We start from the raw sequence: 64,371 nt of genomic DNA on the forward strand, positions 1-64,371 counted from the left end.
TAGAAGACATTTATCCCCATGATCCTTCTATTTATTCTAGGTTCCATCTGACCGCAGTGGAGCCTAGGAGACAAAAACACACCAGGCACCCACTAGACCATGCACTTTGCTTGCTGTGTTTACACAGATTTGTACAAGTTCCATGCACAATGGCACCTCCCCACCAGTGAGCGGAGCCTGGACTCTCAGCTCAACTTTTGCTGGGCCCCTAGGTCCTATTCGTTGCCAATCAATACTTCTGATCCTAATCCTCAAAGGCCATCTCCTTTGACGGCCTTAACTTGGTCTCAGGCGACAGACCTGAAAATGACATAAGTTGGGAGTTCCAGGCGATGCTTAACTCCCCACTCAGCAAAGAATGCCTGACTTCTCTCACTGAGTGTACATTTACAGAAGAAACCCTGGTCAGCCTTGTGTCCCAGGCCCACTAGCTTTCCTGCCTCAGTTTACCCTCCACTGCAGTTCTAGGGGTAACTCTTCTGGTCACATCTTGGGGATGGGTTTAGAAGAATCAAGGAGCGCTCTTCTGAATCACACGCAAGAGTACCTGGACAAAGTTGCTTTCAAACACCACAGAGTTAGGAAACAGATTGAATTCTGGAGAATGAACCATCTGGCAGAGTAGTCCTTCTTCCACACCCAGGCCCACTCCAGGGTTCGTTTCCCCATCCACAGGCAAGAGGCCCCTGAATTTTTCCCAGGCATTCAAGGAAGGGAAGGTTGAATAAGATCTTCTCACTTTTACTGTCTTCTTCGATTTCCACCAAGTCTTTCTAGGTGGAACTGATGTCATCATGTCTGCACATGCTCAGGGGCCCTCTGCACAGTTGTCCTGGGATCTGTCTCTTCCCTTCTGATCATGGGCACCTGGCCAAGGCCTGAGGGGCAGCCAGTCAGCTCACAATGATGAATGGATGACATCATGAAAAACCACAGCAGGCCTGCAAGAAAGGGAAATGAGGAGGAGCCTCCCATTTCCTCCTGGACCAATGATGCTCATGGATGCACTGACTGATATCCCATATTGTTATCGGGGACCCACTCGGAGCATCATGGAACTTGCTGGGAAATCCCTAGGCAAGCAGGAAGCAAGGACTGTTGGGACGCTCTGCTACTGCCCAGAAGAAAGACCCTTCCTGTCTCTCCTATCTCTCAATCCTCTCGTGTGTGTGTGTGTGTGTGTGTGTGTGTGTGATCCAGGGACCCATACATGCTGTAGGAGCCCTACCATCAAGCTGTATCTCCAGCCCACACAAGTCTTGAACTTGCTGTATTACTGCCTCGACCTCCTGAGTTCATGTGTGTAGCATGTAGTTCAAGCCCCCCTCTTTACATTTGGTTGACTGATTGGTGTGTGTGTGTGTGTGCGCGAGCGTGTCTGAATGGGTGAGAGTGTGCCACAGCACATGTGAAAGTCAGAGGACAACTTATGGAAATTCATTCCCTCCTTCCACCATACAGGGTCTGAGGATCAAAATCAGACCATCAGGCTTGGTGGTAAGTACATGTCTTTATCTGTTGATACATCTCACCACTGAGCCATCTTGCTGGTCCCCTTCCTTACTCTCTTAGTGTAAACTATTCTAAACAGTATGAAGAGCTGACGTCTATTCAAAACTAATTTCCAGAGCCTCGCGTGATATGATCCCCCCCAACACACACACACATACCCTGGCTTAGCATGTGAGCCTCCTCTAGCCCCCATCCCCACCCCCACCCCCCACCCCTGGCTTACGTGCAAGAACCATTTCTGCTTCCAGGAGGGCTACTGGCGCCTGCTCTTTGGCTGCTATGGTTGACTGGTTGCAGCTGCAGTTTTCTCCCTTCGGAGGTCAAAACTGAAAGAGCAGGAGCAGTAATTAGTTTCTTATGACAAGGCTGACTGTGGCAGGATCCCAGCTAGGAGGGACAGCATTACATTCATCTCAGTGATAATGGATCTCCCCAAGAGACAGAGGAATTTAAAAAAAAAATCCAAATTCCTGGGCGTGGAGTGGGTCAAAGAACCAAGCAGACTGATCACCATTCAGAGTTAATTTAAGGAGAAATAGTATTCTAACTTGAACACAATTCTAGGATTTGTTAGTATGTTACCGTCAAGGTCAGATATAATAAATTTAGAAATGTGGTTTAGAAAAAAGATATACAGAGCTGGGTATTATTCCTGTATTTCATCATAAAGTCAGAGAGAAGCAGAGGGTCACAGGTTTTCTCAGTCTGGTTCCACTAGCCCTCTTCCATAGCCACATGCCACACCCATCCCGACCCCAGTTACAACTCCCACAGTAGCAGTGAAGTGTCTAACTCATGTTCCTCATTTTCTTTTGCTTATTATGTGGGGAAAAATGTCTCCCACGGTAAGATTCTCTAAGGATAGCGTCATAATCCACACCCTGTGGTTTGCATGCCTGTGGAAACTGAAACTCGGCACAAAAGAAATAGCCATTAAAAAGCTGTGCTCCTTTTTGCAGTTAGCACCGAACCCCAACATAACCTACTGGTTTAGATACAGAGCTGGGAAAATTTAACCCCTGAGACATCCCAGAGTTAACTGGAAAGTTAACCTTGCTCTTTTCCATGTAGTCCACTTCCAGGTGTCCCCTTCCTTCCGTGGAAGGAGGTTTCAGCACCTGATCTAGGCTAATTGTACAATGCTTTTGGCTCTAAAGATGTGGCATAATTGTATGAATGGTTGTTCAAGGTGTCCATCTTTTCCTCTGTGTTCTCACTAGCCTTCTGGCACAAGTGCTTTGAAGAATTTTTAATAACCATATAACAGATGCTTACAAACACTAATACTTCTCCACCTTTTCTGTTAAGCACAGTATTGTTTACAATTATGGAAAGAAGGAAGAAAACAAAGACCAAAAAAAAATAACCTCAATATTAAAAACTTTTTTCTTAGCCGAGCAGTGCTGGCACATGCCTTTAATCCCAGCATTTGGGAGGCAGAGGCAGGAACATCTCTGTAAGTTCAAGGCCAGCCTAGTCTAAAGAGCAAGTTCCGGGATAGCCAAGGGTACACAGAGAAACCAAACCATGTCTTGAAACAAAACAAAACAAAAATTCTTCTAGACATACATAATATATCCATGTGATGCTCATTTCTTTAGTGTAGAATTAGGGACATTTACTTGGGCATAGACCATCTGGAATAGAGTATGTTGCGTGGCTTCCCTTGCAGCTAGGTAAGGCCATGTGCTTAGTCTATTAAAGATATAAGCTCAAGTGAAATTTCTGGGCGGAAGTATTGTAGGGAGAAAGCACACTCTCTTCCATGACCACCTCCCTCCCTAGCCTCCCCCTCCCCCTCCCAGAATAAAACTTTCATTCCAATCCCGAGTTGTGAATTTTTATTGAAAAAATAGGGATATTTTTTACATGTACTTATTAGATTGTATGTAGGTGTAAACATGGGGTGCTGCTGTTGCCCGTGAGTGGAAGGCGAGGAAAACCTCTCTTCTGCTACCATGTGAGGCCCGGGGATTGAGCGTCTGCAGCAAGCACCTTTCTCTGCCTGCTGAACCATCCCCACACCCCAAATCTGGATATTTAACATTAGACGGAGTCCAACCTAAGTCAGGCTGGAGCTCCTAACAAAATTCCTGCTCACTCTTCAGGGATAATTTTACAGCACACGACAGCACTACCTCCCAATAGTTCTAGACGATAAGGAAATAAAGTTAATTTATAGGATAGCTGCACCTCAGCATGACAAACATACGGCTTCTGGGGAATGGAAGTGTGCACTCAAACACTGGAAAACGCTGCCTTGTGTTCCTCGTGCATTACATGGCACTAGGATTACTGTACTCACCACTCTTTGCACATTTGATGACGCTGTGGTGACTTCTAGGGGGACATGTTCTGACACTTGCTCAAAGTAACCAGAATATCTGGGCGTCCAGTTGGTTCTGGGTCCAGGCTTTGTGCCACTTAAGAAATGTTATTTTAAGACTTCCCTTCCTCTCATCTAACCTTCCTTCCACCTTTCCTTCCTCCTTTTCTTCCTTCCTTTTCTATCTTCTGTTTTCCTTTTTTTTCAAGACAGGGTCTCGCTATGTAGCCTTGACTGTCCTGAAACTCACTCTGTAGACCAGGGTGTCCACAAACTCACAAAGATCTGCCTGCCTCTGCCTTCCAAGTGCTAGGATTAAAGGTAAATATCACCAAGCCCTGATAGAATATGTTTTAAATGTCAGAAGAGAACATGAAGTTCTTGTTTTATAGGTACAGAATTTCTGTTTAGGAACGTGAGGCCATCCAGAGACTGCCCCACCTAGGGATCCATCCCATCTACAGACACCAACCCCCCACACTATTGCTGATGCCAAGAAGCACTTGCTGACAGGAGCCTGGTATGGCTGTTCCCTGAGAGGCTCTGCCAGCATCTGACCAATACAGATGCAGATATTCACAGCCAACCATTGGACTGAGCCCAGGGACTGCAATGGAAGAGCTAGGGGAAGAACTGAAGGAGCTGAAGGGGACTGCAACTCCATAGGAGGAACTATATCAACTAACTGGGACACCCAGAGCTCCCAGAGACTGAATCATTAACCAAAGAGTACACATGGAGAGATCCAAGGCTACAGCTGCATATATAGCAGATGATGGCTTTGTGTGACATCAGTGGGAGGGGAGGTCCTTGGTCCTGTAGAGGCTTGATGCCCCAGCATAGGGGAAGGCTAGAGTGGTGAGGCAGGAGTGGGTGGGTGTGTGGAGGAGCACCCTCATAGAGGCAAAGGGGAAGGGGGAAAGAGGAGATGGGATGAGGGGTTTGTGGAGGGATAACTGGAAAGGGGGATAGTATTTGAAATTTAAATAAATAAAATGATTAATAAAAATAAATAAAATGCAAAAAAAAAAAAAAAAGGAATGTGAGTCAGTGCTGGAGGGGGATGGTGGTGGTGGCCATACCACAGTGAGTATGAGTAATGTCACTGCACTGTGTCGGGTAGCCAAAATAGTATCTTTTGTGGTGTTATTTTAACTACAGGAAAGATACCTGTCCTAAGGGACAGAGTAAAAGTCCCACAATGGTATGACACAGAATCATGCCAGGGTGGCGGGTATGACTCACAGCAAAGCACTGTCCTAGAAAGTGTGAGGCCTTGGGTTTCATTTTCAGTACACAGAAAAATTATTATTAAAAAATTATTTAGAGGGTTGGGGATTTAGCTCAGTGGTAGAGCGCTTGCCTAGCAAGTGCAAGGCCCTGGGTTCGGTCCCCAGCTCCAAGAAGAAGAAGAAGAAGAAGAAGAAGAAGAAGAAGAAGAAGAAGAAGAAGAAGAAGAAGAAGAAGAAGAAGAAGAGGAGGAGGAGGAGGAGGAGGAGGAGGAGGAGGAGGAGGAGGAGGAGGAGGAGGAGGAGGAGGAGGAGGAGGAAGAAGAAAAGAAAAAAAGAAAAATTATTTAGAGACAGGATCACACTCTAGCCCAGGCTGCTCTGGAGCTCACCATGTAGCCAACAGCGCTTGCACACTTGACAGTCCCCCTGCCTCTATCTCCCAAGTTCTGAGCTTACTGGAGTAAGCTACCAAGCTCAGCTCTAAAATAGATGCATTTCTAAATTTCTAGAGGCCCCAGGGTGAATAAAGAACCTTAAGCTTAAGTATTACTATCTTTGGGGTCAGTCTGTTCCCTTTACCCTATTACACAGTAAAACATCCTTTGCTTCACAAACAGTACATAGTCTCTGAGAATATTAGAAAGTGCAAAGCTCTGAGTGTGTATGTGTGTATGTACATGTGTGTATACTTGTGTGTGTACACATGTGTGTATGCTTATGTGTGCATGTGTGTATGTCTGTGCATGTGTGTGCACACGTGTGTATACTTGTGTGTGTTCGTGTGTGTACATGCGTGTATACATGTGTACATAGTTATGTGTATGTGCACATGTGTATGTCTGTGCATGCTTGTGTGTGTACACATGTGTGTATGCTTATGTGTGTGTTCATGTGTGTGTGTGCACACGTGTGTATACACGTGTGTATGCTTGTGCATTTGTGCGTGGTACTGGGGATTGAACTCAGAGCCTTGCAAATACAAGGAAGTGCTTTAGCACTAGCACCTCCAGCCCTTAGACACTTAAAAAAAAAACCCAGCATACTCCTACTTTTTGGAGAACATTGTATGTGTGAGTACAGGTGTGTATAAGACCAAAATACTGTATTGTGGTTTTAGTTTTGGTTTGGTTTTGAAGTCTCAGGTATCCAGGTTGGCTTGAACCCACTGTGTGGTTGAGGATGACGGATGACTTTGAACTTTTCATTTCTGCCTCTAGCTGCTGCATATTGGGATTAACAGGGGCATCCGCAGTAACTGGTCTAGGGCTCTATTGCTTCCCCAGGCTTTTTTAATCGATGTTTTGTTTAGTCAGTGCTATGTTTGTGTTCATGCATTCTCATCTTATCTCACCTAAGGATATATTACAATTTCCCTAAGTAACTAAAGTTATTTTGTCTGGCTTATCAAAATCAACATCCACCCCAACAGCTCATCTTCCCCTTAGTTTATTCATGTCCAGTAAAGTCTCCTCCTTAATATACTGTGGTAAAAGCATTACTGAGCTGTCCTGAAAGTCATTTGGTTTGCTTTGTTAGTTCCTTGTTATTTAGGTCAGTTCTCCAGCCACTAATGTTACGAAATACAAGTTACAGCTAATTTTTTTTTTTTCGGAGCTGGGGACCGAACCCAGAACCTAGGCAAGCGCTCTACCACTGAGCTAAATCCCCAACCCCTAGTTATCAGTTTTTTTAAGTAAAGCTCTACCACGAGATCTGTTCAAGGAACTGCTCTCTCCCTCAAGTAGTGCCAAGGAAAATACACAAATTGGGATTCTCTATCACAAGAGAAGCGAGTCCAGAAAACAGGAGAAAGTACTTGGCAGGTGTCTGCCCTGTACTTTGGTAGGAGTTAAATACAATATGGAAAAGGGAATAATGGAGCCCGAATAAGACAGGAGGAAAAATGGAGAAACAGAAGTTTCCTAAATTCTTGAAGTCACATGAGGGGCTATAGTTGGTGTGATGGAAAAATGTGTCAGCGATGTGGAAGACAGACTTGGGGACATCCCGTGGAAGGCCACAGAGGGGCAAAGAGACACACCGACTGGAGGGACTTCAACCAGTGTGTCATGTCCCCAGCATGGCTAGAGCTCCCTTTGAAGAGAAAAATGAATGGAACTGAGCAAGAAGTACACAAAAATAAGAATAAAGAAAGCTATTTCCAAAAGAAAACAAAACTCACTCGAAATGGCAGCACGACAGGACTCACCATGCTGTGAGAGGCAGGGGTGGTTTTGAAGAAACTCCTAAGTTACTGGGATAAAACGAGAAGCATCCCACTGCAAAGATCCAGAGAGAGGAAGATGACAGACTACTGAGCAAAGAAGGCAGGGCAGCCTCGGGCTTCTCAGCACTTTTAGATGTCACAAGACAATGGAACCGTGTAGAAAGAATGTTGAGGAGGAAAGAATGAGGCTCCAGAATTCTATAGACAGCCTGAGGTTCACTCAATTGTCATGGTAGCAAAAATAATCTTAAGACATTAAGCACACAAAAGTAAATGAACATATGAGCAAATAGAAAGAAATTCATCGATCAACTTGCTGACATTATGGTTTTAGCTTGTGGACATAAGCCAGGCAGTGGTGCACACGCCTTTAATCCCAGCACTCAGTGAGCCAGGAAGATCTCCAAGTTCAAGGCCAGCCTGGTATACAGAGCGAGTTCCAGGACTACACAGAGAAACCCTGTCTCAAAAAAAAAATCTGGATATAAAATATAAAATTATAAATAAAGATATAAATAAGTACCATTAAAGAGGAATAGGGTAGTGACAATATTATTTAGGTTATAGCCAAAGCGTCTCCCACATCTAGTGATTAAACAAAGTACAATTTTAAGTTTTCTCTCACAAGGGTAGGCAGTTCAAAGATGTCCCATGGTCTCTGTCATGAGGCTTTCACCTCTGAGCCTCAAGGTGGCTGCACTGGCTACTGGTATCACACTTGCATTCTGATCAGCAAGAAAAGGATAGGTTGTTCGCACACAGTCCTTTTACAAGGGTGATCTAGAAATGACACAATCATTTTTGCTCACATTCTATTGGTCAGAATTCAGACCCACACCCACACCCACGTACAAGGAAGCCAGGAAATGGAGTTGTTAGCCAGGTGACTAGGAGCCCCCCTAGGACCAGGGGTATAATTAAGGATAAAAAGATAGGGTGGGCGATTAGCTTTTGTGAAGCAGGCATGTCACTGAATGACACCTAACACATACATTGAGAACATGATAATTTTTAGTTTTGTTTACTTGAGACAGGATCTCACTATGTAGCCTCAGCTGGCCTTGAACCTGAGACCTGCTTGCTACAGTCTCACAGATGTTAGGATTATAGATGCACACCATCTTCAAAGGTGCATCGTAATTTGTACGTGTGTGCCTGTGTGAACCTGTGTGAATTTATGTACGCCATGTGCATGCAGACAGACGCCCATGGAGGACAGAAAGCATTGGATCCTGGGAGCTTGAGTTACCGGCAGTTTTGAGCTGCCCGCTACGGGTGCTAGGAACAGACTCAGGTCTTCTGCAAGAGCTCTTAAACTTTGACCCATCTCCGCAGCCCGTGTTTTATTTGATCTAGTGGGTTTTTTTCATTTTATTAAAAATACACAAGGCCCCAAAGAACTTAAAAATCTGCACCATTGGGTACATAAGCCAAAAAATTTAAATGCAAAATCTGAAACTGAAGCTATGGATACTCTACTTTGCAAATGTGAAGTGCCAAGACAGTTTTCTTAGTACAACTGCTCTTCCTACTAAAATTCAGTTAGGGACAATAGTACATCAACTAGTGAATTGTAGTTTTCTTATCTGTCTGTCTATGTATGTATGTATGTATGTATGTATCTATCTATCCATCCATGTATGTATGTATGTATGTATGTATGTATGTATGTATCCATCCATCTATGTATCTATCTATGTATCTATTTATGTATCTATCTATCTATCCATCCATCTATGTATCTATCTATCTATCTATCTATCTATCTATCTATCTATCTATCTATCTTTTATCTTTTATGTGCATTGGTGTTTTGCTTGCATGCATGTCTGTGTGAGGGTGTCTGTTCCCCTGGAACTGGAGTTACAGACAGTTGTGAGCCATCCTAAGGTGTTGAGAATTGAACCCTGGTCCTATGGACGGGCACTCAGTGCCCTTAACATCTGAGCTGTCTCTTCATTCCAGAATTATGGTTTTCTTAATGCTCGTGTCATTAAACAAATTAGCAGAAAACAAAGCTCTTCCTTGGCAGAACTGTTCATGTCTGTGACCAACACTAAACTCCACGGACAGCCACTATATTCTAAATTACAAAGTAAAATATATGTTTCATAAACTTGACTTCAAAACAAAAGGATCTGCTTTCCAGAAGAAGAAATAAGCAGATCCATAGTTCACAAATTTATTATTTGGCGAGTTTTTTTGAGACAGGTTTGTATATAGCCAAGGCTGGCTTCAAACCTGAAATGTAGCTGTGATAGTTTAACTAAGTATGTCCCCCATAGGCTCAAGTGTTTGAACTCTTGATTCTCAGTCAATGGCTTGGGGAAAAGAAGCCTGGTGGGAGGAAGTATGTTCTTGGGGAGAATTTTGAGGACTTCCGTCATTTTTACTGCATCCTCTCCACTTCCTGTGTGTGGCCATAAGTTAAAATAAAGTGCTTCTTCCATAAATTGCCACAACCATGATGTCTTCTCACAGCAACAGAAAAGCAAGCGACACAGAAGCTGAGGATGGCCCTGAACTCCACCTGGTTCATGAGGTGCTAGGAGTCAACCCCATGGCCTTGCGCAGGCTACTCAAACACCCTACCAACTAGACAAGCACTCTACCAACGTTCCCAACTCAGGCTGCTTTCTGCACGGTCACACATTTCCTTATGGGGAACCAGCTTTCATCGAAGAAATGGAAGATTCCAAATAAGGTCAGAAAAAGTACAAGGGAAGACTAGAACATTCTGAATGCCACAAAGGGAAAGAGGGAGCCAGGCGTGGGGGGTTTATGTCTTTAATCCCAGCACTAGCCTGATCTACAGAGTGAGTTTCAGGCTAGCCAGCCTGGAGCTGCTGCCACTGTCCAGGTCTGGGACAGTTTGAGCATCAAAGCAGGTAATGGTAGGAATGAGGTGCAAACCCTTGACTAAAACTGGAACCTGTGAGTCATGCTGCTGCTGCTGGGTGGACGGGCAGGTGATAGATAAAACTACACAACTTCTCGAGATAAGCCCCGGCTATTAGTAAAAGGGGTAACAAAATAGAAATGTATTACCCATGCCACCTGAGTAGTGATTGGTCCAGGGAGCAAGTTTCACTATGCCTGAGACTAGTGAGTAGAGGAAATTTGCTGATGAACTGGGTGTCCGTGCAACTGAGAATATCTTCCAGAAATTCCTCTTGACTTTCAAAAGGATAAGGAATACTATGACGGAAAAATCTGGCAGACAATAGAATCAGATCCCCAGACGGTGAGGCCCTGAGAACAGTACTAGTTCCAGGGTATTCCTACCCAGAAAACATGACCCCAGGATCCAAGGCTCATCCTGAAGAAACATTGTAGTGCCAGGAAAATGTTAGTGATGCCCACCCCCAAGACCATGTCACTCATAGCAAGGTCTTTATTCTATTTGAGCTAGCTTGCACCTCCCCATACACACCGCTGTAGTACATACTCAGGACGGTTTTGGTGGTGGTGGTGGGAATCTTGAATGTCTATCAGGGCAAGGCTTTATAGTAAGCAGCAAGCAGGGAGTATGTGTGCAAGCGTCTAATTGGAAAGCTACTGTGGTCTTTAACGTAGATGGCTAGTGCTGTGAGTCATATCATAAACAATTTCTGTTCTCCTCTGCATTGGTGGTCATTAGGCAGGAGGTGGGCTTGTAACCTGAGGGTGCAGGTTTGTTGGGGGAATAACCCGGAGACGCTGGTTTTGTTGGGAATTAGCCTAGAGACTGGAACTTGGCTCGAGTTTTGTTGGGGAGTGAAGCACCAACTTGGAAACTAATGCTAGGTACCGGCCTGTTAGTTTACTTGAGTTCAAACTTAGGTCAGGTTCTCTAAACTGGAGTCTGAATTTAGAAGATTCGGCCTCACAACACCAGACAGAGCCATGACTACATTCGTAGAGCCTAAGCAGCCTAACCCTGTTGAGTATGTGGAAGCCAAGGAAAAATCAAAACATGGCTCCAAGTTGGTGGCACTTAGGGCAGGGTGAAAGTGGGATTGTGAAGACCAACTTCTGAAGCGGAAACTTAAGGGTTCGTTGGAAATTCAGTTGGACGGTGTTTTGCTGGGGCAAACAGGTGAAGGTACGTTTGGCTGAAGTGGACACAGGCGAAAGGCTAAGGCAGACTCATAAAGGAACATTTGGCTGAAGCAGACACAGGAGGGAGGATGTTCCGCTAAAGCAAGCACGTGAAGGAACACGTGATGAAGGATTCTTTGCTAAAGACACACATGTGTTGGTCCGCCTTACACTGCATAGCTGAGCTGCATTAGTCAGGACTCCGTAGAGAGAAACACCAAAAAATACCTCTGGTGGTGTGCTACAATTTCTTAGACCTCATGCTGATTGGCAGAGTGATGTCAACTGAGACAGACCCATGTGCTGAGACCCTTGCTGAGATAAGACCTGTGGAAGGCACGTGATGTTTGAAGGGAGCATAAAAAAACTTGATCGACAGTGATGGACGCTGAGCTAGGCTGGCTTATAGAACTAACTGTACACAGCGTGTTAGTCTCCCAGCCTCTCTGATCTTCACTTTGCTGAGAGAGGCACAGAGGACAAGTTCTCCTGGCATTCCTGTTGGCCTTGGTGTGTAGCAGTAAATAATATAAAAAGATGGCGAGACTCCGTGCCACAATAGCACCAGCACCAGCTGGCCCCATGGCACCAGTGGGGTGTTTCCATCTTGGCCGACTCTCTGGTCCAGAGTTCTCAAAACGTCTCCACCCGACTTGCTAAGTTCCCAATTTCCATCCCACGCTGCCACTGGCTACTCTCTGTCCCCTGTGGTGATCTCGCCACCATGGTTAGCCCCAGAAGTGCTGGCCCTTCTAGTTCCGACGGCACGGGGCGCCACCACGCCAGCCCCATTCAGCCATCCACCCTCTGTGGTTATTAGTCACAATTTTCAGTAACCCATTAAAATCAAAACTCTAGAGGCTTATAATTTATCAATCAGATTTATATCAGTAAATTCTCACCCACAAAATGTCTACACAATAAACTCAGAACCAATTGACATTGAAATAAACTGCCCACCTAGATAAGACAAATTGTCCTGTAAAATATTCATTGCTACCTGTGGCCGTTTAAAGCCACACAGATCTGGGTCGTCCTTCTCTGCCTCCATCTTGGTTCTTCTCCTTTCCTCCTCTCTCTTTCCTCTCTCCAAAACTCTGCACCCGCCTTACTTTTTCACTGCCCAATCACGGGCCTTGCCTTATCTTGTGCCTGCCCTCACCTGCATATAGACTTCAATCCACATTGGTCCCTCCTGCTGACTTATGCTAAGGCTGAAGCCTGACTGTCTCTGCTAGGTAGTGCCTCCCGATTCCTCTACTAAACTAGACTGCTGTTGTATCCGTGAATAGTTTACGAGTGAATGGAACTGCCACTACTAACCTGTAAACTAAACTGCCCGTTTTCTGACAACACAGAAGGGAGTTGCTCCAAAAAACCTTTCTAAACAGGTCCACTTTCCCCATATCTTTTCTTTTCCACTACCTCTGATGGGTGTTGGACTATAAGGGTGATTAAAGTGTTTAAGTACCATCATAAAAAGTAAGGTTTTAAAAGTTACAAACTTCCGCAAATATTTATGAATGGAAATGTTTGTAGCAACTTTAGCACCTGAATTGGAAACAGCCCAGATGTCTTTGAACAGATGAAGCAGTAAACAGACCGTTTCATCCACAATGAATCCCATTCTGAAACAAATAGGAACATAGTTGCTGATTTGGGCGACAGGTGAAAGGAAAGAAAGACAGAAAGCTCCGTGTACAGAGCTGCCCCTTCTTTGTCCAATAGGGAAAGTTGTTCGCAATCTGTGAACATTTTATCCTTGTTGAAATCTAATATAAAGGAGTCCCAGAATTGCTTGCCCAAACCCTATGAGAAACCAATTATCAACTTAAAAAAAGTTTCCAGATACTTCTTTTGGTAGCTACCAGTCAGTACACTGTTTCCCAAAGTCACTCAGGTTGGCTTTCTTCTTCTCCATCTTCCTTGGCGTCATATATTTATCAAAGTCCCACCTCACCCTGGCTCACCTCACAATCCATTGACAAACTCTTTCCCCCTTTATATACAGTGAAACTCACTCTTTGTGGGATAGAATACATTCTTTTTGAACATTTATTTATGTTTATGTATGCATATATGTGTGCATATGCCACAGTGAATGTATGTAGGTCAGTGGGTAGCCTTTGGGAATTGGTTCTCTCCGCTCACCATTAGGTCCTGGGGATCGAACTCGGGTTGGCAGAGTAGGTGGCAGTGTCTTTATTCACTCTAATTGATTGCTTTCCTGTAACTGTGATAAAATACCAAGACCAAAACAACTTAAGGAACCAGGAGGTTTATTTTAACCTATGGTTCTTGAGGGATAAAGCCCACTGTGGCAGGGAAGGCATAACATGATGGAGCAGGAAGCTGGCTAATCACAAATTTATCCTCACACACAAAGCAGAGACAGGGAACATGTCTTAGGTAGGGTTTTATGGCTTTGAACAGACACCATGACCAACGCAAGTTTTATAAAGGACAACATTTAATTGAGGCTGGCTTACAGGTTCAGAGGTTCAGTCCATTATCATCAAGGCAGGAGCATGGCAGCATCCAGGCAGGAGGAACAGAGAGTTCTAAATCTTCATCCAAAGGAAGCCAGGGACAGACTGAGCATTCTCAAGCAGCTAGGAGGAGGGTTTCCAAGCCCACCCCCAAGTGACACACTTCCTCCAACAAGGCCACACTTTCTAATAGTGCCACTCCCTGAGCCAAGCATATGCAAACCATCACAGATCAGAAAGTGAAAACAGTGGAAACAGCTTCAAATCCCACCCCCAGGAGCATACTTTATTTTAGGAGGATGCACCTCCTAAAATATTCCACAGACTTCCCCCAAAGAGCTCCACCAACCAGGGACCAAGTGCTCAAATACATAGCCTCTGGGGAATGTTTCTCATCCAAACCCATGAGCTACTGAGCCGTCTCACAGGATATCTTTGTTACTGGTGTCTAGTTCATTTTGTTGTTGTCTAATTATATATTTGGTGTAACCCCCCCCCCTGTTTTTTCTCCTTAAGAAGCTGAGGTTAGGTTGGCAGACTGCTCTGTGGGTAAAGGCTCTTGCCACCAAATCCAATGACCCATGCTCAATCTGCAGAGCTCACATGCTAGAGGGAGAGAACTGACCCCAAAGAAGCTTCCTCTGACCTCAACATATTCACTGTATGCACCTACAGCCCCCTTAAAAAGACAATAATATGTATTTAAAAGCTGAGGTTTCTTTAGTAGACCAAAGACTAAATAAATGAGCATTCCTTTGCCCTTATATACTGTCTTTGATAGAGTGTCCTATAAATGTCAGTTGGTCTGGTTGGTTGATGTCATAATTAAGAATTTCCATATTCTTACTTTTTTTTTAATCGATTCATGATGGGTTGTATCATCTCCCTGATGTAACCACCCCTTCTTCTCTTAAGATCCTACTTATTAGCAACTGTCTTACCAACGAGTGGTTGGACCAAGAGGGCTTTGACCTAATAAAAAGTTTATTCCATTGATGGATTCATAATTTGATGGCAGTATTGGAAAGTAGTAAAAACTAGGAGGTGGGGCCTATTAGAGCAAGTAGGTCATAGTATGGGGAGGGGAGGGAGAGTACCCTGAAAGAGTATCCCTCCTCAGTAATCCTGCTTTGGTATACTTTGTTCCAGTCAACCTCTTGTACTCTTGGCCTGCTTTTTGTTTGAATACTTTGTAACAGTGATGAAAGGCTAACTAACAGGACGTTTACAATTTTTACAGAAAGCAGAGGTCTAGAAAGGTTTCTTAGTGGTTAGAGCACCAGCTGATCTTGTAGAGCACTCCAGTTCAATTCCCAGTACCCACAGGGCAGCTCACAGCTATCCACAATTCCAGCTCCAGAGAATCAACTGCCCTCTTCTGGCCTCCCTGGGCACTGCATACACATGGCGAGCATAACACAGGCAAAACATCCATTAGCATAAAATAAAATGTAAAAGTGCATTAAAATTTAAAAAAGAAACCACAAAAACATCAGGATGATCTTTTGGGTTTAACTCAGTTGGCATGGTGGGTAGCAGTGTGGAGTGAAGGATGCCCAGGCGAACTGGACCTGGTTGCTCTGGAGTGTTGCAGTAGGAAGTACAGAAACAAAGACTTTGGTAGCAGCATCCTTTAGAGGACGTCTACCATTGTAGAAAACAGCCTTCGTTGTGCCTTGCTGTAGGAGAATAAGCTACAGAAGGTGTGAAGAAGACACAGGTCATATAGATGACAGGCTGGCCCCAAGCAGTTCCAGGAGCTCTGAAGGGAGCCACACAACTACTTAACAAAGAAGCACTGGACACTGACCCCACTGATGGCAGAGGAGCCCCCTCATCTGCAGTGAGGCCCAGAAGAGACTTTAGATGGAGTCCAAGCTGGACTGAGTAGATAAGGACAGAACCTGAGAGGCTCTGAGGAAGCTATACAGAATGGCTGGGTTTGTTCTCAGGAGAAAATGAAGCCAATAGAGTCTTGTAGGCCCAAGAGCCCAGAAGGAGGTCTGAGAAGAGTTGAGCTAAGGGGCCAGAGGAACAGCTCCAGTGGGAAGGAGGGAGGAGTAGCAGGAGGTGGAGCTGGTGACCAAGTGAACAGAGGATCAGTAAAGAGCAGGTCAGTCACCAGTATGCTGGCTTTCGATCTTGTTCCACCAAATCTTGTGTTTATAACCATCACTTTGTCATACCCTCTCACAGTGATCAGAACCTACTTGTATGCATACATTAAAGCACACTGCTCCAACTGTAATATAAAAAGAAACCCACAAGACACCATCAGTCAATACGTAAATGTCCCAAGTTACTCGATTGGAAGTCATGAAATAGAATTGGAAACGAGCCTAGAAGGAAGAAATTACGAAGGCAGACCTGCAAGGTTGGATTGAGGCTAGGGACGTGGTTCAGTTGATGGAGTGCTTGCTTGGCTTGCTGACACCCCATGCTGTGCAGACCAGGCACAGTGGTGCACCCTGGACTGGAATCCCAGAATTCCAGAGGTAGAGTACATGGAGAAAAGTTCAAGGTCATTCTCAGTACATAATGAATTTGACATTAGCCTGAGCTATATGAGACCCCGTTGTGTTTTGCTTAATAGATTGAATGTGCGAGGTGAGGGAAGTTTCTGCTGCTAAACTTTGGGGGCAGATTTCTGGGGCCTGCTGGGGACAGGCCTTCTTTTAAAAAAAAAATAAATAAAAGCAAGTATGTCTGGAAGGCTGAGGTGCATGGTGCATGGCCATTTTTGCTGGCTACAAATGAGGTTTCCTGAACCCTAGAAAGCACACGGCTCTTCTTAAAATTGAAGGTGCTTCTGTCCAAAATGAAACTGAGTTCTACTTAGGCAAGACAAGAACGTATGTGTATAAAGGGAAAAAAAAATACCAACTCTTAGAGGTAAACCAAACAAAAGCAGAGTGATCTGGGGAACGGTAACTCGGGCCCATGGCATGGTTCGTGCCAAATTCCAAAGTGACCTTCCTGCAAAGGCCACTGGACACAGAATCCGTGTGACACTGTACCTGTCCTGGATTTAAACTAATGGAAGTAAATAAGAAGAAATAGATCAAATGTGCTCTCCAAAACCAATGAAATTCCATTACAGATTGATAACTCAAAATAGTCAGAATGGAGTGTCAATGTCTTACTTGGTTGGTACTATTGCTGGGGTGAAACACCATGACCAAAGCACCTTCGGGAGGAAAGGGTTTATTTCACTCCCAGTTCCGTTTAACAGTTCATTATCAAAGGAAGTCAGGACAGGAACTCAAGCAGGGCAAGAACCTGGAGGCAGGAGCTGATGCAGAGGCCATGGAAGTGTGCTGTTTACTGGCTTGATCCTCATAGTTTGCTCAGCTTGCTTTCTTATAGAACCCAGGACCACCAGCCCAGGGATGGCAACACCCACAGTGGGCGGGCCCTCCCACATAATCACTAATTAAGAAAATGCCCTAAAGGCTTGCCTAGAGTCCTATTTTATGGAAGCACTTTCTTAATTGGAGCTCTCTCTTCCTTGCTGACTCTAGCTTGTGTCAAGTTGACACAAAACTAGACAGTACAGTCATTATTGTTAAGTTAATAAGGTAGTTGGGGTTGGCAGGCTCCACTGAGGGACCTCCATGCCACGGTGTTACGCCACCTAGTGGCGTCTTTTGGTCTGCTTCAGGTGAGCTTGTGAAAATGAATAGGATGGGTTTGCGATGGACAGGAAGAGTTAGCCGTCCCAGCAATCTCCTTCTGCTAGGTACCTATTCCCTGGGGCTGATCTGGGAAGATGAGCAGGGAGAGGGGGAACTCCGGAGGAGGGTCGTCTCAGCTGTTCAGGGAGGCTCTGGGGGGAGGAACATCAGGGCTGACTGTGCTACAGTAAGAGCCTGGCTGAAACACAGGTAGAAACTGGGTTACCAGGTTAAGGGGAGAGATGATCAGGATCCCTGTCCCCATCTGTCCCGACTCAGCTCAGTCTGCCCTGCTGTACCCGATGCCCATAGTATGCCTCTCCCTTGGGTGCATTAACCCAGTAGAGGCCATTGTCCCTACTGTCTGCTGGTCTTGGAGACTCACCGGCTGCCCACAGATCTGTCCTCACTGGGATCTGTACTTACTAATTGTGCACACTGTGCTGGGCTTTGCACTTTTCACTTGTTGCACACGTATAGCTACTAGTATAACGATAGCACGCCACTATAAGACTCTTGTTGGTAGACGTGGAGTCACTTTCAAAAAACGCCAAGTGCAGGGCTGGTGAAATGACTCAGCAAAAGCACTTGTCACACAAGCGTGGCAACCTGAGTTCCACCCCCAAACTTACAAAGTGGAAGGAGACAACTGATTCCTGCAAGTTGTCCTCTGACCTCTAATACATGCGCTGTGACATCTGTACACACACACGCATGCACACACGCACGCACGCACGCGCGCACACACACGCATGCACACACGCACGCATGCACGCACGCATGCACGCACGCACACACGCACGAACACACGCATGCACACACACATGCACACACATACATGCACACATACACACACGCATGCACACATACACACACACATGCACACACACTCACATTGGGTGATGGCACATGCCTTTCATCCCAGCACCTTGTAGGTAGAGGCAGGCAGATATCTGTGAGTTCAATGTCAGCCTAGCCTACATAGCAAGTCCCCGGTTCCCCAGAGCTACAGACAAAAACCAAACATACACAACAAATACACATTTAAAAAGAATGACAAGCAGTTTGCAATTGCGATGTCATGAGCACGTGTGCAAGAATCCCATGACACTAAGCACGACATTTTTAGTGCATCTGGCCCTTGAATGGCAGCCAGGATGGGTGGGGTGAAAGTTCCTTTTATTCTTTGTCCAGGGCGATGTGCAAGAACACTTTAAGGAGAGAATCAAGCCCCATTTAGGGTAAACTGTCACCCTCTGTATCTCATTAGAAGATAGGGCGCATTCAGATACTCTGACAATTATTAACATCTCAGAGCCATATTTTGTTTGAGCATAGTTGGAAATTTAATTTTAGTGACATTTAACAAAAGTCAGTATCTGTGACAAGACAAAGAAGTGAACTTATTTATTCTAAGTTAGCTGGGAACCAAAGACAGTGGAAACTAGGAAAGTCCGCTCTGAGGTTATCGCTGGATTTCTTCATTCGTGGTTGTTTTCATTCGAGTAATCACACTGTAAGTTAGTGGTCTTAGCCCTAATAATCCTAAATCCTAAATGCCCATGTGTGTGAGTGTATGTGTGAGTGTGCCTGTGTGCACGTGTGTGCGTGTGTGAGTGTGTGTGTGTAGTGTGTGTGTTTGTGTGTGAGTGTGTGTGTGTAGTGTGTGTGTTTGTGTGTGAGTGTGTGTGTGTAGTGTGTGTGTGTGTGTGTGAGTGTGTGTGTGTAGTGTGTGTGTGTTGTGTGTGTGTGTGTGTGTGTAGTGTGTGTGTGTGTGTGTGTGTGTGTGTGTGTGTGTGTGTGTGTGTGTAGTGTGTGTGTGGGTGTGTGTGTGTGTGTGAGTGTGTGTGTGTGTGTGTGTGTGTGTGTGTGTGTGTGTGTGTGTGAGTGTGTGTGTGTGAGTGTGTGTGTAGTGTGTGTGAGGTGTTTGTGTGTGAGTGTGTATGTGTTGTGTGTGTGTTTGTGTGTGTGTTTAGTGTGTGTGTTTGTGTGTGAGGTGTTTGTGTGTGAGTGTGTGTGTAGTGTGTGTGTGTTTGTGTGTGTGTAGTGTGTGTAGTGTGTGTGTGTGTGTGTGTGTGTATCAAGGTGTGCATGCAGAGGTCAGAAGATAACGTGTCACGCCAGTTCTCTCCCTCTACCACGTGAGGATTAAATTTAGGCTGTCAGGCAAGTACCTTTACCCACTGAGCCACCTCTACAGCCCTTAAACATTCACATTAAATGATGAAGCCTTACCACTCAATGTCGTTGTTTCTGGCTTTGTAAAGCCTGGTTTTGGATTTTTCCAGCCTGGCCCCTCATAGTCTATTTCTGCAAGTCAGTGGCCCAAGTGGTCACTTGAGAATCGTAGGTAGTGGGAGGCCTGGATCAAAACTGTTTTTATTTCTCTGCATTTGGCCTTACACGATGCCTGCTCCACTCTCTACTAGTCTCATCAGCACCAGGGGAGTCTTCCTTAACTCTCTTCTATATTTCTAGAGATTTCCAAGGATGGCTGTGAAGTTTTAATCTAATTTCTGTCGTAGAGTGTGAGTGGAGTTATCTTGATGTTCTCCTTCAGGGCATTTCCCCTTCTCTGAATTCTACCTTGGAACCTTCTGAGACATCTTTATTTTGTTCTGGAGACTGTTGCAGACGCCACCTCTTGGGGGCTGTGAGTCGGCTTCTAGATGACAATGTTTTGCTACTTTTCTCTTTCCGATGCTGTGTTTAACGGCCTTTAAATGCTTTTCTAATCCCCTGTGTAGTGTTCTTTTCATCTAAGGAACAGTTTCTGGGAAACCAATTTCTAGGAGAAGCCAGGACTGAAGGTTTCCCTCATTCTCAGGAAGGCAGTGTTGGGGACAGCCAGAGCTGGTAATGGCAGAAATGCACCTTTAATTGGGTTTTTGGTTGGAACCAGAGGATATGCACATGAATAAGCCACATATGGCTGGCATATGAATGCCTACACAGCATCCCTTGCCTGGGAACAGAATATCTTCAATTAGACTATTCAGCTATAGGCACAGGAAGGGACAAGGCCAACCTAAGCTAGAGGGGGTTTGTTGGAAAGCGGCAGGGGGGCTCTCAATCCCAACTGGAGGTTAAAGAATCTAAGAGAAGCGAATGGGGGAGCAATTAGCTGAAGAGGAAAGATGACTGTGAGGATGTAACATTGGTTACATTATCTATTTGATTATCTATCTGATATCAATTATCTAATTGATAACACTCCTTCTGATGTAAATTCAGAAAGGGAGCATTCCGGGTAGCCAAGTGGTTACTGGAGCAGGGATGGAGGGGGTGGAAACCTCCTAGAGCAGTCTTTTTTTTTCTTTTTTCTTTTTTTCGGAGCTGGGGACCGAACCCAGGGCCTTGCGCTTGCTAGGCAAGCGCTCTTCCGCTGAGCTAAATCCCCAACCCCGAGCAGTCTTATATGAGCACGGGAACAGACGTGACTCCTCCACTCCTGCTGGTCTCCTACCCGGCTTTATTGCTGGACAAACTACGTGGAAACCAGAGGCCTCCTGTAGTCTACACAGATCTGCCAGGAACAGGTAGAAAGTTCTGGAGTCCAGATCCTCCATCTATGGGAAGTGGTTAACACCGCCCCCTTCCTTCTTTTCCCCTCACACTGCCTTTCACTGACCCTCCAAGCAGATCTTGGCACTGTTGGCTAAATCTTCATACACTGTTTGCAGTATTTTACAAATACCTGCAAATACAGCACACCCGCGGCTTATATCTCCTCTCTTTCTCCTTCTAGTTTTCTCTGTTTGCTTTCAATCCTGATTTTTGACACATCCCAGAGTTTCACCAGGTACAAATTCCCCTCCAGCACTCAGCCCCCTCAGTCAGAGCCCTCTCGGGAGTGCTCTGCTGGTGTCCGAGCTACTTTTTTTCCAGCATCCTGGCTGTTCCTTCACACAGTTTCTACATGGAGCTCCTTAGTCAGAGCCACACCATTTTGTAAAACTCCTTTATTTTGGCTGAACAGTGGCAATTACCAAAATCACAGTAGTTTGGTTTTTAGAACGGAAGTAACTCGTTTTTCTGCATTCTTGTTCTCCTCACCCTGCACTGCCACATCAGAGAGACCCTGACCACAAACACACACCACAGACTACGCCTCAACCCTGACACAGAGCCTGTCTCCTGCCTCTGAACCTTACAGGAAAGGACTTCTGCTCTGCCTCATGGGCTGGAACTCCCCTCGGAAACACCTAACTGCTGTCTATGTGTAAATGCCTCTCCTCCTACTCACTGTCCCCGATTCCAAACCTAAAACCTTCCAGAGCCCAGCCCTCTCCTGAGTTTGTTTCCTCTTTCCTGCCTCCTCTTTCACTTCCTCCCCAACCCCTCTTCTTCCTTCTCTGTTTGGGATGGACACGTATGCACGTGTCTAGACCATTTCTCTACCACTGGGCTAGCTCAGTCCTCCTCCACCTTCCTCTTCCTGCTCTTTTACATTTTATTTGTTTAGTGATGTTGGGTCTTGAACACAAGACCTCACGCACGATAAATAAGGGCTGTGTCACTGACCTATATCCCCAGCCTCCTTTCTTCATTTTAAGTCGACTGTCTCAGATCTTTTGTCACAACAGAAAGCCATAAATTCCGCTTTTATTTGATGGAGGGATGAGAGCCACACCCTAGCTGTGCAAACACATGTTTGGGCTGAGCCCAGAGCATTTCTTTTTCTGTTCTGACTATCCCTAGGCCTAGGCCCAAGCTTCTAGCATCCATACAATGGAATCTTCCAAGCCGACTGATTCGATTCAGCTTCTCTCAGCTTCTGCCTGAATTGCTCTGCTTGACCTCGTACTAACTTTGTCAATCTGTTCTAATCTTCTGGTTCCTTCTCATTCTCTGGCTCATTCTGTCTTCAACTGTGTCGTGTTCTCTCTGCAACCCCTCTGTAAAACTATGCTGCTAAAACTCTCTCTCTCTCTCTCTCTCTCTCTCTCTCTCTCTCTCTCTCTCTGTCTCTGTCTCTCTCTCTCTCTCTCTCTCTCTCTCTCTCTCTCTCTCACACACACACACACACACACACACACACACACACACACACACACCACACCTCTCTCCCTGCACTGCTCTAAAGTAGCCTTTCCTTCCTATGCTATTCTCTTGAGAGTTGGGTATATCCTGTGTCTGACTCATTCTGTCGAATCTTTCTCTGACTCATAACTTTGTCTGCCCCTCAATTAGACATCACTTTCAAACACGACTTTTTTCCTTCTACAAACTAACCTTGTCCTTATTGGGGACAGTGAGTAGGAGGAGAGGCATTTACACATAGACAGCAGTTAGGTATTTCTGAGGGGAGTTCCAGCCCATAAGGCAGAGGGATTAAGTGTGTTCTAAGGGTGTGTCTGCACTCCAGCCAGATCATATTATAATCCAGGGTATGCCTTCACTTCTGGAGCGATCATATAGACCTAGAAAGAATGTGATTGCTTGCCAGAGCAGCCATGTTGCTGGATTAAAATTCCTCTATAGAAGGCAGACTACCACAGTTATATGAAATTTTTCTATTACTTGCAGATCTGAAGTTGAGAGGTACGGGTGGTAGTGATTCACCTGAGGGAGGTGGGAATCCACTGGAAGAGCATTAAAGGCCAGCCTTGAATATAGAGACTGTGTCTCAAAGCAACTACAACAAACAAACAAACAGAAACCAAAGCCGGAGGCCTGAGGCCTGAGGCTGATGTTTGTTTTGATGTCTCTTATTCTAAAGCAGCTGTTTTCAACCTGTGGGTCAGGACCCCTCTGGGGGTATCAAACGGCCCTTTTACAGGGGTCAGCTTAGACCCTGGCTGGGTAAACACAGACATTTACCTTACGATGCTTAGCAGGAGCAAAATTACAGCCATGAAGTAGCAATAAAAATAGTTTTATGGTCGGGGGGGGGGTCAGCACAACTTGAGAAATTGTGTTAAACAGTACCAGTCGATCATGAAGGTTGAGAGTCACTGTCCTAGAGGAATGTGGTACTTCTGGTCAGGTGTTTGGATTGGATCACCTTCACCGGTGAGCCAAGTGTGCCTTCCACACAGTCAAGGGCAGAGAGCAGTGGCACCCACATGAAATGGAGCCCTTATGTATCACACAAGCAAAAACATCAGGGATTTGGTAATTGGTTGAAAGGCCTTCCTGTAGAAAACTTTAACAAGGCACTGATCTCCTTGCAACCTTTTAAAAGAGTTGTTTTGTTTTATGTGTGTGAATGCTTTGTCTGAACGGATATTTGTGCACCACGTATGAGGCTGGTACCTGAGAAGGTCAGATCCCCTCGAACCGGGTTACAGATGTTGTGAGCCACCGTGTGGATCCTGGGAACTGAACCCTGATCCTTGAACAAAACCTCAGGTGTGCTTAAAGGTTGAACCATTTCTCCAGGCCCTCTGACTGAGTTAGGGTTTCATCTCATCTCCAAAGAGACACCATGACCGAGGCAACTCATTTAATTGGGGCTGGCTTACAGCTTCAGTGGTTCAGTCCATTATCATCATGGTGAGAACATGGCAGGTTCCAGGCAGACACCGTGTTGGAGGAGGCGAGAGTTCCACATCTTGATCCAGAGATAGCAGAAGGAGACTGTGTTCCACACTGGGTAGAGCTTGAGCAGACTCACGACCCATCCCACAGTTCCTTCAACAAGTGTGACTTAGTAGTGTGAACTATTAGCCACTCCTCGTGGCCAAGTATTCAAATGCATGAGTCTATAGGGGCCAGATGTATTCAAACCACCACACCCTCCTTTCGTAGTCGTCGTTTTAAATTATGTATATAGAAACAAATACAGGTTGAATATTATCTGAAACTCACGAGATCAGAAGTGCTACAGATTCTGAAACACTCTGGGTTGCAGGTACAGCTCAGTCGGTAGGGTAATTACTTGGAATGTACAAATCCCTGGGTTTGATCCCTAGACCAGCACACATGGTATGGTGACTCATTCATTCCTGAAACCCCAGCACTTGGGAGGATGAAGCAGAAAGATTGCTGTGAACTCAAGGTCACATAGTGAGTTCTAGGCCACCGTGGTTTTCAGAGAGACCCTATCTAAAAATGACAGCAGTGTATCATTTTGAAATGTAGGCATTATGTAAGAGATCATTTCGCTCTTGTAAATGGTGAATAAAGAGTCTGTATGGCTTTGGATGTTGTAGAATATAGGTAGCAGGGGATAGCACAGAGTAGCGACACTTGAAAGTGATGATCTAGTGGAGAAGCAGGCTGGCCTCCCACAATTCCCTCGGTACCTGTCAGTTACTTTCATGACACTATGCCAGATACAGTTTATGAGAAGAAAGAAGGGTTATTTAAGAATCTCATACCATCATGGGGGAGGGTGTGTTTGGAATAAGAGGAGGCACGCGTGTGTGGTGAAGCTTTGCCCACCACTGCACATAGAGAAGCAGGAAGGATAGTGGCACCGGGACCCTGGTATAATCTTCAAAGACCTATCCTTTGTGACCTACGATGCCAACAAAGCCCCGCATCCAAAAGTTTCTTTGTCCTCCGAAAATAGCACCTCTAGGTTGAGGAGATTCTGTCAATCACCTGTTCAATGCATGTGCATAAGGACCTGAGTGGATCCCCAGGACCCACTTAAGAGATTATAGGACCTAGGGTACAACTACATAAGAAGCCAGGAGGCCATGTACTTGTAATCCAAGTCTGGGGAGGCAGACACAGGAGTGTCCCTGAGACTCGATGGCTTGTTAGTCGAATCAGCTGGTAATCTTCAGGGTTCGTGAGGAGATCTTGTCTCGGGGAAAAAAATTACACACACACACACACACACACACACACACACACACACAAGATGGAGGGTGGGCAAGATGAACTAGAGGGTAAAGGCTGTTACTGCATAAACCTAACCTAATGACCCTGGTCAATCCTTGGATGTGAAAGGGAAGGAGAGAAGTGACTCCTGAAAGGTGTTCTATGGTTGGCACACATGTGCTCCCATCCTGCACACAGTAATACTAAATAAGACTTAAGTAAATAAATGAATGGAAGAGGTATTGAAGAAGACACCCCATGCTGCCTTCCGGCTCCCACACATATTGTCTGCACTCCTTACACTGGTGATAATTCAGACTTAAACCTCACTGCACCCCAAATACGCAAGGGAGTTCAATAGGTTTTTTTCATCAGCACAGCAAATGAAGTAGTATTAGCTTTTCATTAACAGTCGACCTGCCCCAGGTTACAAAATGGGCCAAGACAGGGGCCATACTGTAGAGAGCAGCGCGGCGAAACAAAGATGGCGCCGACATCCAGCCTTGTCTGGATGTCGACAACTTACTGCGCATGTGCAGGCTTGTCCCCTTGCTAGGGCGGCCATACGATAATGAGATGTAGGGCGCCCTCCAGTGGTGAACAACGGTACTGCACATGTGTGATTTTTGCACCAGGTGTCAGTTGACCGTTAATATGCTAATGAGGGGCGGTACCATGCTAATGGGGTGATTCATTCTCCGCCAATCCCTGGAGGACAAGTAGTGGGGTGCTAGTGGGGTGATCCATGCCCCACCAATCCCTGAGAGATAATTAGCATATTGTTGTGTATATAAGTCGAGTGACTTTGCCGCTCGGGGTCCCTGTTCAAGAGAGCTGTAACACAGTAAAGGCTTGTTCGCAGAAGAATCCTGTTGCCGCTCGTCGTTCTTGCTGGCGGGACATTGGGTGTGCGACACCATACCTCAGAAGTTGCACTGTGGCAGAGAGCTAAGGGTTCTCCAAGTTTCTTCTGTTTGTTTTTGTTTCATCCCAAACAATAACCAGACTTGTTCTTTCCGAGAAGAGAAAAAAGTCATGAGGTAATTATCCTATGGCATTTTCGACCTCCTTAATTGTCATCTGACTAGCCATTAGAACAGCTTATTGTTGGAGAACTTGAACTTTGAAACTTAGCAGAGAGTACAGAGTCTCAAAGCCCGTGGAAGTTGTGGTTCCCAGAACTTGGGAGGTTTAGGAATGAATCTCATTAGCACATGTTCAAGACCAGCCCAGGTTCCAGGCTGAGACCTAGCCTCAAAACAGACAAACAAAAACAAATTAGGGCCAGACATAGTGTCACGCACATTTAATCTTGGCAGTTGGGCAACAGAGGCAGGTGTATTTCTATTGACACAGTTTGAGGTCAGCCTGGTCTACTCAGAGCAAACAGAGTGGCATCAAGAGACCGACTCAAAAAACAAAAGTAGATTAAATCAATAGATTAAAAGTAAAATAAATAATATAAATATAACTAAAAGTAAAGTAAGAACTAAGTAAATAAAAGCCCACTTGCCTTTTCCCGAGAGAACAGAATCAAAGTGCACTGGACATTTGACATCAGCCACCAGAAGTCTATTGTTCCTTTGTAGCAATTTCAGTTTCTCTTAGGAAAACCATCCAGCCTACTGCAGCAGCATCTGACCAGATGGCCAATCAACTTCCCCTCCCTGGCTCCTCAGTGATATCCTGGTGTCACACTCTGAGACTCCCTGAGGCCCCAGTCCTGCACTGGTGTCACACTCTGCACGACCCTTCAATTGTCCCTTTGGTTTTGTGATGGCTAAAGAAACTCCATTTATGCTAGGCATCCATCTTGGTTCCCATCAGCTGTTTGTATCTGACTCCAAGCCCTGGAAGAGAAGTTCCCAATTACCGACTCAGTGATGCTCATCCAGAAATATACAGCTGTGACTATCTACTTTTTTGTGACATGACTAACTGCTCTTTTGCTTCTCTAACGTGCTTACACGGATACTCAAAGATTGTTTTGGGTTGCTTTAACCACTTGACCTGGCAGAACAGACTAGCTTTTGCTTGCCTGCATAGATATGTGGGTTCCCCCCTTTAAGAATCCTTTCCTCAACCCCCTTCTCATGGCGATCTCAAATTTGGCTCAGAGATTGTCTGTCCTCCTAGCAGCTAATCAATGAATCTTTTCATTGTAATTGAATTGTGTCTACGGTCATTTCCACAAATACCATAATAGTTTCGCAAGGCAGCCCACATCCTTCCGATGAATTCCTTTTGGTTTGAGTGAGAGCTAGCGTCTCTAATCCGGATCTTAGAGTTGGCTGTTCCACTAAGGAGACTGATATGGAAGAAACAACTACAATATGCTCAGGGGCTCGACAATCCAATGCCAAGTGCAGACAACAGTAGTCAAAGGACCAGTATCTTGGTGGGTATAGAAAAAGCAAGTGTATACTGAATGGAGGGACATGTATGAAAGGCCTTAGCAGTATCTAAAGGCAATGCCGATTTAGGAACCTGTAAGGAAGTTGGCAGGATACATAAGGTTCTAGGAGACTACAGCAAGTAGAGAGCATGTGGTTATCAGTGGAGTTCCAGTCATTTCCTGTCAAAGGGTTTGGTTTTATGAAGAAGGAAACTCTGGCAGGTATATATATAATACTCTGATAAAAGTGTAGAAGGAGAATGGACTGGGGAAAGATCACAGCCTCATCCCAAGGGTGGACTATGGCCAGGTACCCAGCACATGCCTGGGATCCCAGAAACCTGGGGAGCAGAAGCAGTATGAAGCCAGATCTGTCAACATAAGCAAGTTTCAAGACAACCAAGGCTATACAGAGAGACCCTGTCAAAAACGAACTCACATACAAATGTTGTAAGCTTTGGAGTCAGACGAAGTTACAATACTGGCTACTTACTCCCTACATGACCTCAATAACCTCTCTGCGGCTTCATCCTTCACAAAACGTGCTAGGGAGTCTCTGCCTCCAGGTGGGTTGCGGTGTGGACTGAGTGAGATATCTTTGTAAAAACATAGCAGAGTGGGGGGCTGGAGAGATGGCTCAGTGGTTAAGAGCACTAAATGCTCTTCCAGAGGTCCTGAGTTCAAATTCCAGCAACCACATGGTGGCTCACAACCATCTATAATGAGATCTGATGCCCTCTTCTGGTGTGTCTGAAGATAGCTACAGTGTATTCATATATAATAAATAAATACATAAAAAAAAAAAAGCAGAGCGTTTACAAACAGCTAGTATCCAATGACGTCACCTGTTACTGTCCTGGTGATATTAGGGTTTGACCAATAGGATTACAGCAACAGTTCAAGTGAGAACTGACGGAAACATAAACCCAGGCAAATACAATTGTGGATGGAAGCTGGGTGTGGTGGCTCATGCCTGTAATCCTAGCACTTGGGAGGGGGGCCAGAAGGATGCTGTGAGCTCAAGAATACCGTGGGTTACAGAGTGAGATCTTTTTTTTTTTTTTTTTTTTTTTTTTTTTCGAGCTGGGGACTGAACCCAGGGCCTTGCGCTTGTTAGGCAAGGGCTCTACCACTGAGCAAAATCCCCAACCCCTTTTTTTTTTTTTAAGAGTAAAGATAGGGGGGCTGGAGAGATGGCTCAGTGGTTAAGAGCACCGACTGCTCTTCCTGAGGTCCTGAGTTCAAATCCCAGCAACCACATGGTGGCTCACAACCATCTGAAATGAGATCTGATGCCCTCTTCTGGTGTGTCTGAAGACAGCTACAGTGTACTCATATATAATAAATAAATAAAATATTAAAAAAAAAAGAGTAAAGATAGGGACTCTTTAAGTAAGTGTGAACACACGGTGCCTCATGATTTATCTCCACAAGGACAATTTTGAGAGTTAAATATGTATTACATATTAACAATGGCAATGGAACCGGCAGACTTTGGGAAGTATGGTCACTCTTCACATTAGTCACCCCGGGGTTCAGCGTCTAATTGTCCTTCTCCAGCAACGGCAATGCCCAGCTTATTGAGTAGCAAGTATGTCTGCCCCAGTTTACTTTCCATTGCTGCGATAAATACCACGACCAAAGCAACTTGGGAAGAGCACAGTTCATTTCCAGCTTACACTTTATAGTCTTATCACTGAGAGAAGCCATATCAGTTTGCTCAGCCCACTTTCTTACAGGAACTATCTAAGGATGGCACCACCACGGTGGGCTAAACCCTCCCACATCAGTCATTAACCAATAAAATGCCCCATAGGGAAAAAAAGCCCACCACAGGCCAATCTGACGAGGGGATTTTTCTCATTTGTGGTTCCCTTGTCCCTTATGACTCTAGCTTAGCACAGTATTCAAAGGACATTTGGTTTGCTTGTATTTCCCGTGGAGGCAGGGGGAACGCCACAAACATTAGATACCCTCTCAGTGTCTTGTACAAGTCAATCTTGCCAGGATTTAGTCCTTAGATCAAGCAAACCGGCCTGCGGAAGGGACAACCATGTTCTCCCTCCTGGCAACACACGTGACGTGAGATATAAGAAGGCAGGTCCTCCAACCTTTATTTGTGGACTGTGTGGTACAAATGTCATTTAAACATTAATGCTCCCCCTCTGTCTTTAAAATAGAGTTCAGTAACTGCCCCAGGCTTTCTTCAAGGACTGGAAACCTGCCCCTCTCTCTTGTTCTCTCTGATGAATTCAATATCACAGGCCAAACGGTATCAAATGGAGGAGTCATGTTGTTTGGGTATTACAGTGATATATTCTGAGCAAATATTACTAATTGGTGGGAACAGCTTTGATTATCCCCTATGTAAGTATGAAATATTTGCTCAGAGACCTGTAAACATACAAGATCTCCCAGTTTGCTTTCACTAGGTCTTAGGAGGGAACAGTCAAGGCATTCCATTAGTAACTCACTTGTTCATGGCCAAGAGTGAGCCTAACACAGGGAGTTGAAAGATAAACCCTCGAGTTCTTATTAAAGATGAATGGGGGGGGGCTGGGGATTTAGCTCAGTGGTAGAGCGCTTGCCTAGCAAGCACAAGGCCCTGGGCTCGGTCCCCAGCTCCAAAAAAAAAGAAAAAAAAAAGATGAATGGGGTTACCTTATTATAGGTGGTTACTGTATCATTTTCAGGATTTCTTTATACCAACGTCCTGCCTCTGTTTTCTACTGTCTCCCCAACTCCCCCCTCCCCTTGTACACACACAGTTTTTCAAGACAGGATTTCTTTGTGTAGCCCTGGCTGTCCTGGAACTCATTATATAGACCAGGTTGGCCTTGAACTCACTGAGCTCTGCTTGCCTCTGCCTCCTAAATTCGGGATTAAAGGCATGGGCCACCATTGCCTGGCTTCCCACTATCTCTTTGACAAAGGAAATGAGATCTCTCCACAGAGGCCCTTTCTTTTGCACTGGATGTCTCAGCTTAGCTTAGATACTTCGGGCTTTCAACTGGCATGTGGTAGCTTCTGTTAGAGCAGACAAAAACAAACAAACAAGCAAAAACAAACAAAAAACCCGTTTCCATGACTATCCAAACAACCTTTATTTAGAGATGCATAAGGGACTGGCCAGATGACCACCTCCTCCGAAGTTGAGCTTTCAGAGAACAGCCCCTCACTGGCTTTTGAAGTCCCATTTATGGGGAAGGTTAGGGCTGTTAGAAACCAGCTGTTGAGATTATTGGCTGTTAGCCCCTGGACAGAAGAGGAGCAGAGACAGCTGTGATGGGTTGAATAGTCATGGCCCCCATAGACCCAAGTGTTTGAATACTTGGTCCATATGGAGTGACACTATTAGGAGATATGGTCTTGTTGGAGAAAGTGTGGCCTTGTTGGAGGAAGTGGGGATAGGTTTTGAGGTCTTCTACACTCAAGCCAGGCCCAGTGTGGCTCACATCTTCTTCTGCTGCCTGTGGATCAAGATGTAGAACTCTCAATTTCTTTTTCAGTACTATGTGTGCTTGGATGGTGCCATGCTTCCCAGCGTGATGATAATGGGCTGAGCCTCTCTGAAACTGTTAAGTCAGCCCCTATTAAATGTTTTCCTTTATAAAAAGTTGCCTCGGTCATGGTGTCTTTTCACAGCAATGAAACTAAGAGAGGGAACTCAGGGCTCAAGGCTGCCTGTGAGGTAGATAAGTACAAGAATAGGTCGTGTGAAAGGGGAGCCGCACAGGTGTTCAGGAGCTTAGCAAAGCAGAGAAGTGGGTATACATCATGGGTCACAAGTTCAGCACAGGGTGAGAAACATTGTTTGCAGGATCATTAGGTCTAGGAAACAGAAACTTATTCTTGTAAGGCATGGAGACTTAATATAACAGTGTATAACAATGTTGCTCCTTAACAACAATGTGGCTCCTTAACGACAACGTGGCTCCATAACAACATGTGGCTCCTGTTTTGGTGTCATAGCTTCCTTCCCATTTATTTTTCTGAGGTATGAACTGTGATTTCTAGCCATTCCTTCCCCAACTGCTCAGAACCTCCCCAAAACACAACCAACGAGGACCCCACTGGAGGTTTATTGGTGGATGTAGAAGAGCATCTTGGCATAGGTACCATTTCATCTCTCCCATGGTTACTTGGCCCACTGTGGGAAGCAGCATTGTAGGAGGCAGAGCAAACACATAGAAGACAGGGCTGACACCCCATTCTGGCCAGGTGTTAGGGTCCCAAAAAGTTGTCTCCTAGGGCGCTGGCTACAGGAGCCTGTAGGAGGGTCTCACATGAGTCCTCTTGTTCCCAGAGACTGTGGATCAAGGTGGCTCTCATGGGCATACCAATTAAAGATGCCACTGGGGAGGCTGTCTTGCAGTTGCTGGAGTTGTCTGTTTTTGTATCAGTGTGTCTGAGGGAGTCCCGACATTCCCAGGTCACAGAAAGCAACAGAAAAGAAGGAAATAATTGTTAAAAATCACCTTAAGGGCTAGAATAATGTCTCAGCAGATAATAGCACTTGCTACTTTTCCAGAAGGCCCTGGTTGGGTTCCCAGTATCTACATGGCATCTTAACCTGTCTATGACTCTGGTTATAGAAGCTCTGATGTCCTATTCTGGTCCCCACAGGCAAAGTGCCCATTCACACAAAACGTTCTCCTTAAATAAACTGTTTTTAAAGGCTGGAGTGGTTAAGAGGTTAAGAGCAGATATTTGTCTGCCAGAGGACCTGAGTCCAGGTTAGCCAGAGTTACACAGTGGAACGATGTCTTAGAAAAACCAAACAATGCAGGACCTGATGGTGCATGCCCTTCATCCCAACACTAAAGGGACAGAGGAAGCAGAGGCAGACAGATGTCTGTGAGTTCAAAGCTAACTTGGTCTACATAGTGAATTCCAAGCCAGCCAAGAGCTAAACCGTGAGATACTGTCTCAAAAACAAAAACAAAATGAACCCAACCAACCAACCAATCAGAAAATCTAAAACAAACAGGAGCCAATATGGTGGTCTGTTAGTGCGCTCTTGTAATCCCATACTTTCAGATTGCAAAAACAAGGGGTTGGGGATTTAGCTCAGCGCAAGGCCCTGGGTTCGGTCCCCAGCTCCGGGGGAGGGGGGGGCAGATTGCAAAAACAGCTTCACTTTTGAAGTTAAAATGTAAAATGTCTAGGACTGAAAGTGGAGATAGGACAGTAGTTCAAAGTCATCTCCTGTCTCAAAAAACAACAATAACAACAACAAAACAAAACCACCCAAACAACAACAAAATAACCCAAGAAAGCTTTTAAGAGGGAAAAAATCAACTTAAATCATTAGGAAATGGTAAGAAACAGGGATAGCCATGTCTCCCACTAGGAAAACACAAAAACAACAATAAAACAAAACCAACCAAACAACAACAAAATAACCCAAGAAAGCTTTTAAGAGGGAAAAAATCAACTTAAATCATTAGGAAATGGTAAGAAACAGGGATAGCCATGTCTCCCACTAGGAAAACACAAATATTTATTTTTATTATTTTATGTGTATGGGTGTATGGAGGTCTAAATATGGTTGACTCAGAGAGTGACACTATTAGAAGGTGTGGCCTCGTTGGAGGAAGTTTGTCACAGTAGGGATGGGCTTTGAAACCCTCCTCCTAGCAGCCTGGAAAACAGTCTACTCCTGACTTCTTTAGATAAGGATGTAGACAGAGCTCTCAGTTCCTCCTGGGCCACGGCTGCCTATTGCTCCTGCCTTGATGATAATGGACTGAACTTCTGAACCCGTAAGGCAGCCCCAGTAAAAGATTGCCTTTTATAAGAGATGCCGTGGTCATGGTGTCTCTTCCCAGCTAAGATACTAAGATAGGGTGTTTTGTTTTCTCGTGTGTGTGTGTGTGTGTGTGTGTGTGTGTGTGTGTGTGTGTGTGTGTCTGTCTGTCTGTCTGTCTGTCTGTCTGTATGCGCGTGCGCGCGCTCACCACTTGTGTGCCTGGTGCCTAGGGGGGCAGAAAAGCCTGTTGAATCCCCTGAAACTAGAGTTACAGTCATGTGATGTTGTGTGTGTGTAGGAACTCAGCCTGAATCCTCTGGAAGTGCTCTTAACTTTTTTGGAGGCTGAGGCAGGAGGATCATGGCAAGTTCAAGTATATTCAGAGCTACAGGGTGAAACCCTGAGTCAAACAAAAAACAAAACAGACAGACAAGCAGACAAAACAAAGGGGGCAGGACTCGGGGTGTAGCTGAGTGGGCAGAGTAGTGATTGACTAGCATGGATGAAACCGTGCGAGCACATTCCGTGCTAGCACTTGGGAAAAGGAGGCAGGAAGTCAGCCAGGGTGACAAGAAGTTCATGGGGGAGGGGAGGAGTAAGGGAGGAAAGGAGAAAGGAGGGAGAGGAGAATGGAGAGCAGAGGAGGGAAGGTAGGAGGGGAGGAGAGGGGAGGAGATAGGAGGAGAGAAGTGGAGAGGAGGGGAGGGGAAGGGAGGAGGGAAGGTCAAGGTTGATCATATCAAGAAAGTATAATCAAGCATTAGACATTTTAACTTCAAAAGTGAAGCTGTTTTTGCAATCTGAAAGGACCAGCTTTTCTATAGGGACTGTCCAGAGAGGCAGCTTTTATAGTGGGACAACAACAACAACAACAACAAAACCCTTCTCCCACTGGAAAAAACATCACAAAGAAATTTAAAAAAAAAAAAACAAACTATGGGTTGACAACAGCCTATGACTTATACTTGCTCTGCACATGGATGGCTGGTCTTTGGCTGCTTGTCTGGGAATCAATTGAAACATGGATTTAGGAGGAGTCTTTGGTCACTGTCCACTTGACCCAAGAGATAGGGAAGGCAAAGCTGAGGCTGTCAGAGAGACCTTTGTGAGCAGGGGTTAGTGAGTCAGTAGCTAACTTAGTTATTAGTTTGCATTTCTCGGAATTCATTTACTCATTTCCTGTTCCTCTCCTTGCGTATCAGCCATGTAAAAGCCGTGGAGTTTCTCTGTGGAATGAACGTTCCGATGGCCGAATGCCACAGAACCTTTTCTGAGCACAAGTTTGCAACCAAGTTCAGGGGACAAAGTTATGTGGCCGGCTATCTACAATGAGAAGGGCTAGATTGATAGAGTCGCAGGCCCTATGAATTTAGGTTAGGGCAAGCCCAGGGCTGAGGACACATGACTCACCTGTCTTCTGAGAACGGGTGTCTGTTTGAGAGATCTAGGACACTGCTGCCGGCCCGCTCAGCCGCCAGCAGCATTATGGTCTCACTACTCTGGGAGGATGCCGGCCGGCTGCTTTCAGGCTGTACAGGGAAAAGCAAGTCAGAGGGCCCTGACCCCCTCTCTCTGGCAGGGCTCTGATGTACTGTGGAGGCCATGCAATCCAGAGAGTAAAGTGTGGAGCCTAGAACTGCTCATCTCCAAAACCACTGGCTATCAAAACACCGAAACACACACCTTAACAAAGGCAGAGAAAGAGTTCAGTTTTCGGATACTAAAGGTAGAGCCTTCTCTGGCAAGCTTTGTACCTGTGCTTCCCTGGGGAGGTCCAGGGAAACCTCGTGCCCACCCAGGAGCTCAGGGTAGTGGTGTGTGCTTGCAATCCCAACACTAAGGAGGCTAAGGCAGGAAGATAGCTGAGGGCAACCTGGGCTACATATTGAGTTCCAGCCCAACCTGAGCTAGAGAGGGAACTCTAGCACTTGCACACAGTAAATGACAAGAAATAAATAAAAAAGTGCACAGGTTGGGGATTTAGCTCAGTGGTAGAGCGCTTGCCTAGCAAACGCAAGGCCCTGGGTTCGGTCCCCAGCTCCGAAAAAAAGAAAAGGAAAAAAAAAAAAGTGCACTACTAGATGGTGTGGCCATGTTGGAGTAGGTGCGTCACTGTGTGTGCTTTAAGACCCTCATCCTAGCTGCCTGGAAGCCAGTCTTCTCCTAGCAGCCTTCAGATGAAGGTGTAGAACTCTCAGCTCCCTCTGCACAGGCCTGCCTGGTCGCTGCTATGCTCCCACCCTGATGATAATGGACTGAACCTCTGAACCTGTAAGCCAGCCCCAATTAAATGTTGTCCTTATAAGAGTTGCCTTGGTCATGGTGTCTGTTCACAGCAGTAAAACCCTAAGACCCCCTCCCCTCCAATATAAAAGTTCACTATACTCCAGTTCCTTATTTGCAATGGTAGCTTTTACACATGCCTCACGCAACACAGTGCTATGTAAATAGCTGTCCCACTGTATTGTTCAGTGGACAGTGAGAAGGGAACAGTGGTTTTTTTTTTTTTTCCTGAATATTTCTGATCCGAGGTGTTGAGTAACCGGCATATAGGAAAGGCCAAGTGTCCATTTGCATATGGGAACATGTGCATGTGGGAGTGTGTGCACATGACTGTGTGAGCATGTACATGGATATATATATTTCTGTTTATTTCTCTGCAGACCCTGGTGGATGCCCCCACTTACTGTTGTTTCAGTGGAGGAGTTGGGCATCTTGGGCACCAGGCAGTGAGTAAAATGGATCCTTGGGTCTTTGGTGGTGATAGACAGACCTTTCTGTAAGATTTTCACCAAGCGGATCCAGAACCGAAACACAGCCTGTGGATGTTTCTCGTGGAGCCTCAGGTAGTAGATCTTCTCGGTCACTGTCCTAACCCGAAGGATGCGCTGGGTCCGGTCATAGATTTGTAGCTCCACATACTTCAGGGGAAGAATCCTGGGCATAAGCAGGGAATTGGTGTGTTGGTGTCTTCTGCTGCTACCTGGAGGAGATTCCTACCCTAGGACTGCGAACGCCTGCTGGATCTGACTCCCTCCTCGTTTATTTGCAGGATCTTCATTCCTTAGTAAAGACCCGCCAGCCTCTAGGTGTATGCCTAAATCCCAACACTTGGGAGCTAAGAGCAGGAGTTCAAGTTCAGCTTGGGCTATGTGACTTTGTCTCAAAAAAAATTTAAATAAAAACAATCTGCCCTCATCAATTACCATTGCTATAATTGGTGTATACTGTCTCACTTAATGCTCATAAGACTCTTGGATGGGGAAAGATTAAGTAATGTTAATTACTCATCTCAGATTTTGTAGTAAACCCTTGGGAAAGCTCTGTGAGAGATTGGGGGAGGTAATTCGATAGACCAAAGCATGTGTCGTATTGTGCGAGCATGGAGGTCTAAGTTTGAATCCCAAGCACTCATGCTGGTTTGTTTGTTTTGTTCTGTTCTGTTTTGCTTTTAAAGAGCCAGGCATTGTTATATATGCCTGTAACCTCAGGGCTGGATGCCAAAACTGGTAGTTAGATCCTGGGAGCTCTCTGGCCAGCCAACCTAGCCAAATCAGTGTGCTTCAGCTTCAGTGAGAGGCCACCTCAACGGAATAAGGTGAATTATGGTAGAGCAGGGACATCCAACACATTCTCTGGCCTTGCACACACACACACACACACACACACACAGCACATGCATGGTGAGCTGGGCACAGTGATGATCTTAGCACTTGGGAGACTAAGACAGGAGGGGTGAGCATTTAAAGCCTCATCTAGGAGTTAAAGGCAAGGCTACAGGAGCCCTGTCTCAGAAAGCAAAGTCCATGCAAAAATGCTCTAGGTTTGCCCAGTCTTCCTGAGTGAGTATTCGAACAGAGTTCTTTTGGCTCATTTCTAAGCTTTCTCCTGCATCTTAGATTCCTTGTAGGAATGGTGGGTGTCTCCTATATGCTGAGGCTTTACGCTTTTCTTTTCTTTTATTTGATACTCTGTCGGCTCCTCCTAAGTGCTGGGGTTACAGGTTTGTCCCACCATGCGCAGTTTATGTGCTGCTGAACCTAGCTAGGACTGTGTGTGTGCTAGGCATACAGTCTACCCCCCTGAGCTACATCAAGAACCCTTGTATTCTATTCTAAGACTGTGTGTGTGTGTGTGTGTGTGTGTGTGTGTGTGTGTGTGTGAATGCCACACACACGTAGGTTTTTTGGAAGCTAGAAGTGTGTGTCAGAGTCACAGGTGTCTGTGAGCTGCCTGACACGGCTGCTGGAGACTGACTCAGGACTTCAGGAAGAGCAGCAAGGGTTCTTACGCACCGACGCATCTCTCCCAACACACCCCCACCCTTTCTTTGAGTCAGGCTTACCGTGCTGGGTTTGGCAATATCTTTTTTTTTTTCTTTCAATCTCAACACATTGTAGCCCTATTTGACTTTAATATCTCCATTTATAGGCTGCAAGCTGGCCCCAAAGGTGAAGGTGCTTACTGTCAACTCTAGTGACATGAGTTCAATCCCAGAACCCACGAGGTAGAAGAGAAACAACTCCCAAAAGTTAGAAAGGGGGAGAGGAGGAAAAAAAGCAAAAATTTCCTTAGCTCCTGTCCCACATCTACAAAATATCAGCAAGCCGAGGCCAGACTCTTCATGAATTCTTATAAAGTGAGTTCCAGGCAAGACAAGGCTACATAAGCAGATCCTGTCAGTAAACAAACAAGAGAACAAACAAAAACGAAACATTTTACTTAAGAATTAAAGTAAAAGGAAGCCAAGATTTTCAAACACTGAACTGGAGACAGAAACAGTGTTGCAAAAGACGCTGAGTCAATCAATGTGCATTAGGCAAACAGATGGATGGACTCTGAAGAGCTTACGAGGAGCACTGCCTTGGAGCACTACCCTTCCTTCCCGTTTGAAGCCTGTCCGCCTGCCAATCATCCCCCAGCTCCGGCCCCTCCCTCCAGCCTTTTTTTAAAACCTGGTTGGTAAGCATACACTTGCCAATCACCCCACAGCTCCTCCCTCCGGCCTTTCTTTACCTGGTTGGTAAGCATACACTTGCCAATCATCCCACATCCCCTCCCTCCAGTCTTTCTTTACCTGCTGAGGGTGATGACAGGGGCACCAAGTGTGCTACAGGTGGAAAATGGACCTTGAGGCCAGGTAACGTTGGCCATCAGGAGGATATTGGGGAGTGGCAAGGAGGGCACTGAAGAGGTTACTCCAAGGATTATAGTGGCAGATCTTTCGTAGTCATCCATCCAGTTTCCTTGCTTAGTGACCTGAAAATCAGCCCCAGATACGTGGGTCAGAAAGAGATATCAGAAAAGGCATGGAAGGATGCAGAGACCAGACGGGGACGGTGAGCTAGACCATTACTTGCTACTGGTCTCTTTTGTTGCTTTCCCTAGACACCCAGACATAAAGTTTTACGAACAACAACCCTGTATAGTACTGCTTTGTGCAGAGAAACACACATTTAACTTTGAAAAGATACACTAGTTAGTCACTTGGGAGTGGAGGCTGGAGAATCAGGAATTCAAGGTCATTCTTGGTTTCCTGTGGAGGGCAGCCTGGGCTATGTGAGACGCTGTATTAAAACAACAAAGGAACAAAAAGGCTGAGTTGCATTGGAAATTTTACCCTCTCCCCCGTGGGTCAGAGAAACCGTCCTATACCGCATTCTGCCTGCATGTATGCCTACAGGCCAGAAGAGGGCACTAGATGTCATTACAAACGGTTGTAAGCCACCATGTGGTTGAGCTCAGGACCTCTGGAAGAGCAGACAGCGTTCTTAACCTCTGAGCCATCTCTCCAGCACCCACTCCTACCCCCAACACAGCACAGCTTTCTAATGTCTTGGAAGGGGGCTGATAGGAAGAAAGGTCGACAGGAGGAAGAGAACAAGCTTCCGGAAGGAGCTAAAGGAATGGAAAAGACCAAGGAAGCTCACATGGGAGGAGGCTGGAGAGCTTCCCTCAGATAAGAGAGAGCAGTTTGTTGCAGGGACTCAAATGTCACGAGTACTTCTGCCCCCCAAATTACCTGGGGCCATGGCAGGACAAGGACAATGGACGCTCCGTACCCAGGCACTGTCTCAGCTCAGGGCAGAGAAACACCAAAGCCGGGACTGAGGAACCACAACTACCATTAGCGATGCCTGCGTTCCCAAGCCCTGCGGCCTTCTCCCAGAGTTCAAACTCCGTGCAGCCCTGACAACTGTGCATCCCATGGGGCAACTGGGGACACGGGAAACCCAAGGAAGACTGAAATTAATTCCTACCAGCCCGGCCAAGTAACGCTTGGAGGGGGAAAAAAAAAATGAATTCTGATTTGGGCGAGAAAAAAAAGTGACATTTCTCAGATCCTGTACTGTGAAACAGGATCTGTAGTCCTTACAAAGCAGAGGGCCACAGTCACCAAGAGAGGGAACTGGCCCGCTCTGGCGGTGACAGTGACATAGGAAACAAGGAGAGGGGAAGAAGTGGAACCAACTGAGGAGCGAGTCATATCAGGGAGAGGCAGGTCTCTCACGGGCCGAGACTCCCAACAGCTTCAAAGTCTGATCTTGTAGAACAAAGAGGCCAAAAGTACCACACATAACCGGGGTGACTAGAAATGGAAACGGCCTGGATCCCACGTTACTGCCCCCTCACCCCAGGCTTGCTGGTTCTTATTCCAGGAACACAGGTATCTAGTTAGTCAGCCCAGGAGAGTGGAGGCCTGGAAACACTGGACGCGGTTTTCCCAAACCCGCACCGTAGTGAGAAGGAGCTTGTTGCTTTGAGAACCTCAGACTGAATTCCTACGCCTACCTGGAAAGGTTCCCACCAACCTTCAACTCCCCGCCACCCCTCTCCCCCCTTCATTTAGTCGAGTCTCTGACCTCAGCTTCAGTCTCTCCACCTTAACCTGGGTACGGTCAAGTTTCTCCGCCTGCTCGAATTCTAACCCGAACCTCAGTGATTCCTACGAGAGTGCCGGGGACCCCTGCTGTCTGGCACACATTTTTTCTTTCTTTCTTTCTTTCTTTCTTTCTTTCTTTCTTTCTTTCTTTCTTTCTTTCTTTCTTTCTTTCTTTCTTTCCTTCTTTCTTTTTTTTTTCTGGAGCTGAGGACCGAACCCAGGGCCTTGCGCTTGCTAGGCAAGCGCTCTTCCACTCAGCTAAATCCCCAACACATTTTTTTTTTTCAACTGCCAAAGTCCAGAGGGGATGCCCTGGATGTCTGTAATGATACGTTGCTGTTCCAAATGGTCTCAGATAGAGTTTGCTTAGACAGTTACCATTGACACGTTAAACTGAGCAACATGAGGCTGCTTTCGGGGCTGAAGAAACAGCTCTGCCATTAAGAGTGTTTATTTATCTCACAGAGGTCCTGGAGATCAGTTTCCAGCACCAACGTCAGGAAGTTTACAAGGGCCTATAACTTCAGTTCCGGGGGATCTGATGCCCTCTTTTCACCTCCCTGGGTTCTGCCCTCACTTGCACAAATACCCAAATAAAACTTAAATAAATCTTAAAAACAACAACAACAACAAAACATTTTAAAAGGTACTTTCAAAGGGGCTGGAGAGATGGCTCAGCGGTTAAGAGCACTGATTGCTCTTCCAGAGGTCCTGAGTTCAAATCCCAGCAACGACGTGGTGGCTCACAACCATCTGCAACACAATCTGATGCCCTCTTCTGGTGTCTGAAGAGAGTGACAGGGTACTCACTTGTATATAAATAAATAAATCTTTTTTTTTTTTTTAAAAGGGTACTTAAGTTGGGTGTAGTGGCACATACCTTTAATCCCAGCACTCAGAAGGCAGAAGCTAGAGGATCTCTGTAAGTTTGAGGTCAGCATGGTCTACATCACTCTAGACCAACCAAGGCTACACAGTGAGACAAAAAAAAAAAAAAAAAAAAAAAAAAAAAAAAAAAAAAAAAAAAAAAAAAAAAGAAAAAAAGAAAGAAAAGAAAAGAAACAAAAGCTTCTCTCTTGTTCCAAACCCCACCTAACTCTTCGCATGTGGCATGCAGGGAATTCCCTCACACTACAAGCACAAAGGGAAATGACTTTGGGAGCAGGTCGTGGGAGGGGAGACTGATTCCTGAGATGCAGGAGGTACCTGGATAAAGGTGCTCTCAAACACCACTGAGTCAGAGAACAAGTTGAATTCTGGAGAATGGATCAGTTGAGAGAGAAGGCCATTTTCGACTCCAAGTTCCACTCCAGGGCCTGGGTCCCTGATTGCAGGAGGGAGGCCCCTAATTTTACTCATTGATTCTTAAGAAGAATGGGCTGGGGCACATCTCTGGGGCTCCACACAGACCCAGCCCAACTCCAAGGTGTTGTTGGAACCACTGCTTCCCCCCCACCTCCCAGCTCCGGCTCCCTGCTTGCTTATGGTGTGGCATGTCCTCCAGGGCTGGGAGGGCCTGTCAGCTCACAATGGCAGGAGTGACATCAAAAAATGCTACCAGTAGGAAAGGGAGAGGAGGCCAGGAAGGAGATGCACAGGAGATGGCCACAAACCAGCAGTAAACTTCCAGATTCTAAACACTGGCCCTTACCCCAGGCATCGAGAGAATGACCTTTCTGAGACAGCGGGCTGGCCAGGCCCCCAGTGAAGGTCTCTGGAAGAATCATAGGCTTTGATCCCCCTTCATAACTGGAAGCCTCACACAAAAGCTCTTTGTAAGTTCAAATTGTTTACCTAAAGTCAGGCCTTGGGGGGTGGCAGGATGGCTCAGCTGGGAAAAGCTCTTGCTGCCAAGATTGCTAGGAATTAAGACTCGTGAGATGTGAGTGACAAAGAAAAGAACTGTCTCTCAAGTCCTCTGACCTACTGGTGCTCACTGCTTCATGCAGCCTCCCCCTCCCCCCATCTCACACACACACACACGCACACACACACACACACACACACACACACACACACACACGCACACACACAACTTTCTTTCCAACTAGAAAAACTTTTTGGAGAGAAATGTCAAAGTATTTATAAATAAACAGTTCTCTCTTTATCATATTATTGAGATGGGGAGCGGGGGTCTTAGTATATAGTCCTGGCTGTCCTGGAATGGAGTATTTAGACCAGGCTGGCCTCAAACTCAGAGGGCCACCTACTCTGCCTTTCAAAGCGTGCACCACCACACCCGGTCAATAAACACATTTGAAAAATGGTACATCAATTAAGGAAACTAAATATTTTGACTGGACGTGTTAGGAATTCTACCACAGAGCAAGACTCTTATTGACTTACTTCTATTTTTGTTGGTTTGAGATAGGGTCTTACTGTGTAGCCCTGACTGTCCTGGAATTCACTCTGTAGACCAGAACTCAGAGGTCCTCCGGTCTCTATTGAGTGCCGGGATTAAAAAAGCTTGATTGCTATTGGAGCTTGTGGGTGACAGAAGACAATTTGAGGGTTCTCTCCTTCCTCCTGGTAGGTCCTGGGCGTTGAACACAAGTCCATTAGGCTTTAAAGCAGGTGCCCTAGTCTGGCACCAGACTTCAGACATCATTTTCTTTTCTTTTCCGGCCTTCCTATGTGTGTGTGTGATAAGTGAGTATATCTGCATGTGTGTTCTTTTTTTAAAGATTTCTTTATGTATGTGAGTACACTGCCACTCACTTTAAACATACCAGATATAGATGGTTGTGAGCCACCCTGTGGGTGCTGGGATTTGAACTTAGGACCTCTGGAAGAACAGTCAGTGCTCTTAACCACTGAGCCATCTGTATGTTCCTGCACGGGTTGTGGCCATGCAAGTGCTATCTGTGTGGGGAGGTCAGAGGACAGGGCATTACCTTTTCATCTTGAGACCAGGCCTGTTTGCACTGTGTACCCAGGTGAGGTGGGCCAGCAGCAAGCTTCCTTCAGGTATCCTGGGCCTTGTGATCACAGAAGCACTGGCTGCTGCTATGGGATCTGGGATCAGAACATAGGTTGATCTAATTGCCCCATAAAGTGCCTTTACCCACTGAGCCACTTCCCAGGCCCCCGAGCTTATTTCAACTGCGTAGTCACGGCTAGTCTCATGCTATTTCAAATATTGAAACTTTATAGAAAAAAAAACCTGATCCTGTTGGTTTGAAAGTAGTTTTTTCTATCTTCCTTTTCTCCCAAATCCCTCCCCTCCTTTTCTGTTGAACACAGAGCAGCATTCCCTTCTTCCTCTCCTTCTTCATCCACTAGATGGCAGTAGAGTTCAGGCGACCAGTTAACAGTTAACTTGGTAGCTGGAGGTTTTAAATAGGCCGTGCAGAGCTCTCACATCGTTGCTCACGTGTTCCCACCACTGAGATGTTCGTTCCTAACTTAGAAAGCCCCCAGATCTCTGCGTTTTAGACGGTTCCAGTGCATGCTTGTAACTCCAGAGGCAGAGGTGAGGGAATTGCAAGTTGAAGGACTGCATGAGTTACATAGCTGGTGCTTGCTACATTGTGCAATGGTCCTCTGGCAGCCGCACTTAGCATGTACAAGCCCCTACAAGAACATACACACAGAAACACCACTTACCACACGTGTGAGACTCCAGAGGGGTAATCAGAAACTTCTCATTAACATCCAACTCCAAATAACGCCGTGTCTCTGTGCTATATAAATATCTTGGTCACAGATTTATTATTATTTTTTTGTTGTTCTTTTTTTCGGAGCTGGGGACTGAACCCAGGGCCTTGCGCTTCCTAGGCAAGCGCTCTACCACTGAGCTAAATCCCCAACCCCTTATTATTTTTTTTAAACCGGCTTTCCCGTCTAATGTCTTAATGTGTTATTGGAGGGAGGTCAGTGAAGGTCTGGAATTCTGTAGGTGCTGTGTATAATATGCTCATCCAGCTACATTGCAGGAGCAACCCTGCCCCGCCCCTATCCCCAATCTCTAAAGCTTCCCACAATAAAGGCTGATTTCCCTTTCTCCAGGCATCGGTTGAGGGTTCTTCCCTGTGGCGTCTTCACTCCAAGGTTTACCCCAATGAAGAAGCCACACTCAGATCAATTTCAGTTACCAAAGCAGAGGGCTGGGGGAGGGGGCTGTGAGTTGGGAAGCAGCCCTTACATGTTCCAATCTAGAATAGGCGTGCTACTTCGACTCAGAACTGATTGAGCAGAATTAGTTAGAGAGCCTCATCCAACCACAAGGGGGTGAGCAGTGAGTGACCTTCTAGCCACTCACCTGTAATCCCAGTGCAAGAGATTGAGGCAAGGTTGCCGTGAGCGTGAGGCCCTTCTGGGTATACAGTGAGACTGTCTCAAACAAAGACGCAAAGGAGTACTTAGGGAACACTGTCGACGACCCCTAGTGGCCTTCCTGGTAGGTAGCTATTTAACTCACACCTCTCCTGTAGGTATATCTTCCCTCAAAGGGAACAAAATGTTAAGTAACATTTACCTACAATATCAGGTTCAAACTTAACAAGCTCTGGGTGAGGCACAGGTTTCTCTACCAGTGTGGTCAAGCTCTAAAGAAACAGTATAAGCCATGTTCCCACACATGATAATGGGAGGCCTGGTTAATAGGGAGATGAGGAGAAATGGGGGGTGCACAGCAGCCTGATGATTGTGGGGTACCAACCGGTAGGAGTAGGTGGAAATGCATTGTTTAGGCACCTGCTTCTTTTTAGGGACCCAGGGAATGGTCCTAAGCCATTGACATTTTTAGTGATCTTGCTACATTATAACCTAGTATATCCTTGACAGATAGAAATACTGAAATTAGCTAGGCATGGTGGTACATACCTGTGACCCCACCAATTAGGAGACTACGGCGGGATTACCAAGAGTTCAAAGGAGTACAGACTATATAGCAAGACCCTCTCTCTACATTAGAGAGGGTTACGTGCACGTAAGCAAAGCCAACCAGTATCGGCTTACATGGAAGGCAGGTGTGTGTCACCATGTTTGATTTCCAGTTATATCTTTTACTAATACATTTATTTGATTATTTGGGGGGGAGGGAGCACATTTATGAAGGTCAGGGAACAACTTGCAGGAGATGGTTCTCACCTTCAAGCCTGTGGGTACAGTGAGACTGTCTCAAACGAAGATGTGAAGGAATACTGAGGGAACACTGCTGGCCAAACTCAGGCCATCAGACTTGGCAGCAAGAGTTTTTATCCACTGAGCCATCTTGCTAGCCCTCCAGTTATGTCAAATCTACATTTGTGTGTGTGTGGGGGGGAGAATGCCAGCATGCCACAGTGCATGTGTAGACTTCACAGGACAAGCTGTGAGAATGTTCTCCCCTTCCGCCATGTACGTTTTGGAGATCAAACTGAGGTCATCTGACTTGTTGACCAGTGCCTTAGGCTAAGACTAAGCCTAGCTCTCCAAATACATTACCGACAGTACTACATCAATGAGATCAACTTTATGTAACCTCAGCAAAGTCAAGACTACTTTGCCAGTCCCCAGAAGCAAGGTGTGACAACGTATCTTTAACCCCAACAGTTGAATCACAAATTTGAGGCCAGCCTAGGCTACATGGCAAGACCCAATAAATAAATCATTTCGTGGCCCCAAAGGGGCTAATACCATGTACCTAGAACGTGGAGGTTTGCACTATGCTGGCTACCACATGGCAATAGTCAAAACAAATCCCTAAGCCAAGTTATCAGTCAGTTGCATTGAGTACCAAGGAAGCAGAGGCAGTTGAACCGAGGATGATGCTGTGTACCATTCTTTTTGTTTGGCAAAAGTACATCAAATTCATAAACACAGAGAGCAAAGCCTAAGGCAAAGTGAATACTTTCTTATGCAGGGCAGGGACCAGAGAGGTGGGTCGAGGGGAGGAAACCTCTTTGTCTTAATGACACACACCTGAGGCAGATGGGACTCTGAGGTCAGTCTGGGTCACTTGTCAGCTACATTATGAGTTCTAGGACTACGCAGTGAGACTGCTTCAAAACTAAACCACCCTCCTTCCACTGCTGATTAGAGGCGAAGCTGCTCAGATCTGGGCAGGGCAGAAACAAGCACCTGGAATGTGGCTATAACCCCAGATCCTTGAGGCCAGGGTGGAAGGATCCTAAATTTCAAGGCCAGTCTGGATTACTTATGGAGTGCGCAAAAGCAAATCACCTGCGGTATGCAGACATTTAGTAGCTGACTTAAACTGACAGCAGAATTAAACAGCCACTTGGCTGGGTAAGTCACTGAAGAGAACAAAACAGGCTAGACCTGCAGGAATGCTCATTCACGCTGGAGGCAGCGCTGGGGGAGGGCAGATTTCCTTTATGGAGACAGATCAGTCACAAGACCAAGTGGTCCTGCGTGTGGGGAGGGGTTAATGCCACAACTCTGCCTGGGAGACAAGTCTCATATAAAATGGCATACTGTCTGCAAAGGACCCAGCTATTATCTTAACATATACTTACCTCTAGATTACAGTACCTAATGCAATATAAATACTATAGTTGTTCCATTTTGTTTAGGGAGAAATGACAAGTAAAAGTGTCTTATTATGGACACAAGAATAGTTCATTGTGGACATAATTTACAAAAAAAAAATATTTTCAGGGCTGACTTAGTTTCATTGGTATGGTGTTTTCCTGGTACGTGCTATGCCCTAGGTTCAGTCTTGAGCACTAACAGTCAAAAGCTCAATCTACAGTGGGCTGAATCCACAGAGGCAACTGTGGAAGGCCAAGGTTGTCTTGCCCAGGCTCAGATAACTAACTGGCCGACACAGGGCAGACCTGAAAGGCCCTGTCCCCGAGTTAAGTTTACACTTAAACAAAACTTTTTGTTTGAATTCAGTCTTGCAATTATAGCCTTGGCTGTCCTTGGAATTTTTGGCAATCCTCCTGCCTCAGCTTCCTAAGTGCTGAGAATCGTAGGCATATACTACCATATTTAGTTTCCAAGCAAAGCTTTGAGCACGTTCTTGCTCCTAAGTTTGAAAATATTAAGTTCAGATAGAAGCCTATAGTCTTAACACTTAGAAGGCAGAGGCAGGTGGATCAGGTGGGACAAGGCCAGCCTTAGCTACATGAGACGATCTCAAAAGTAAAAATAGCCAGATATAGTGGTGCGCACTTTTAATCCCAGCACTAGAGAGGCAAAAGAGGCACCAGGTCTCTGAGGCCAGCCTGGTCTACATGGTGACTTACAGGGCAACCAGGGCTACACTGTGAGATCTTGCCTCAAAAATAAATTAATAGAGATGGTTTACTTAAAGATCTAAGATTTAAACGTTTCCTTACTAATTTCAAGGGCAGGCATGTCAACAGGACACACGGTGGAAATGTATACATACACATATATTCACATTTATTGCATTAGAAAAACTCATGTAAGCCACACAGTGGCTGGAATGCCTATACCCTAGCAGGCCTGATCATCCCATAGCCCTTTAGACATTATGTACAAACACATGTGCATTACACTGGAGAAAGAACTTAAACGCAGAACTTAGACCTAAACACCGGATGGTCCACCCTGTCTTCGTGGCCAACCCACAACCCCTTAGATGCTGTCCAAACAAAACTCTCCTGGAAGAGAGGCTCAATAGTAAACAACAGAAGATGCTTAGGTCCAAAAGAGTCCTTTAGGACGGAGGACTTAAACAAACAAACAAAACCAAAAAAACATTCTCCCAACAGCTGAAACCGGTACACTGCCATCTCAGAGCCACAGACAAGCCACTCACACCTCTCCAGTAAACAGGCTCTTTTCCCGGGTAAGGGAACATCCAAAAGAAAACTGCCCTGCCAGGCCTAGTAACAGTTCTTTGGAGACACTTGATGTTGCCTCTTGGAAAATGAAACATGTGGTCGGACATGCTGAAGTCAGTGTGTCAAAGCATGGCTGATGCCTGGGGGGAGGTTTTATTGCACTCCTCTGGATGGATGGTCTGGAAGGCCCCTGGGAGGCTGTGTGTTGGCTAGGTGACCTCTCGTGATCCAGGAGCTCCCGGGCAATGGGTTCTCCAACAATCCTCCCAGTGACTCCATCAGTCTAACAAAGATGGAAAGCAGGGTCAACATGACCCCCAGCACATAGAGGTTTAGCATGTACTTCATGGTGCCGCTGCCCAGCTCCTTTGCAGGGAAGCAGAGCTGCTTTCTGCTTCTAGATCCTGTGAAGAGAGAGGAAGAAGAGTCTATGAGTTAGTTGCAACCCTTGTTTTCCCAGGAGCAAGACTGGGAGAAAGGGACAACTGCGGGTCTGCTCATGGCATCGCCTCCAAGCATTTGTGCACAGCAAACATCGTGGCTGGAGAACAAAGCACACATGCTGTTGGGATAATTTCAAGAGCATTGTTTGTAGATGCACAGCTAACATGTATTCAAAACATGGAGGCAAAGCACCTCCATGGGGAAAAATATATATATTTATCACATATATCTGTATATACACACACACACACAACATACACACACACATGTATATGTACATATGAAATACAAGAAAATGCTAGGTGTGGCTGGTGATACATACTTGAGCTACACAGTGGGTTAAAAACCCAGCCTGGGCAACTTAGTAAGACCCTGACTTAAAAAGTAAAAAGTGGGGGCTGGAGATGGCTTGGTGGTTAAAAGCACTGACTGCTCTTCCAGAGGTCCTGAGTTCAATTCCCAGCAATCACATGGTGGCTCACAACCATCTGTCATGGGATCCGATGCCCTCTTCTGATGTCTGAAGAGAGTGACAATGTACCCACATACATGAAATAAATAAATCTTTATTAAAAAAAAATAAAAGTAAAAAGTAAAAAGTGAGTTGAAAATATAACTCAGAGGTATAGAGTGCTTGCCCAGCCTTGCATGCTATAGTGCCACTAGAGTAAGAAGCAGGAATATGTCCTAGAGCAAACAACCTGTATAAGTTTCTCCTATATCGTACACTCAAGTTGATTACAAACTTTTTTTTTTAACCCGGAGATATGGTTTTTATGTGTAGCCCTGGCTGTCCTGTAACTAGTCCTGTAGACCAGGCTGGGCTCGAACTCAGTGATCCACCTGCCTCTGTCTCCTAAAGGTTGTTTAAAGGGGTCTACCTCCGTCGTCGCCGCCGCCGCCGCCACCAGGGGATTTATAAACTTCTTGAATATAATATCAATATAAACGATAAGGGTAACAAAAGCCAGCTATGAAGGAGGCTGAGGTAGAAGGAATGCATGTTTCAGTTTAGCCCGAGCTATGGAGAATGCAAAGCTAATTTAGAGGATTTAATGAAACCTTGTCTCAAAAGTAAACATAAGGGCTGGTGGGTAGTGCAGTCCAGTGGTTTAAGCCGTACTTAGCACATATAGGATTCTAGGTTCAATCCGGAGTACCGCAAAACAAAGAGTAGCAAACACAAAATAGTAAAAAGTCAAATCTAGTTAATTTGTCCAAACATATTTGAATGCTTTCAAGTAGCTCAGGCATTCTGGAAGGTACTCAGGGCCACATGGTCGCCCTACAGACAAGAACCCAGCCTTCCGTGGGGGCAGTTACTACACATCACTCTAATGTGGTAACAGGAAGGGAAGGGTACTTTGGGGAAGTTTGGATGGGCGAGCACATGTGGCCCATGGAGTTCATAGATTTGGGCGACGCAGAGAGCCAGAGGAGGCTCTGGGTGCACAGCCCTGACGCGAACGCAGGTAGCCTGACCGATGGGGCGAGGGATCCCGGACTCGGCCTCCGGCCTGGGCAGTCCTGGGCCAGTTTACCTTAGGAAGAAGAGTCGGGAGACGGCTGCTCAGAGTCACACTAGGTCGTGCAGGCGTAAGGATGACGGTCGGCTGAGTCGCAACGTGGAAGCTCCACGCAGGCACCGCTCTGGATAGAAATAAGTAGCAAAGAGAAACGGACCTCCTGAAGCCCCGCCCTTTCTGGGCGAGGCTCCGCCCTCGGAGACCGCGCACGCACGCGCACCGAGCCTGCACGCGCTCGCCCCGGGGGCACGTCCGCGGTTCATCCTGTCCCTACGTCAGCAGCGTCGCAGCCGAGTGCCCCGGGAGTCACGGGAAACACGCGACTTGTAGTTGATTCACTGCAGTCTGGAGTGACCATCGTGAGGTTCAACTCCACCGGGCGCCTCCTAGAAAATCAGGAGCCAAAAGGCGCCCTTCCCCCTCCCCACCATGGCTGGATGCACCACTCTTGAGGCAGACAGTGGGTGAAGGCCCGCCTGGAATTCTTTTCTTTTTTTTGAGTCAGGCTCTTATCGCGTAGCTGCGACTGGCCTCAAGCCCTCCCGAGTGAAAGTAAAAGTATTCATTCCTCTTGGCTTCTTTGGTCTCTGTTTTTTTTTTTTTTTTAATGACGTTTGGACAAATCGCCTTGCCTCCCCTGGCTCCGGTCCGCAGTGAGAGCATTGGCTTTTAGATGCTTTTTGTTTTCTTTAAAAATAAGCTGTCTTTAGCTTGAACTAGAGAGGGAGGAGATTACGATCTGGGCTTCATACCTGGAAACTGACCTTCCAGTCACCTGCCGGCCTCAATCAAGGCAAAGTAGAGGTGCTGACCCAAAAGGGGATTTTCAGAAAAGATTCCCGGGGTGCCCAAGAAGCCCCAAAGAACTACAGACAGGTCTAACTGTGAACACGATAGTTACTGTTCCATCTGCAGTCGAAGACTCAAAGAGCGGGGATTGGGGGGCCGGGGGTGGGGGCGTTCTCATGATTTCCAGGACTGGCGAGTCAGTGTACCCGGACAAGAGCCAATTCTGTGTGTGGGAGAAGCCCTCTGTCTCTAAAGAGTTGAAGGGAGGAAGCAAACTTCCGCCGTGACCTTTCCCCTACTTTTCAGGACATCTCATCTGTCAACGGAGAGGGCGGGGATCCCTGGAAGAAGAGAGACGTGCTGGCAGGCAGACGCGGTGGAACTCACATCAGTTCGGTTCAGGATTATACATAGTGTCTGTGTCCCTTTACCCAGACTTCCACTTCTGGGAATGATCCCTCAGGTAAACTCCCACTGTGGAGTATGGACTCCACACTGTACACAAAGGACTGAGAAAGCCCATCAGTAGAGGCTGGTTATATAAAGCATCCGTACAGGGAGCGCCATAAACCGGGAAAAGAAAAAGTATGTCTTATATTTAACGCAGTCTCCAAGGTATTGAAAGACCCCTGGAGCGGGGAGACCCTCACTCAAATCTCGGGATGACTCGACCCCCCAAGAACTCACACAAGACCTTCTTTGCTGTAATCACATGAGGTTTATCGATAGGAACCAGTGCACTGGGGTCGAGACTCGTATCCCACGCAGGGGCAGTGGATTTCGACCCCGAGAGGCTGGGAGAAGAGGTATTTAAAGGGAGAAACCACAACCCAAGGGGTCAGGGATGTCGTCATTGGAAAGTGTGTAGAATAACAGTGAAAAATCACAAGGAAAAACTCTGATTGTCAAGATTGTTTCCTAGGAGAAGCTGTCTCCTGCTTCTCAGATTGTTTAACTTCATGGTCTGCTAGTTCCTAGGAGAAACTGCTTCCTGCTTCTCAAGATTGTTCTTTAAGATTTATGGTCAGCTAGTTTCTGGGAGAAAGCTGTTGAGCTGGCCAATGTAATTACCCATTCTATAGCCCTTTCTTTCTTCTGCTCTAAACTTTGTGTCTAGGGGGCAACTTTAAAACTTTTACCTTTCAGTGTGTTTAAGAAAAACTAAGCACAGGGGCACTTATCTGGTCCAACACCACACCCATAATCCCAGCGTTTGAGAGGTGGGTGAAGGAGGACCAATATACTTCAAGGCCATCTTCGAGTAACTGGCAAGTTAGGAGCCAGCCTGGGCTACAAACAACACTGTCTTAAAACAAAATGGCTTTAATCCAGGGCTAGGGAAGCAGACAGATCTCCGAGATCAAGGCCAGCTTGGTCTATAGAGTGACTTTGCTACACATAGACACTTTCCTGTCTTGAAAAGGTAAATCGAATGAAACAAAAACGACTTCTATGTGTGCTAATGTGGATGAGACTTTAAAAATGTTATGCTAACTAAAAGAAACCTAAGCTGGAGAGGTGTGCAACAGTTAAGAGCAACCCAGGTTCGGTTCCCAGCAGGGCAGCTCACAACTAGCATTGATGATGTTCACAGGTGAACAAACATATACAGGAAAGTGAAACATTCATACAAAATTATAAAACAAACACGATTCTGTTTCGGTGACATGTTGGAATAGGTAAATCAAAAAGAAAAAAAATTAAAGAGACAACATAGATTAGTGGTCACCACACTAAAAGGTGAGAAGTTTCTTCACCCCCCATTTGGTTTCTGATACAAGGTCTTGCTATATAAAATATGCATTAGGCTAGCCTGAAACTCAGATCGACCTGCCTCTTGCCCCTGAGTATTGGGATTGAAGATGTGGACCACCATACCCTCATATGGTTTCTTTTTCTTGTGGATGATCAAATGTTCTGAAATTAGTAGTAATAGTTGCACACATCTGTGAATGCACTCAAATCCACTGAATTACATGCTTCATTTAAAAGCTGAAACTCAGGCTGGGGTTAGGGCTTTGTAGGTGGAGTGTTTGTCTAGCATGCTCAGGTCATAGCATTGCCTACATCAGGCGCGATGGCACATGCCTGTAATTCCAGCACTGGGATGTGGAGGGGAAAACTTCACGGTCGTTTTTCTGATACATAACAAATGTGAAGGCAGTGGGAGATTTATAGGACCTTGTTTAGCTTATCTTCCCCAACTGCATGCGTGTGCGCATGTGTATGCATGCACACACACACACACACACACACACACACCAGAAACTGAAATTTGTTGCATGTATTATATCAGAATAAAGTCAGATCATTAACTTTTGAGTCAGTCTTGCTGGCCAAGGCTTGCCTTAAACTCGTTATCTCTACCTCAGCCTCCTGTGATTACAGGCATCTGCTCCTGACAGGAACATTATTTGTTTTGAAAAGAGTAATATGGGGTTGGGGATTTAGCTCAGTGGTGGCGCTTGCCTAGGCGCAAGGCCCTGTTCGGTCCCCAACCGGAAAAAAAAAAAAAAAAGAGTAAAATGAAGACATCTTCAGATAACAAAAACAGAACCCATGGGCCTTTACAAAGGAAACCTCTGGTGTGTTTAAGGAAAAAAAAAAAAAAAAAGAAAGAAAACTGAGGTCAAAAGGAAATGAGCTGCCAAGACAAAGTGGTTAAATATTTAGAAAGCACATGGGTGCATTCAAATTATGGTGACTCGAAACTATTTTTTAATAATAATGATTAGTGTGGGAAAGTAAAGATAAGATGAGGGTTGGAGAGATGGCTCAGTGGTTAAGGGCACTGACTGCTCTTCCAGAGGTCCTGAGTTCAAATCCCAGCAACCACATGGTGGCTCACAACCATCTGTAATGAGATCTGATGCCCTCGTCTGCTGTGTCTGAAGACAGCTACAGTGTACTTATATATAATACATAAATAAATAAATCTTTAAAAAAAAAAAGATAAGATGAAGGGGTTGGGGATTTAGCTCAGTGGTAGAGCACTTGCCTAGCAAGCACAAGGCCCTGGGTTCGGTCCCCAGCTCCGAAAAAAAACAAAACAAAACAAAAAAAGATAAGATGAACTAAGAAAACCCTGGCAAACATTGACAATGGCAACAGGAAACTGAGTGTGGTGTTGAATATCTACAGTCGTAGTGCTCAAGACTCGAGGCCTGAGCCGTTTCAATGTCAGCTTCAACTGTATTATGAGTTCAAAGTCAGCCTAGGCTTCTGGGGCCAGCCTAGGCTTCTGGGGCCAGCCTAGGCTACTGGGACCTTCTGTCTTGGTTAGTCTTGATTATCAACTTGATGGAATTTAGAAACCCCATGGAAACAAATCCTCATAGGAAGTAACTACGGTGCTTTATTTCACAATGGATTTTGTCAGAATACTTCACTACGGTAATAGAAAAGTAACCACCACACTATTTCACGGAAATAGTGGGGGTGGAAACCTTAGGGGACTGAGAGAAAAGGTGAGCCAATCTTTTTGTTTGGAAGGAAAGTAGATACCACTTTAGACTTTTTATATCTTCAAAGGAAAATACTAGCCAGGCTTACTCACAAGACAGAGGCAAGTGGATCTCTGTGTGTTTGAGGTCATTCTGGACAGTCAAAATTACATAACCCTTCCCCCCCATCTCTTTCTCCTTTTCTTTTTTTTTTTTTTTTTTTTTTTTTTTTTTGGTTTTTTTTTTTTGGAGCTGGGGACCGAACCCAGGGCCTTGCCCTTCCTTGGCAAGCGCTCTACCACTGAGCTAAATCCCAACCCCATCTCTTTCTCAAAAAAAAAAAAAAAAGAAAGAAAGAAAGGAAAGGAAAGAATAAAATACTTAGATCTTATTCTTCCTCCCTATCTTGAACTTTTTAATTTTCAAATCATTAAGTAGAGCAGAGCAAAGTTCACAGGTAGCCGTAGTAACCTGAGGGGCTGAGGCAGGCTATTGAAGCTGAGTGTGAAGCTAGGTGAGTCATTTCCTAACCCTAACACTGAGGAGGTTGAGATAGCATAGAGATAGCCTGGGCCAACTCCAGCTACATATCCAGAACTGGGATGGGCAGGGATCGGGAAGAGGAAAGAAAGAAGGAAGGGAGAAAATAAAAGAGGGAAAAAATTCAATACTAAACAACACCCCCAGCAGTTTCCCCCCTGGACAGGAGGATGTGTGACCGGAATGTAAAGGTCTTCTGTTCACTGCTGGACCTCTGTGTGAGACATGTTCACTAAGTTCTGGATAAGCGAGTGGATGGATGCTTGGGCCACACACTTCTGGGCCCTGCCTGAAAGTCGTTTCTCACAGTAGCCTCTGTTTTAGTACCAGCCCCCCACCCTAGCTCCCCTCCTTGGCTTCACTGTCTCCCTATTGCCCAACACCACGAAATCCATCTCATTTATTGACTACTTTCTCCCACTAGATTGTGGTTCTGTGAGAGTGAGAATTCCGATTGTCCCGAAAATTGCTACATACCTAAACCCGGAACAATGCCTGACATAAATAGGTGCTTTTTTATTTACTGAATGAACCATGTGCTATAAATGAGGTATTTCCATAACATTTTGGAAATAAAACAGCTACTGGGTTACTACCAGTGTTTTGGTGTGGTTTTGTTTGTTTACAGCCTTACATTTTTTAAGACAGAGTCTCATTCTAGAGCCCAGACTAGCCTGAAATTCACCACATAATGTAGCTTGGCTTTAAACTCATGTCAATCTTCCTGCCTCAGCCACAGAGTAAACCAGCTCTAGCAGTATTTGTTACATTTTATCCTGAGTCACATGATGATACTTTATCTTCCAAGTTTTTCCTCACCAGAATCTGTAACAGTTATAATCTGAGAAAAAAATTAAAATTAACAAATATTCTGAAAATTTGCTGCCAAGTTTTTTCCCACCGGAATCTGTAACAGTTATAATCTGAGAAAAAAAATTAAAATTAACAAATATTCTGAAAATTTGCTGCCTGAGCTCTTTGGTTTTTTTACCCCCTTGATGCCCTGGGGATTGGAGCATGGCTTTGCACACGCTGGGCAAACATTTACCTCTGAGCTCTGCCCTCATGCCTGTCTTAAATCTTGACCGAGTTTCTTCATCCCATCTTGTGAGATGCTAGCGGGAGTCAGAGGAAAGGTCATGATAAGGTGCGGAGAGCCCTGGGCGGTAAGGGTATCTAGAAGAAGCAGGGAGAGACACACAGAGGGCACACAAGTTAACAGTGGCTTCACCAGCCTATCTGGGTCAGTAGCCTCAATCCAGAATCTGGTTGTTTTGCAACTAAACACAAAGCTGAGGTAAGTCACTCCTCCAGTTCTTAGTTTCTTCATCAAAGCAGCTTGGTGTGGAGTCAAGGGCCCCATCACCAGTAACACAGGCACCTGTTCCCCGGGGCCATTGGGAAATACTGCAGTGTGGGAAAGAATCCAGGGTTTAAAATGGCGGGTGCCAGGATCTGATGGACTCACTCAGCAGGTAAAGTGCTTTCACCAACCTGTATCAGATCTTGGACCATACATGATGGAAGGAGAGGACTGATTCCCTCGTGTCACCTTCTGACACTCACATACTCACTGTGCCACACATGTGGCCACATACATAGTCATGTATGCACACGTAATAAATAAAATGTAGTTTAAAGTAAATAAACCACACCAGTCATCCCAGTGCACAGGAAGCCAAGCCAGAAGACACATGAGTTTGAGGCCAATCTGGGCTATATAGATACTGTTGTGGAAAACTGAGATTGAAAAAAGAAAGGATCGTGTGTGTGTGTGTGTGTGTGTGTGTGTGTGTGTGTGTGTGTGTGTGTGTGTGTGTGTGTGTGTAGCACTGAGTCTGAACAGGCACCAGGACTGTGGATTTGTTTTGTGGATCTTACTGTGTGCCCTGGCTGGGCTGGAACTCACCATGTATCCAGGTTGATCCTAAACTCTCAGACACCTGTCTGCCCTGCCTCTTGAGTACTGAGATTAAAGGTGTGCACCACCATGCATGGCAAACACGAGGTGTATTTTTTCAATTGCTCTCCAATATATTATGCACATGGATTCTTTCCTGTATGTATGTCTGTACACCATATGGGTGCCTGATGACCTCAGAGACCAGAAAGGGGCATTACATCCCCTAGAGTAGGTACTGGGAATCAAACCCGTCCTCTGGAAGAGCAGCCGGTATCCTTAGCTACTGAACCATCTAACAGTGCAGAACTTTTATCTTTTCTTTTCTTTTCTTTTCTTTTCTTTTCTTTTCTTTTCTTTTTTTAAGTATAGAATAGGGGGTTGGGGATTTAGCTCAGTGGTAGAGTGCTTGCCTAGGAAGCTTGAGGCCCTGGGTTCGGTCCCCAGCTCCGAAAAAAAGAACAACAACAACAAAAAAGTATAGAATAGAATTTATTCAGGGTATGGGGAGGGGAATTGCAAGGATAGTAGAGACAGAGAAAGGCAGAGAGAGAGAGAGAGAGAGAGAGGTGGGGGGTAGGGGCGGGCCATGAGCATATGGAGAGAGAGGGGGGAAGAGGGGAGAGGAATGGAGGAATCAGGAGGGGGGAGTGAGAACAAGAAAGAAAGAGCAACTTTTATCTTTTCAAAGACAGAGTCTTTTTTTTTTTTTTTCTTTTTTTCGGAGCTGGGGACCGAACCCAGGGCCTTGCACTTGCTAGGCAAGTGCTCTACCACTGAGCTAAATCCCCAACCCCAAAGACAGAGTCTTATATAGCTCATGTTAGCCTCAGATTCACCAGGCATCTGACACTGGGTTTTGAACTCCTGATCTTTCTATCCTCATCTCCTCAGTTACAGGTGTGGGCCACCAAGCCAGACCTACTTCAAAAACTACAGAATGGTAAAATTAAAGTTTAGTAATTAGTCGATGCTTTACAAAATCTTATTTGTCTATTAGACAGTTGAATTCAAAGTTGGGCATGGTAGCACACACTGTAATCCCAGCATTTAGGAATCAGAGGCAAGAATGCTGTGAATTCAAATTCAAGACGGTCTGGCAGACCCTGTGGGGGGCGGGGGGAGGAAACAAAGAAGAAAAGGAAGCAAGCAACCTAACACAGTAACGACTTCCTCCAACCTTCTCCTCCTCTCCCCTTCCTCTCAAGACAGAGGTTTATCCCAGGCTGACTTCAGATGTCTATGTAGCTGAGGCTGTCCTTGAACTCAGGATGCTCCTGCTTCCACCCCCTGAATGCCAGGATCACAGGCCTTAGCCACTGTGCCCAGCCTTTTTGTTTGTTTTTGAAATAGGGTCTTCCTCTGTAGCCCAAGTTGGGCTGGAGCCACGTAGCCCAGATCGGCTTTGAACTGCTTCAGCTCCCTGAGTGTTGAGAGTGCAGGCTTGCCCACGATGCCCAGCTGTGCTGAGGTCTGGAAAGTGAGAATGGGTGGGCTTGGCAAGGCTACAGTTTCTACTTTGAATGGCACTGTCACCCCTAGGTATCCAGAGGAGGTTGGTTTCAAGCCATTGCAGCTACCAGAAACCGCAGGTCCTCAAGGCATGTCCGTAAAATGCCATGGGTTTGGCATGACTCTTGCACATTCTTCTGAATTCCTTAATTTAGATCAGTTATGAGCCTGGCATCTACATAGATTATACGTGACCATACAGTGCAGTGAGGTGCTATGCAATAATGGCAGCCATACTGTATTGCTTTTAGGAGATAATATTAGGGGTTGGAAGAACGTGCATACATGTTCAGTATAGAACTCTGTAAGTATTTTCAACCCAAGACTGCTTGAATCAGATGAGTGACCATATTATAAAAATGAGTTGAAGGATGTTTGAAAACAACAGATTGGGAGAGATTCAGGAGGAGTCCCGTTTCTTTGTCTCAGTGGAGGATCCTGCACAGTCCCACCCCTAGGTAATGAGTGTTAGAAGAGTCTATGCAGATGAAGAGACCTCACCGTCCGCTGCCTCCACGCACAACCGCTTTGCAGCTTCAGATGAACGAACGCATGCGTAGACCTTCCCTAGTCTTCTTGCTCCGAATCACTGAAGTGAGAACCTGGGTGAAGCTTCTCTCCCATCTGTCATCTTGCCTTGGAACCCACAGTCAGCTCTGAGCATGGCAGAGCCCAAGCATCTGCCAGTGGGCCAGGTCTGGGGTAAACTACGAAAGGCTTGGTGAGTGGCTGTGGAACTACTGGGGAAAGTAGGCCTCTTGTCAGAGCAGGGAGGCAGAGGACATGGGTAGTATTGGGGTGCAGTGGGGGTTTCATGTTTGGGGGTCTCTTTCATTCATAATTACCACATCACATCCTCTTTTCACACACACACACACACACACACACACACACACACACACACACACACACACACACACGCACTGCATTGACACACGCTTGAACTTAACTACACTCTGTCATTTCCTAGCTGGTTGGCAACTCTGTCCCAGCCGGATGCCCAGACATTTCTCCTGCCAGCTGCCTAACCCTGTGACTCTATTCCAAGTTGGCAAGAGGAGGATGGAGGCTTGTCCTGATGCCTCCTGACCCAGACAGGAAAGACAGAAGCTGCTGCTCAGAGAGGCTTAAAGAGGAAAGAGGGGAGCAGAGAGACAGACGGCTAAGCCAGTCACGCACTTACCCCACAGGCTTGATGAATTGAGTTCAATCCCCAGAACTCAGAGAGAACCATCCCTAAAGTTGTCCTCTGACCGCCACATGCACACTATAGCATGCCCCCACCCACACCACAACACACAATAATATTTACTATTAGGGGACAGGTTGGGGATTTAGCTCAGTGGTAGAGCTGGTAGAGCTTAGCAAATACTAGGCCTGGCTTGGATCCTCAGCTGGGGATGGGAGAACACCCTGACTTTGTTTTTCCTTTCCTGACAAACCTCCTTCTATTCTTGGCTTAGTAGTGGACTCTCTGTAGACATTTCCTAACTGACATCCTCAATGAAAGTGCGGCAGTCCTTCCTTAGTGCCGTGTCTCCACTCCCCTGTCTCCTAGAACCCAAAGGCAGATAATACTGATCGCTGTTTCTGGTTCTCTCTTCTCCCTACTCTGGATCACCTGGTTATGTCATTCGGGGTTTATGTCTCTCAGCTGATGAGTGTGTTGTGTCTAAAGAGTCTTTTTACTGCTCTTAAAGGTTATTTCAGAGCTAGAGAATGCACAGCAGCGGTAGGTTACTTGCCCAGCATGTGTGAAGCTCTGGGTTCCATCTGGAGCACGGAGGAGGAGGAGGAGGAGGAGGAGGAGGAGGAGGAGGAGGAGGAGGAGGAGGAGGCAAGAAAAAAAGAATTAGGATTGCTCTGAGAGGTTGTTTTTTTTTTTTTTTATAGAGTAGAGGTTATTCAGGGAATGAAGAGGGGAGTTGGGGAGGAGAGAGAGAGAGAGAGAGAGAGAGAGAGAGAGAGAGAGAGAGAGAGAGAGGGAGGGGAGAGAGGCCATCCATGAGCACATGGAGAGAGAGCAGGGAGGGGAATGGGGAGAGAGGGGGAAGAGGGTAAGGGAGCAGGAGCAAGAGAGCTCTAAGAGGTTTAAGATTTTTTATTCTCATTTATTCATATTATTTTTGTTCATCTTATTATTATTATCTTAGATAGGTTATCACTATGTAGCCTCAGCTTTCCCAGAACTCACGCTGTAGACCAGGCTGGCTTCAAGCTTGGAGATCCATCTGCCTCTGTCTCCCAAGTGCTGGGATTAAAGGCACGCGGCACCACTGTTGGCTAACTCAGTGGTTTTAGATATCACAGATTTGCTCAACTGTTACTCTAAATCTAGAACATCTTGTCTAGAACATCTTCCTCAAAAGAAGCCTCACCCTGGTTAGGGTCACCCCCTACACACCCTCTCCTGGCTTCTGTCAACCACTAATCTACTAAGTCTTTTTAGATATTAAGATCTGCACACAGGTGCAAACATTTTACCTAGACTGAACCTGTCCATCCCACTTAAGTCACTGATGCTTGGTCACTCTCCAGCATTGAGCAAACCAAATCTCTCTCTCTCTTTTTTTTTTTTTTTTTTTTTTTTTTTACAGAGCTGGGGACTGAACCCAAGGCCTTGCACTGAGCTAAATCCCCAACCCCCCAAATCTCTTAAAGAGTTAAAGGTCATCCTCGGCTACATAGCTCCAGGCCAGCCTGGGCTACAGAGTGAGAGTAAGTGAAAGAATAAGAATCTGTCTCAAACAAAACAAAAGCCAGCTTTTTAGAAACTCAGTGGGGGAACTCTCTCCAAAATAAGTTCGTTTGATGGGCAGTTCACCCATCCGGCCAGGAGACACTCCGAGTTTGTGTGTTAGGACAGGTGTGTGTATATTGCAAAGCCTTTGTCCCTGTCATGGCTCAGAGCTGTTGACATTCTTATTGTCTTCATCACTCCTTGTGACCTGTTGTGTCTGGGATAAGGACAATGGCTTTCACAGCTCATGGTGTAGGTCTCTGAATCAATAGCATATGATGTTGGTGGTTTTGGACCGAGACCAAGTGTGGCCTATCACCACAGTCGATTTAGGTTCTGGGCTCTGCCTCTTTCCAAGGGCTCCATTATCTACAGTTCTTGATAGTGCCACCACCCTTACACGATAAAGCCGTGTATCTTATCATTTAAATTGATACATGATTCACATATACGCACTAAAGTGTTTTGAAAAAAACTGTTACATATTGTTATAACTCATTAAGAATAAGCAAGACTCACTCAAATGAACATATTATATTAAAATTATTTTTTGGATTTATTTATTGTATGTGTATGAGTGTTTTGCCTCTATGTGTGTATGTGCACCACGTCCATGCCTAGTGCCCTCGGAGGTCAGAAGAAAATATCAGATCCCCTGGAACAAGAGTTATGGGTGGTTGTGAGCCACCATGTGGGTGCTAAGAACCAAACCTGGGTCCTCTCCAAGACCAGCCAGTGCTTTTCTCTTCTTTTTTTTTTTTTTTTTTTCCGGAGCTGGGGACTGAACCCAGGACCTTGCGCTTGCTAGGCAAGCGCTCTACCACTGAGCTAAATCCCCAACCCCTCCAGCCAGTGCTTTTCACAGCTGAACCATGTCTGTAGCTCCAGACACATACATGTTGGTTAACTGCCATTCATTTTGATGGGGAATCAGCCTGCTATGCTTGTGGGGAATGCTTACTGTGTGCTTGGTTTTTCTCATATCTAATAGTCAGGGACTCAATGGATGACAGTGGGTCGTGGGGGTGGGGAGCTGAAGAGTTAGCTCTAGGGTAGCTAGTTAGGGGATTGCAGAAGGTGTTGGTCACCAACCTTTATCACCTGCAGCCCTGACAATCCCACAAGAAGACAGCCATTAGCAGGGCTGAATTTCTTAGTCTCTCCCTGTGTAGCTGAAAGGTAGTGACTTCCAAATAACTTGACCTGGATGAAGCTCTCTCCTCCATTCTTACTGATGGGGTGACCCGTTCCTTCCTGAAACCCAGTTTCTCTTCAGTTTTCTCTTAATGAGGATGACAGTGTTCACCCTGAAAACAACTTCCTTGTTTTAAAGACGAGGTCTCCCTATGTAGTCCCGGCTGTCCTGGAACTTTCTGGATGGACCAGGCAGGTTTTGCTCTCTAACCCAGGCTGGCCTCAAACCTCCAGGTTCTGCCTCAGCCTTTCCAGCTGAGATGACAAGTGTGTGTCAGCATACCCAGGTACAAAATCACTTTATTTATTTACTTTGAACAGAGCAAATGTAGTTTGTTTTTTTAAAGGAAGGATGAGAAGGCATTCCCAAGAGTGGGAAGGACTCCGTGGAAGAATATCCTAAAGTCACTTTAAATCAATAACAAAAAATTAATTATTTTGTATGGATATGATGACTTTTGCCTGCATTTATGTCTGTGTTCAATGTGCATGCCTGGTGCCAATGGAGGTCAAAAAGAGGGCATCAGCTTCCCTGGAACTGAAGTTAAGGGTGGTTATGAGCAGCCTTATGGGTGCTGCATCCAAACCCAGTCTTCTGCAAGAGCAAACTATTCTTTTTTTTATTATTATTGGATATTTTTTATTTACATTTCAAATGTTATTCCCTTTCCCAGTTTCCCGGACATAAGCCCCCTATTCTATTCCCCTCCTCTTCTTCTATAAGGGTGTTCCCCTCCTCAACCACCCCTTTCCCCCCCACATTCCCCTACACTGGGGGTCCAATCTTGGCAGGACCAAGGGCTTCTTCTTCCATTGGTGCCCAACAAGTCATCCTCTGCTACATATGCAGCTGGAGCTATGGGTCAGCCCATGTATAGTCTTTGGGTAGTGGTTTAGTCCCTGGGAGCTCAGGTTGGTTAGCATTGTTGTTCTTATGGGGTTCAAGCCCCTTCAGCTCTTTCAGTCCTTTTTCTAATTCCTCCAACGGAGGTCTCGTTCTCGGTTCAGTGCTAGCATTCGCCTCTGCATTTGACATGAAGCACAAACTATTCTTTTTTTTTTTTTTTTTTTTTTTTTTCCCCAGCTGGGGACAGACAACCTGGGCCTTGCGCTTGCTAGGTGCGCTCCCAACCCACAAGTAAACTATTCTAACCACTGAAACTAGGCTCACAACCAAAAGCATCTCTCCAGCTCCATCATCGAAAATCTTTCAGGCCATCGACAATACCAGTACCTCAGTGCTAGGGGCAGGAGAACAGAGTCCAGCTCTGCCTACACACAAAGTTTAAGGCCGGCCAGGGCTGTGTGAGTCCCCACTAATGGTGGTAGGGCGCAGGCCAGAGACGCAGCTTATGCACACTCATGGCCATGCAAAACCTCCTTGGGTACAAAGGTGTCAAAAGTAGAAAAAGAGTAAAATGACTGAGTCAGAGGGACAGGTGGCATTGCCGATGACCTCATCCCCTGGGTTTTCCTGGGAAGGCTGGAGTGACCTCAAGTTCATTTCCAAAAGACTGAGGAAACAGAACCCCCAAATGAAGCTTTGCCTCAGCATTACTTAAGGGTAGCTCAGGACAGGCCATGTTCCGGTGCCCTCAGGAGGCAAAATTTCCCGCTCTCATTTTAATTAAGCTTCCTGTTTCCTTAAATTAGTCCTCAGCCATGAATCCATGTTTGGAGGGGTTTTTTTTTTTTCTCCACTTTATTTTGATTTGTTTGTTTGTTTTCCAGTTCTAGGCAATCGTTCTACCACATAGCTACATCCCCAGTCCCTGTGCTCTGATTTTGTCTTTGGGAAAATAAGTTCCAATCAGGGAGTGAGATTAACACTGGAGACAAGCACCATGTGCACAGTCACTCCTCAGCGTTTACCAGATGCTCTGGTGTTGCACAGGCTGCTGAAATCTGAAGGAAGGCAATGCCTTTTCTTGGCAGCTTTTTAAATTTAGTTTTATCTGTTTTGAGACGAGAGCCTGTGCAGTCCAGGCTGGCTTTGATCTTGACAGGAAGCTAAGGGTGACTTTGAACTCCTGATCTCCTTGCTTTAGCCTTTCACATCCTGGGAGCACAGGCTTAAGGCATGATTTCCCTTGAGGTCTTTCTATTCCTAAACAAGAAACCTAAGTTAAATAGCTCTGGGGGAAGTGAAACCACTTGGCTTTTTAGTTAACCTAGAG

At 45.7% G+C, this 64,371-nt stretch overlaps 3 protein-coding genes across 3 annotated transcripts in view; all 3 read right to left on the minus strand.

The window, feature by feature from the left end:
* Fam71f1 (family with sequence similarity 71 member F1) overlaps positions 1 to 840 on the minus strand; it is a 16,490-nt gene extending 15,650 nt beyond the window's left edge. The window contains exon 1 of the mRNA XM_032905241.1: positions 548 to 840. Within this exon, the coding sequence (XP_032761132.1) occupies positions 548 to 796 (249 nt within the window). The 5' untranslated portion in view covers positions 797 to 840. The remainder of the gene's footprint in view (positions 1 to 547) is intronic.
* Positions 841 to 31,669: 30,829 nt separating this feature from the next.
* On the minus strand, positions 31,670 to 41,791 carry Fam71f2 (family with sequence similarity 71 member F2). Its single transcript, XM_032905242.1, has 5 exons — positions 41,553 to 41,791; positions 38,541 to 38,722; positions 36,151 to 36,400; positions 34,874 to 34,992; positions 31,670 to 32,119 (listed from the first exon to the last, which is right to left on the minus strand). The coding sequence occupies exons 1-5, from the start codon at positions 41,703 to 41,705 to the stop codon at positions 31,936 to 31,938; spliced, it is 888 nt and encodes a 295-aa protein (XP_032761133.1). The 5' UTR covers positions 41,706 to 41,791; the 3' UTR covers positions 31,670 to 31,935.
* Positions 41,792 to 47,671: 5,880 nt separating this feature from the next.
* On the minus strand, positions 47,672 to 50,434 carry Hilpda (hypoxia inducible lipid droplet associated). The gene is made up of 3 exons (XM_032907263.1): positions 50,351 to 50,434; positions 50,013 to 50,091; positions 47,672 to 48,510 (listed from the first exon to the last, which is right to left on the minus strand). Exons 1-3 carry the CDS (start codon positions 50,432 to 50,434, stop codon positions 48,260 to 48,262), a joined length of 414 nt encoding a protein of 137 aa, XP_032763154.1. The 3' UTR covers positions 47,672 to 48,259.
* Between the last annotated feature and the right edge of the window lie 13,937 nt (positions 50,435 to 64,371).

The sequence above is a fragment of the Rattus rattus genome, chromosome 6 (assembly GCF_011064425.1).
Source record: "Rattus rattus isolate New Zealand chromosome 6, Rrattus_CSIRO_v1, whole genome shotgun sequence".
NCBI classification, from domain to species: domain Eukaryota; kingdom Metazoa; phylum Chordata; class Mammalia; order Rodentia; family Muridae; genus Rattus; species Rattus rattus.

Coding starts and splice junctions, on each gene's coding strand:
- Fam71f2 (XM_032905242.1), bottom strand. CDS start 41,705: ATGAGTAAAATTAGGGGCCTCCCTCCTGCAATCAGGGACCCAGGCCCT. Junction 36,401..38,540: donor CCTGTCATCACCCTCAGCAG/GTAAAGAAAGAC, acceptor GCTTATGCCCAG/GATTCTTCCCCTGAAGTATG. Junction 34,993..36,150: donor ACTCCTCCACTGAAACAACA/GTAAGTGGGGGC, acceptor TTCCCTGTACAG/CCTGAAAGCAGCCGGCCGGC.
- Hilpda (XM_032907263.1), bottom strand. CDS start 50,434: ATGGTCACTCCAGACTGCAGTGAATCAACTACAAGTCGCGTGTTTCCC. Junction 50,092..50,350: donor TCGGCTGCGACGCTGCTGAC/GTAGGGACAGGA, acceptor CTTCTTCCTAAG/GTAAACTGGCCCAGGACTGC. Junction 48,511..50,012: donor GTCAGGCTACCTGCGTTCGC/GTCAGGGCTGTG, acceptor CTCTCTTCACAG/GATCTAGAAGCAGAAAGCAG.